Source organism: Kogia breviceps, chromosome 1, assembly GCF_026419965.1.
Source record: "Kogia breviceps isolate mKogBre1 chromosome 1, mKogBre1 haplotype 1, whole genome shotgun sequence".
NCBI lineage: Eukaryota > Metazoa > Chordata > Mammalia > Artiodactyla > Physeteridae > Kogia > Kogia breviceps.
The window spans coordinates 71,219,207-71,285,920 of record NC_081310.1 but is presented as its reverse complement, the minus strand read 5'-3'; the positions used below and the strand labels follow the sequence as shown (position 1 = coordinate 71,285,920).

The 66,714-nt window shown below is 43.2% G+C and overlaps 1 pseudogene; it reads right to left on the bottom strand.

Moving 5' to 3' along the window:
• Positions 1–8,306: 8,306 nt before the first annotated feature.
• On the bottom strand, positions 8,307–24,056 carry LOC131756863 (small ribosomal subunit protein uS2 pseudogene; annotated as a pseudogene).
• Between the last annotated feature and the right edge of the window lie 42,658 nt (positions 24,057–66,714).

Below are 66,714 nucleotides of genomic sequence, written 5' to 3'. Positions count from 1 at the left end.
TGCACACCCAGACCCCCTATAGGCCCCCAAAGCCGACCCTACCCCTCCTCCTCCCTTTAACAGTGTGGTCACTGCCCCCCAACCCCAGTATCCTAGAAGCTACTGGAAGAGCACACCCCTGAAGGCAGGCAGCCCCAGGTTCCAATCCTGATTCAACCGGGTGTGCTTCCAAGTCTTTGTTTCCCCGTCTGAAAAGCAGAGAGGAAGATAAAGCCAGCCTTTGCAGGATAGCGGTGAGGATTATGAAAAGTGGCTGGTGCCCAGTAGACACTGAACAGTTGCCAACTATTCATATGAATATTTACACTCTTCTTACTTAGTTGTCTTGTGTTTAGGGACTCATGTGGAGAGTCTGGAGTCTGGCTGGGACCCAAAGCAGCTTACATGGCAACGCTGCCCAGTAGAGGTGGTGTATAATGAAGTAGTGTGGGCAGTGGGGTGGGAAACATACCCATGCTGAACTAGCCTTAGGTACGGAACTTTAGCCCCTAAAGCCTCACTCTTCCCTCACCACCTCTTCCTCGTCCTCCCTAGTCCTCATTCTCTCTCCCATATATATTATATTTCTTGAGGACATTATGTAGGTGATCTTCATGCAGCCCCATCCGGCCACCAGGCTTACTGCTCACTCTTGGCTGTGTAAGGCGTCTGACCCTCCCCCTCGCCAGCCTCTTACCTGTCTCCTGAGGGCAGCCAGCTTCCTAAGGGTAAAGCCCATTGTCTGGCCACCCGAATCAGTGCTCAGGTGCAGAAATGTAGAGTTTTATAAAAACATGTCTCTTTCATCTTTAAAGTGTAGACCTTTTAAAGTTATAACAGGCCAGGGTTTTCCAAATGTAGTTATGATATTACTGAATAGCCCCCATGAGATCTACAGATCCTCAATGGGTTTTCATGAAAAGTGATTTTAGTACACTTTAGTGTATTATGTCTACATTACCATGTGGTGCTTTCGTGGGAAAGAGAGGTAGTGCAAAATAAACCCTTTTGTAAGATAATAAATTCACCTTTAAATGCCATCTGCTGTTTGTTTTAATCCGACAATCTCAAGTATTCGAGTTGAAAAGATGAGTTGGAAAACTTCTCAGGAACTGAATGATTGTATAACCCGGTTCCCATGACCTGTCACAGAGTGGGTCAGCCTTAACCTAGGGTTCGATTAGCAGGCTTTTACTGAACTCTTGCCTAGACTCTAGCTTAACCTTAATCAGTAAAAAAGGTGATGTTGGGGTATCCATCTGCTACTCCTTGGTCTTTTTTTTTTTTTTTTTTTTTTTTTTTTTGCGGTACGCGGGCCTCTCGCTGTTGTGGCCTCTCCCGTTGCAGAGCACAGGCTCCGGACGCGCAGGCTCAGCGGCCATGGCTCACGGGCCCAGCCGCTCCGCAGCATGTGGGATCCTCCCGGACCGGGGCATGAACCCGTTCCCCTGCATCGGCAGGCGGACTCTCAACCACTGCGCCACCAGGGAAGCCCTTCTTGGTCTTATCGTTTGTGCTAAAGTCAGTTGGGGAAAGGGGGTACTACGTACTGGGTGCTCTCAAGACAACAGCGTGACTGTAATTCCACAAATTCATGCATATATCTCTCTCCCTTCCTGCCCATTCTTGCAGATTTCACAAACCCTAAAATGCTACCCACTAAAGTTCTTCCTGCTACCCAGGTCCAACACAAATGCTGTCTTTATAAAGCCTTCTCCAGTTCTCCCAAAGAGAAAACATTCTCTTCTCCTCATTGGAATTCTCTGGATTTTTATGTTCCCCTTCTACCGTGTATTGGTTATTTTGTCTCACTCCTCAATAATGTGTAAATGCTAAGTCTTTATCTCTTTTCTGCCACAGGTCTTTCCACATAGTAGTCATTTTGAAAACTACTTAGCAAATGAATGAATGGCTATAAAATACCACTTTCCCTGGGAAATTAATAATCTAATCAGGAAATAATCTAATTAATTGGAAAGTAATCTAATTGGAAAGTTATGACATGTGCACATAAAGATAGTTAACAACAAAAGAATATATAAAATGCTAAATGCACTATTGGCACACTTTTTACGAAGTCACTTATCCAGCCTCAAGAATTCTGAATACACCTGAAAAACAGGAGTTAAGTGAGAAAGGCCTCTGATCAACTGAATAGCTTGCATAATTTATGCTTTAAAACAGATAGACTTTGGGACTTCCCTGGTGGTGCAGTGGTTAAGAATCCACCTGCCTATGCAGGGCACAGGGGTTTGAACCCGTGAAGATCCCACATGCCACGGAGCAACTAAGCCCGTGCGCCACGTCTACTGAGCCTGCGTTCTAGAGCCCGCGAGCCACAACTACTGAAGCCCGAGTGCCTAGAGCCTGTGATCCGCAACAAGAGAAGCCACTGCAATGAAGAGTAGCCCCTGCTCGCTGCAACTAGAGAAAGCCCGCGCCCAGCAACGAAGGCCCAACGCAGCCAAAAATAAATAAATAAATAAAAATTTTTAAAAACCAAAATAAATAGACTTTACACATAGGAGAATCGCTCATGCCCTCACTTAAGACACTGTTTACATATAGTTTACAAATATTTCTATAAACTTTGTCATCTGATTCCTAAGCCCACTGTAGTTTAGAAACACATTAAAAGAGAGCAGGAGGTGACCTCAGGAGACCCCGGGGACCACAAAGCGGGGGTCATTGCAAAGACTATTTAACTCCAAAACTCATTCCCTTTCCTTTTACCAGTTACTCCTCTTGGTACAGTATCACATCACAGAATACTGATGACCCTGAGTTATAAAAGTTAGATGGGGGCTTCCCTCGTGGCGCAGTGGTTGCGAGTCCGCCTGCCGATTCAGGGGACACGGGTTCGTGACCCCGTCCGGGAAGATCCCACATGCCGCGGAGCAGCTGGGCCCGTGAGCCGTGGCCGCTGAGCCTGCACTTCCGGAGACTGTGCTCTGCAACGGGAGAGGCCACAACAGTGAGAGGCCCGAAAAAAGTTAGAATGATATTCTGTAGATAGTACCCTATTTAAGAAGACAGGGAAGATGTTGAAAAAAAATTAGATTTCCATCCAAAATGTTTGAAATGTTAAGTGCTGGTTCTTTAAAAGTCCATTTTCTGTAAAATCTACATATGTGTAATATCTGCTTATAGGTTAATAATGCCAGTAATGAGGTGCTAAAATATGGGTTATTAGTTCCCACAGGGAGAGTCACACAGGTCTGAATGGTCAAGGTCAAGGTCAACTTGTCTGTGAGGATAAGAAAAGAAGGAAAAGAAGAAAGAAAGAAGTGTAAGGAGCACAGGTGGAGGACAGTGGCTGGAACAGTGACTGGCTTATCTCAACTACTTGCTTAATCAATATGAGTTGAATAAATGGGTAAATAGTATTTCTGTTTGGAGTCTGGGCAGGGGTGTGTCTGAGATAGAGTCAAGGGCGGTGAGCAGAGTGGTTAAGCTCAAGAAAAGGGCTCATGCTGAGACATAGAGGATTCAAAGTTGAGTGGCTAGGATTAGAAGATGGAGAACTTGGAATCCAATATTAGTATTTGAACTTTTTAAAATGGGCTAGCCATGTGATAAAGTATTCATCCATCCATCCATTCATTCAAAAACACATACTTAGGGCTTCCCTGGTGGCGCAGTGGTTGGGAGTCCGCCTGCCGATGCAGGGGATGCGGGTTCGTGACCCGGTCCGGGAAGATCCCACGTGCCGTGGAGCGGCTGGGCCCGTGGGCCGTGGCCGCTGGGCCTGCGTGTCCAGAGCCTGTGCTCCGCAATGGGAGAGGCCACAGCACTGAGAGGCCCACATACCCCCCCAAAAAACAAAAACAAAAACAAAAAACCCCCACATACTTAGTACCTACTAGAGGCAGGCAATGTATGAGCTACGGAGAAACAAAAGTAGATAATGTAACATTGATCCATGATCGACAAGTTAGTCAACAAATATTTATTGAGCACTTATTTTAATTAATTAATTAATTAATTTATATTTGGCTGCGTTGGTTCTTCGTTGCTGCATGTGGGCTTTTCTCTAGTTGCAGCGAGAGGGAGCTACTCTGTTGCAGTGCGCTGGCTTCTCCTTGTGGTGGCTTCTCCTGTTGCAAAGCACGGGCTCTAGGTGCTCGGGCTTCCGTAGTCGTGGCACGTGGACTCAGTAATTGTGGCTCATGGGCTTAGTTGCTCCACGGCATGTGGGATCTTCCCGGACCAGGGATCGAACCCATGTCTCCTGCATTGGCAGGCGGATTCTTAACCGCTGCACCACCAGGGGAGTCCCTATTGAGTACTTATTACATGCCAGTCACTATTCTAGACTCTGGGGATACATCAAAATAGACAAAAGCTTCTGCCTTCATGGAGTTTATATTCTAGTGAGGGGGAGATGGGCAAATGAGCAGCATGTCAGATGGTTTAACAAGTGCTCAGGAGAGAACAAAGCGGGATGGGAGACGGGTGGGGGTGGGGTGTGCACCTTGCTGTCCTGGAGGATGTCTTACTGCAGCTTCAACAGAGCCTCACAGTGAAAGAGGAGAGCGCTGGGACTGGGACCAGAGCAGCACAGAGAAAGGGGCCAGCTTAGCCTGAAGAAGCGGCGTGGCTTCAGCCGGCCATGACCCTGGGAGCCAAACTTGAAGGATGAGTATTTGACAGAGGAAACGGGAGGAAGCATTCTGGGTACAGGCACAGAAGCGTGGCAGGGTACGTCCGGGAAGCCATGTCTGACGGTGTGCCGCACTGATGCGCCGGAGGAGAGTGGGGGCGGGGTGGCACAGGAGGCAGTGCAGAGCCGCAGGTCTGGAAAGATGAGACACCGAAATGCCGCTGGTGTCGGGAAGGACAGGAAGGAAGCTCTGAAGCAGCACGGCTCCTCGGGGGCCTGCCAGTAGTTTGGCCTGGGGAGAGCGTATGGGAGGAAGCAGGTCTGGGATGGGTGGAAGCTGGCAGCACGACCTGGAAAAAGGGGGCAGAGTCCGGAGCTCTCAGGGCTCTGTGTGGTGAGCTTAAAAGTGTGGGTTTTATCTGGATGGCAATAGGGAGCCATTGAAGATTTTTACGGAGAGGAATAAGATGAGCTGACTTTGCGGTTTGGAGAGTGGCTTCTTGAGGAAGGAGTGAAGGTAGAGGGACCGAATAGGAGAGACATAGGGAGCCTGAAGTGATGAATTGGCCTGAGTTACTGCAGCCTTTGGAGGCAAGTATCAATCACAATCGAGGAACAGAGAGGGAGAAGAAGTTCAAGGAGAAAAGGTAAGTTCAGTTTTAGGTATGTTGAATGTAAGTATCATTGGGAGGTACAGGTGCAAACAATAAGGGGTCACATTTATTGAGCATTTATTATATGCCAGCACTTTTCTGAGTATTTTATAGGTCTTATTCATCCTTCAAAACAACCCATGTTTTAGGTATTATATCATCTATATCCACTTTACAGAGAAGGAAACTCAGGCATAGAAAGGTTAAATAAATGGCAGGAGATGATGCAGCTGCTGACAGGTGGCGCCAGGCTTTGACCCAAGTTTTGCTGACCACAGACTCCCCACCTTTAATCTATCAGGTATACTGCTTCTTGGCAGTGTACATTTAGAACCCAGGAGGAGACGGGCTATTGACAATGAATACAGTTTTCGGAGATTACAAGTGATTGACAATGAAGTAGAGAAAAGAGCAAGAGGTGGGTAGAAAACTGCAGAACATGTGAGGCAGAGAGATATGACAGGGACATGCAGAGGTGACAGGTGTCATAGTTGTTTTGTTTTGAAATAGGAAATCCTGAAGCCTGTTTATAGACCAGGGAGAAGAAATCTTAAATTTCAAAATTTAAGATGGGAGGGGTAACTTGGGGGATGGGTGGAAGGACTAGCCTTGTAAATGTACAGACAGAGGTGAGCCTAATGTCAGCATGGAGAGTCAAGGGCATCTCAGTATTCTCCATGAAGTAGGAAGCAAGAGGCTCTAATGGAGGCTGGGAGGCCAGGAGATGGAGTCCAGAGAGAGGAAGTATATCTGATGGCTTCTCAGGGGCCTTTTTTTTTTTTTTTTTTTTTTTTTTTTTTTTTTTTTTTTGCGGCACGCGGGCCTCTCACTGTTGCGGCCTCTCCCGTCACGGAGCACAGGCTCCAGACGCACAGGCTCAGCGGCCATGGCTCACGGGCCCAGCCGCTCCGCGGCATGCGGGATCCTCCCGGACCGGGGCACAAACCCGCGTCCCCTGCATCGGCAGGCAGACTCTCAACCACTGCGCCACCAGGGAAGCCCCTCAGGGGCCCTTTGAACATCTGATTGCCACTGGGGTGGAAATCACAGAAAATGCACATTCCCCCCTTTTTTTTTTGCAAACCATTTGAATGGACTCACAGACTCAAGGCCTCTAAGGGACCCCAGACATTGTCCTCTCTACAATCTCTTCCATGTCTAAGAATTGTTATCTTTAATGAGTTAAGTTTGAGGTGAGAGTGGGATGTCCAAATAGAAACTTGAAAACGCAGAGGAAATGATGAGACTTTCTATTCAACAGCTTTCTTGGGCTCGGGAGTGTAGTCTGTGGACAAGAAAGCAAATGTGCTCTGTGTAAAGGGGGACCTAAACACGCAGCCGTGACCCATGGACCAAGTGCACTAACTCCCCAGTGGGGCCAGGCCCTGGCATCTGCGCTGGTCCACAGGCCTGGGTGGGCAGCTGACTCCCAGGCCCGGCGGCTCTCATTACCAGGGGAGCTGGGAGGCAGCACAGTGTCAGGTAGAGCTCAGATGTCAGAAGCAGGATGCTGCCAAGGCTTCAGTCAACCCTTCCTTTTCACTTGTTATCAGTGAAAAGGAGAGAAGCCGGGGCAGAGAACCTAATGGAGACACCAGTCAGAACACATGGCTCTAGGACTTCTAGGTGTTCCCAAGGTGATTCTATTTGCCTGGGCTGTGCAAAGGATCACACTCAGGGCCAGTCTTGGGCAGGGATGGACTGGCTAATAATACCTTCTGGGGACTGGAAGTTTCTTCTTTAATGTTGTTTTTAATCTGGGGAGTCATCATCAGTAATTCATTACCTATTTATAAGAAACACTTGAATAACACCCTGCATACTGCGTTAAGCTAATTACTTGGACTAACACCAGGTGGCATTATTTCCTAAGGGTGAACCAGCCTCTGGCACTCTTGGCCTGGGCTCAGACTCTGGGCTGTGGCGCAGACAGAGGTGTGGAAGGAAGGCCTCGGCTTCTGGCCCACAGCCACAAGTCACCAATAGTCTCCACGGTTGCTGCAGAAGGGGAAGGCCAAGTCTGGGCAGAGAAGGACAGCACCATTAATCCATCTTAGTGATCAGGGTTTGAGTTAATTATACCTTTTTATTTTCTGCATTTCTATTGCTTTGACATCTGGGGACCTTGCTGCCCCAGGAGAGACTGTCCCCCTCAGAGCTAGCTAATTCCTAGACATAGTAAAGACTCACAGGAGATGCTCTTCATATGCAAACCAACCAATCCAGAACCCATGCCCCATCCTTCTCCTCTATCCAACTCTCACACTCTGGACCACTATCCATCTGCCCTAATCATCCCAGGTCAGGTATGGGACAATTAGAGACAGCCCCTACATCCCAGAACCTGCTGAAATTACTTAAACCAGAAATCCTAATCTTGCTTACCCTGCCTTACTTGTTCCCTCTCACAGGAAAATAAAGGCTCTTGCCCATGTTTTCCTCCCACTCTCCCTGCCTCCTGGCTGACCCTGGTGCTTCCCTGTGTGGCCCTGCCCGGTGCAGTGTACCCCATCCTCTTGGAATTGTCTTCTCAAAGGCAATTGTCTCCTGATCTGTTAGCCTTATCGTACCCGAATAATAATAGAACCTACATTTTAAAACAGGGTTTCTATTGAAACTGCTCATCTGTGAACCATATAAATGATTAGGCAGAGAGAAGGAATTAATATTTATTCTGTTTTTTATTATGCGGCAGGCATTGTAATAGTCCTTTAAAATCTATTATTTAATAGAATTTTCCTGGTAACACTGTACTGTAGATTTTTTTTTTTTTTTAACAAAAACTCAGATAGTTTAAGTGCCATTTCCAAGGTCACAGAAGTTAAACCCAGGCTTTCTGGTTTCCAGCCATTCCCATTGCACTGGTTGTAGATAAACTAAGACAGATTTCTTCTTGCTGTTACTTTATTTCCTCTTCCCTTCTCTGATGAATGATCACTGCTTACCCCATCCTTTACCACTTTTCCTTCCTTCTACTTTTCCATTTATTTATTTATATATGTATTTATTTATTAGCAACTGTTTATTTTCTATCAACCTATTTCCATTGTAAGAGTTTGTGGAAAAACAGCTTAAGACCACTCAGTGGTTGTTCCTACCCATTCAGTGGCCTGAGCTGCAGACCAGTCCTCAGTGGTGGGCTAAGCACTCTGGTCTTCAGTAGGGAACTGCTGAATAGGCGCAGATGGCACCTGTGCCTTCAGACCAGTCTGTAACCTCAGGTCGAATACCAGTGAATATGGGAGCTGGAGCAGTCCATTCACTCTGAAATCCCTTCTTGGTCACAGCCTTTTCAGCTGAGGCCTGCTCTTCCTTTTCAATCTCTTCAGAATCCCTGTAGAAGCAGAGATCAGGCATGATCTCCCACGGGTGTTCACGGGAGGTGGTGCCACGCATGTGCAGAACTTCCCAGGCCCAGCACCCAGCACATCAGACCCACTGAGTGGGCTCTCTTATTGCTACACAGGATGGCAATGTCCACATAGCACAGAGGAGAGCCTGTGTTACCGGGAGCGATGGTAGACAGGTTAACATAAGACTCCTTTGTGAGAGGCTGGTGTCAGCCCTGGGATCAGTAACCACCAGAAGTCTTGGCTCCCTGAAGGCTGCCTAGATCTGGTTAGTGAAGGTTCCAGGAGTAGAGCACCCACTATAGGAGTGGCTCTGATGGCAGCAGCAAGCTTCAGCACAACTCGCTGGCCAGAGGATAGGACACTGACATCAGCCAGGTTTTCAATGGCAACAATGGTGCAAGCTGCCAACAGAACCTTCTCTCAAGTTCTCTCCAGATTTATGATATAGATGCCATGTAGATTCCTTTTATAGATGTGCTGTTCCATTTGGAAGTCGAGGTTGGTGACACCTAAGTGGGTTCCTGCTGCAAGGAATTTGAGGACATCCTCCTCCTTTATTTGCAGGACATCAAGGCTCCAGATATTGTGAAAGTTTCCGTTTAAGTTGTGATGCGAATGCAGAACACCACCACATGGACCCCTGTCTGGCTAGTTCAGAAAGGCCCTACATTTCCCCTTAAACAAAAAAATTTCTTGGCAATGTTAGTTGTGTGTGTGTGTTTTTTAACTAGGTGAAAATCTGAAAGACAAATCATAAATTCCAGGATATAATAAAATTTCTTCTTTTAACTACAAAAACTTTCAGCTCTGAACTTATAATTATTTTTACATTTTAAGTGCAATAATCCAATTTCAAATACATACTTTGTTTTAAATGCCAGGGCCAAGATAGAGGAAAAGGTCTGGATTTATCCTCCCATGTGAAATAACTATAAATTCAGACAAAATATATGAAACAACAGGATTCAAGAAATTGGATCAGGTAACAGAAGACAGTGATCCCTGAGATGCAGGACACCAACTAGGTAATCCCCACGATGGCCCTAACTTTCTGCCTAAAGAGAGTTTTTAGGCTGTGGTATAAGGAGGGGGAACCAAGCAGAGCCTAGTGGGCTCCCTGCACTGAACAGGCAGAGCTAATAGGGTTTAAGGAGGCAAAGTAACAGAGATGAGAAAGCTGCAGCTAAGGAGAAGTCTAGAAAAACACAGAGGCTCCCCTCAAGTACTCAGTTGAGTGCTGTTCAATGTATGTGTGTGAGGAAAGAACACCCTGAAAGGATAAAAGGGGGCAATACCTAGAGTCACACAGTAAATAGTATCTGTTATGACTAGCCAGGCTGGCAAACCTCACAATCCATGAAGCACTGGGTAGTGTAATCAGACTGGTCTTGCCTCAGTAGTGGGGAAAAAAAACCCCTAGATTAAATCCTGCTCTGGTTGGGCCAAACGAAGCTTAAAAGCAAAACCTGAAAACATCAAACTGTTTCCAAGTACTTTATGTTCCAAACAAAGGTCAAGAATATTTATGAAATACACAAATATGCGGCATCCAGCAACGTACAGTAACTGGGATCCTATAAAAATTACCAAACATATAAAGAAGTAGAAGAATGTGGCTTAAAAGGAGGAAGAAAATCTATCAATTGAAACACCAGAATTGACACAGATGATAGAATTAGTAAAACAAACAAACAAAAACCCCTTTAAAATGGTAATTCAGAAAGCTAGGGGTGGTACAGCCACTGTGGAGAACAGTATGGAGGTTCCTTTAAAAAAAAAAAAAATAGAGCTACCACATGATCCAGCAATCCCACTCCTGTGCATATATCCAGAGAAAACCGTATTTCGAAAAGATACATGTACCCCAGTGTTCATTGCAGCACTATTTACAATAGCCAGGACATGGAAGCAACCTAAATGTCCATCGACAGAAGAATGGATAAAGAAGATGTGGTATACGTATACGTGGAATATTACTCAGCCATAGAAAAGAATGAAATAATGCCATTTGCAGCAACATGGATGGACCTAGAGATTATCATACTGAGTGAAGTAAGTCAGACAAATACCATATGACATTGCTTATATGTGGAATCTAAAAAAATAGTACAAATGAACCTATTTATAAAACAGAAATGGAGTCACAGATATAGAAAAATACTTACTGTTACCAAGGGGGGAAGGGGGGGATGGATAAAGTGGGAGATTAGGATTGACATATACATATTACTATATATAAAATAGATAACTAATAAGGACCCACTGTATAGCTCAGGGACGTCTTCTCAATATTCTGTAATGGCCTATATGGGAAAAGAATCTAAAAAAGAGTGAATGTATGTATAACTGATTCACTTTGCTCTACAGCGGAAACTAACACAGTTTTGTAAATCAACTAATGCTCCAATAAAAATTACTTTTAGGGATTCCTTGGTGGCGCAGTGGTTGAGAATCTGCCTGCCAATGCAGGGGACACAGGTTCGAGCCCTGGTCTGGGAAGATCCCACGTGCCGTGGAGCAACTAGGCCCGTGAGCCACAACTACTGAGCCTGCGCTTCTGGAGCTTGTGCTCCGCAACAAGAGAGGCCGCGATAGTGAGAGGCCTGCGCACTGCGGTGAAGAGTGGCCCCTGCTTGCCACAACTAGAGAAAGCCCTCGCACAGAAAAGAAGACCCAACACTGCCAAAAAAAAATTTAATTTAAAAAAATCTAGGGGGAAAATTAAACATGATAACCAGAGAAATGGAAGATGAAGTCCAAGTTGAGCTCCTAGAGATGAAAACTATCATATCTGAAATAAAAAATATACCAGATAAGATTAACAAAAGATTAGACATAGTAGGAACAAAGATCAGCAAACTTGAAAACAGCAATAGAAACTATCCAAGTTTGTTAACCTCTTCTTATGCAATGTGTAATCCATTGTTAATCCCATCCAGTGTACTTCTTCATTTTGTAGTTTTCATCCTAAAAGTTTGATTTGTGTCTCTTATATTGTCCATGTTTCTACTTAAATTTTTGAAGCTATGGAATGCAGTTATAACTATTTTAATGTCCTTGTCAGCTAAATTTAACATCTGTATCATTTTCAAATGGCTGATTGATTTCTTCCCCCTCATTATGATCATATTTTTCTGCTTCTTTGGATGTCTAATAATTTTTTATTGGATACTAGACATTGTGAATTTTTTTGTTGACTGATAATTTTGTATCCTATAAATATTCCTGAACTTTGCTCTGGGATGCAGCTAAGTTACTTGGAACTCATTTGATCCTTTTAGGTCCTCCTTTTAAGACCTGTTATGTGGGACCAGAGTCATGTTTACTCTAGGGCTAATTGCTTCCCAATACTGAGGAAGACATTTCTGAGTACTCTACCCAACACCCTATGAATTATGAGGTGGGAACAGGCACTATTCCTAGTTAGTATGAGCACCAGGTAGTGTCTAGCTACAAATGAGACAGAGTTAGCACAGCAGGGTAATGATGAGAGCTCTTGCTGGGGATGCTCTTCCAAGCCAGCTGCATGAAAAGGGACCCAGTGAGGCTGCCCCTGCTGCAGACAGAGGCGTAGACAGGGTAGGTGCACCTAGGTGAATGGCTTGAGGGGTTGTGGAAGGTCTAATGCTAGAGTGGATGAAATCCCACGATTAGGGATTCAATACTTTACCATGTCCTCCATACCATGTCTTTTCAACTGCAAATCTAAGAAGGGTGATATGTTTGATTCCTTTGGTTTGGTTTATGTGAACAGCATGGGCTTTGAATCCATTAGAACTGAGTTCAAATCCTGACCCTACCAATTACCAGCGATGAGTGCTGGTTTGTTTTTAGTTTGTTTTTAGTCTTTAACCCTTCTGAGCATTCATTCCCTCGTCTGTAAAATGAGGACAATGATACCCATCTTACAGGTATGTGAGGATGAAGTGCGATGGTGAACATAAAATGTCTCACACAGCATATCCTGCAAGAATCATCCATTCACCCATTCGTTCACCAAATATTTATTGAGCACCTACTAAGTGCCAGGCACCCCTCTACATGCCAGGCATTCAACAGTGAACACGGCAAATTCCACCACCATCATGGAGCTTGTATTGTAAAACAAGGTGATAAAAAAATAAATAAACAGGCAAATATAAAGTATGTCAGATAGTAAGTGCTCCAGGGAACAACAGAGCAAGGGGGTAGGGAGTATAGGGAAGGTGCATCATTCCAGTTTTATATGGGGTGGTCAGATGCCTCTTCCTTAAAGCGATATCTGAGCAGGGCCTGAAGGAACTGAGGGTGTGAGTGCCAAAGATATGGGGAGACAGCTGGTAGAGGAGCAAAGAGTGAACAAAGGTCTGGAGCCTGTGGCAGGCTGGGCAAATGTGAGGGATGAGGGAGGGCAAGGAGGCCAGGGTGGCCTGAGCAGAGTGTGGACTGGAGCCATGGGAGAGGAGGAGGGGCTGAGGGTATTATATGTCCTGTAGGACTTGTGGGCCCGTGGGAACCACAGCTTTTACCCTGAGATGGAGCCGTGGGAGGGTCATAAGAGAGGGGTGGCCCATGTTCACCTGGGGTGCTGTGTGGGGTGTAGATTGCAGGAAGGGGAAAGGTGTAGACACTGGGAGACCATTCAGGGAGCCATGGGGATGTAAGGAAATGTTGTCTAGGACCTTGGTCCTACTGTGTGGCTGGGGAGAAGAGATCAGATCCTGGATAGAAAGTGGAGGCCACAGGATGTGCTGGTGAATGGAACGTGGTATAAAAGGGACAGCAAGGGGGACTACAAGGTGTTTGACTTGAGCGACCGGAAGGACAGACGTGCCAGTTACTGAAATGAGGAAATTGAAGGCTATGGGCTACAAGTTGGTTTTGGACGTGTTTGTTGGACACCCAAGAGGAGCTGTCAGCAGACAGATGGATGCATGAGTCTGGCATGCAGAGAAGAGGTTAAGGCTGGAGGAGGCAGTGGACAGAGGGAGGTAGGGCAGTGTTTGGGGACCATCCTTTCTTTTTCTCCGTGTAGGTATGTCTGTAGGGGGGCATAAAGAAGGCACTGGAAGGAGGGCAGGGCTCTGACAGTTCACACCCAGGCTTCACCCCTTCCTAGTATGTGTTTTTTCAGATGATTGTCTGCTTTGAGCTCATTTGTTTGTCCGTGGAGGAGGAGTTGGACCAGATCATCTTAAGGTCTGACACACCATAGCTCTGTGAGTGTCTCATGGAGATTCAGACTCACTTAGAAAAAAAGGTAACACAGCAAACCATCCATAACCTGTGTGGGCCCATCTATCAGTTATCTACCTGGGAAGCAGGGGAAAGATCCTGAGGGTTAGAACCCAGAGAGGCAGGTGCTAAGGGCAGGGATGAGAGCTCATCTGGAAGGATGTGGGTGCTACTCTTCAGAGTAGAAGGGTCAAAAGATGGGTTTTGCATTGCTGCCCAGAGCAAGAAAGACTGGACTTCCCACCCCTGCTCTCCAGGAACCTGGCCATCCCAGCTGCTGAGTGGCCTGTTCATTTTGCAGCTCAAACCTGAAAGCTTCATTTTCCTAAGAGAATTGACTGCCTTTCCTAAAGGAGGCTGTTTCCCTGCCTGAAAGCACTGATCACACTGCAGCTGCACAATTCGGTACAGGCTTCCAGTTCCACAACTAACTGAAGGAAATAGTTCTTTGGCCTGAAACCCGCCAGTCTGTGATTGGTGGCCCCTCAGAGAGTGTCCTAATGAGGGAGAAACTTCACTTGCTAAGAGAGAAATTAAACCGTGTCGTTAGTATTTCAAGTTATCAAAAGGGGGCACTTATGGAATAAATTACCGTGCAATAAAAAACAAAAGCAGTCAAGTCAAATTAAGCAAGAATATAAGTTAAGCCATGAATACAGAGCATGCTGGGGTTTAAGTAAAAATGGTTGAGAATTACACCCCAGAAGTGGCTCCTTGCCAGGGACATGCTGGTCAGAGGTGATGCCCATGGTCAGAGGGTTGACAGAGCCCTAGGTCCACGCCATTCACAGCAGGGAATCGGATGCCACCTCCATTGGTCCAAGGAAGGCAGAGACGAGGATGACTGAGGGTGCTCAAACTCTGGTGTGTGGAAGAATCACCTTTCAAACTGAAGGAGTGCTATGTCCATCCCCAGAGATTCAGTATGTCTGGGATGTGGCCTGGGATTCTGTATCTTAACAAACACCTCAAATGAGTCTGCTTCAAGTGATCCTGCGCCACCCTTGAAGAAACGCTGGTATAGGAGGGGAAGGTCCCACCCAAGGAGGCTGGGGCCTAGGGGAGGGTTTCAGTGTTTTAGTAGCAGGTTTTGCTGGCAGTGGAGAAGGAAGCCTGGCCCTGGACATACCAGCAAGGCAGCAGTAAGATCAATTGCTAATTGAACCTGTGCAGGCTCATTCCGGGTGGCCAAGTATTGGGTCCGTGTAGACAAGACCGACTCTTAGCCCCCAGATGACAGGCAGGGGAGTGGAGAAACTAGGAAGGCCGGTGGAGGATGTCTGTGACTCCACCTGGGATGAACAGGGAAGGGAGAAGAGGACGATTGGCAAACTCTATGATATGCCAACAAAATTTATGAGGGGCGTGTATATCTATTTGTGTTTCAACCATGGCTGACTTTGATAGGAAAGGACTTTGTTCCCCAAAGATTCATAAACAGGAGTGTTACCACTGGTACTCCCTGGCTGAGCATAGGAGGACTTGTTTTTAAACAAAGAGTTAAATTTTACAGAGAAGAAAGCCCGTCACAGAAGCTTCCTTGTTGATCTAAAATGGGAGGATGCATTCTCAAGGGGTGGGCTTGCGTGACATTTCCCTTCCTCCTGGTGTGGAGGAGAGGGTAGGCTCTTCCATGAGGATGTATAAACTCGCCGGCCTGTGGTTATGGATGAGGCCCCATTAGCTGGAGTGACCACCCCATGTAGGCTCATCACCTCCACCTGTGCCAACACAGTACTCTAGAAAAAGTGGGCGATGAGACAGGTAAGCAAGTAATAGAGAAAGAGGGTGCAGACGCATCTCAAACCAGGCAGTAAAATTAGTCAACTTTTCAACCTGCAGCTGGAATAGAATCATTCAGCTGAGATCATAATTTTGTTTCCTGAGGTAGCAATTTATAACCCTAGACAGCTATAAAATAACTATAGAGATAATGAAACACTGGATGCGGAATTCTTTCCAGTGGGTTATACTGTATGGGATTTGTAACAAGTCTTGAAATAATTCTACTGCTTTATATATGCTTTGTCTGCTTTTCCGTTTTTATGATGTTGGAAATGGGTAAGAGAATCTGACACACCACATTTGCAAGACTGATTTATTAATTTGCAGTTCTCATAATTGCTGAGAATAATTTTGCTCTTGTTAAGTCTGCCACGACAGGAGTTTCAATTACCTGGAAGAATCCAATATATTGAATTTGTGATTGTACTTTCAAATGTCTGAGGAAGTGTGATTAATTAAAAAATAAATGAAGTAAATGTTTAAGAAGGATTTAATCTGTTAAACTTAAGTTAGTTGACATTAATCAAAGAGCCAGTAGAAACAATTTTTATACTTCTTTTCCATTGCTGGATTTGTACAGAAGAAACTGATTTGTAGGTTGAGCTTGAAGGTTTAAGATAAACTAGGCTTTAAGAATTAAAACTTTGGGCTTCCCTGGTGGCGCAGTGGTTGAGAACCCCCTGCCGATGCAGGGGACACGGGTTCGTGTCCCGGTCCTGGAAGATCCCACATGCCGCGGAGTGGCTGGGGCCGTGAGCCATGGCCGCTGAGCCTGCGCGTCCGGAGCCTGTGCTCTGCAATGGGAGAGGCCACAGCAGTGAGAGGCCCGCGTACAACAACAACAACAACAAAAGAATTAAAACTTTGATACATTGCATATTAGATTTTGAAAGAAAAAACCCACAATGAACTGTAATTAGTGTTTTCAAGGTACTTTCTCCATATGAAAGTCTCCTTTCTCCATATGAAGAAAAGAATTATAGCCACATTCTCATCAGCTCCCTGCAGGATTGTGCCAGGTCTTGCCCCAAATTGGTTGTTATTGCTCTTATTAATTTCTGCCAACTTTACGAGTCAAAAATGATATTTCATTATTGCTTTAATTTACATTTCTATGACTACAGAGAGGCTGAACATCTTTTCATCTTGAATTGGACATTTATGGTGGTGTCAGATTTTCTGCTGAAGCCTGAAAGCTAAAAACAGTACATGATACTGTGTGTGGGAATGTAAACTGGTACAGTCACTGTGGAAAACAGTATGGAGGGTCTTCAAAAAATTAAAAATAGAAATACCACATGATCCGGCAATTCTACTTTGGGAAGTATATTCAAAGAAAATGAAAACACTAACTGGAAATGATATATGTGCCCCCAAGTTCATTGCATCATTATTTACAATATCCAAGTTATGGAAACAACCTAAATGTCCATCAGTGGATGAATGGATGTATAAAATATATATTATATAAATTAATATATATTTATGTATATTAATATGTATTATGTTATTTAGTCATAAAAAAGAATGAAATATTGCCATTTGCGACACCATGGATGGAACTTGAAGGCATTATGCTAAGTGAAATAAGTCAGACAAAGACAAATACTATATGATCTCACTTGTATGTGGAATCCCCGCCCCCCACCCCCCCAAAAAAAAACCCCAAAGCTCATAAATACAGAGAACAGATCGGTGGGCTGGGCAAAAAGAGTGAAGAAAGTAAAAAGATACAAACTTCCAGTTATAAAGTAGATAAGTGATGGGGAGGTAATGTACAGCATGGCTACTATAGTTAATAATACTGTATTGCATATTTGACAGTTGCTAAGAGTAAATCTTAAAAGTTCTCACCACAAGAAAACCATTCTCTAACTACGTATGGCAAAGTCCTAGGACCCGCCGCTGTGTTCACTCACTAACTGGATGCTGCCCCAGAAGGACACAGCTCATTCCAAAGCAAAGGCCAATCCTGTGGGCACTGCAGCAGGAGGCTGCCCTCCTTTCAACTAAATGGCAAATTCTTTCTTGAGGGGAGATCCAAACAGCACACCTCCATGGCTGCCACATCAACCAGTGGGGTTAAGTTACATTTAAACTAGTGATGAAATACCCCCTCCTTCTATCCCTAGGGCAGACAATGCTGTATTCTACAGGGCTCCACAGAGGGCCTCCAGCAAGATTGAGCCCTAGTTGCCTACAGCAGTAACCAGCTTGATGGCACACCCTTGGCTTGATTTACCCTCCTTCCTTTGACTCTTTCCCTAGTCCCTTGCATCTGTTCCCTGCGATCACTTCTCAAGTGATCTGCATACAAGCCCTGGTCTCAAACTCTCCTGTGGTGGGAGCCCAGGCTGAGAAGCTGGCTTACTGTGTCTCTTACTTCAACAGTGCCCTCTTCTGTTGGTACAATGGAGTTCAGGTTCTTTGATGAATGGTAGGGGTGTGTGTGCCATCATTAGTGGCATGCTTCTGATTCTGTGCTACTCTGTTTCTAAGGACACTTAAATTCAGATGTTTCTTCCTCCCTTCCTTTCACTATCAAGCCTCTAAGGGATACCTCCTCCTTCCAAATTACCACCCCTCCCCTAAAGTGCTTAAGGCTCACATACTTTCTCTGCTATTGTCATGCCATTACTGTTCTCCTTTTTTTTCTATTTCATAAGGCATTATCATTATTACTGTACTATATAGTCAATGTTACTTAGATTTACTCACATCTTTACTATTTTATTTTCTCATTTTTCTTTCCCACATATCAGATATTTCTTCTGGAATAATTTTTCTTCTTTCTAAAGAATCTTCTGGATTTCTTTTTAGTGATGGTCTTTGGTGGTCAACTCCTTCAGTTTTTGTTTGCCTAAAAATTAATTTAGTTAATCTTTGTATTTGAAAAATATTTTTTATTGTTGTATAATTCTAGTTATTTTTTTCTCTCAGCAAATTAAAGACATAATTCCACTATATTCTGTTGTTCATTATTGTTTTGAGCAGACAGTTATCTGTTTAATTGTCAATTTTATAGTCAATTTCTCTTTTCTCTGCTTCAAAGAGTTTTAAATTTGCTGTCCTGTAGTCTTTACGTGGATTTACTTATTTATTTATTGGCCACGCCGCACAGCATGTGGGATCTTAGTCCCCCAACCAGGGGTCGAACCCGCACTCCCTGCAATGGAGGGAGGCACTGAGTCTTAACCACTGGACCACCAGGGAAGTCCCTGGATTTATTTATTTATTTATAAAATTCATTTTATTTAATAAACATTTAGCCCTTTACTAGGCGTTAGACATTTCTCAGCTCCTTGAATATCAACTCCTTTAAGTCTCAAAACAACCTTAAGAGGTAGGTATTATTAAATGTCTTTTCATATGAGTAGACTGAGGCCTGGAGAGGTTAGGTAACTTCCCTAAGTTTACACAGCTAGTAAATGGTAGAGCCATGATTTCAACCAATGCAGTCTGAGGGGTGAGGAAGAAGATCGTCTAAAGGATAATTTCAAGTTTTCTGGTATGGTTTGGGAATATGGTGGCACCTAAAAGATCTAAAAGAAGGAAAAAGTGTTGTGATGATTAATTTTATATATCAACTCTACTGGGTCATAGGGTGCTCAGCTATTTGGTCAAACATTCCTCCGAGTACCAAAATCTGTGTTAGTTCTCCAGAGAAACAGAAGCAATAGGAGATATTTATATCTATTTACTATTTATCTATCTATCTATCCTCCCCCCCACACACACTCATTTTTTTTCTTTAATTGTAAAGGATTAGCTCACGTGATTATGGAGGCTGAGAAGGGCTGGATATGCAGTTGTCAAGCTGGAGCCCCAGGAGAGCTAATGGTGTAGCTCCTGTGTGAAGGCTGGCAGTCTTTATTTTAATTTTATTATTATTATTATTATTTTTTCGTGGTACACGGGCCTCTCACCGTCGTGGCCTCTCCCGTTGCGGAGCACAGGCTCCGGACGCGCAGGCTCAGCGGCCATGACTCACGGGCCCAGCCGCTCCGCAGCATGTGAGATCTTTCCGGATCGGGGCACGAACCCGTGTCCCCTGCATCGGCAGGCGGATTCTCAATCACTGCGCCACCAGGGAAGCCCAGGCCGGCAGTCTTAAAACCCAGGAAGAGCTGCTGTTTCAGTTTGAGTCCGAAGGCAGGAAAACACTGACGTCCCAGTTTGAAGGCAGTCAGGCAGGAGGAAGTGCGGCGATGGGCACATGCTTATGGAATTCACTGGTCTTGCTGTGTTCACCAGCACCCTGAAGCAGATGGCTCGATTCAACAGTGGAATGGCCTCTTGAAGACTCAATTATAGTGCCAGCTAGGTGGCAATATGTTGCAGGACTGGGGCATGGTTCTCCAGAAAGCTACATAGGCTCCGAATCAGCACCCAATATATGATGCCTTTCCTTGCATTGCTCAGATTCACAGGTACAGGCATCAAGGGGTGGGAATGGGAGTGTCACCCCTCACGATGACCCCTAGTGACCCACTAGCAAAATTTTTGCTTCCTGTTCCCGTGACCTTATGCTCTGCTGGCATAGAGGTCTTCGTTCCAGAGGGAAGAATGCTTGCCCCAGAAGACACAACAATGATTCCATTAAACTGAGAGTTAAGACTTCCGCTCAGTCACTTTGAGCTCCTCATGCCTCTGAATCAACAGGCAGAGAAGGGAGTTACTGTGCTGACTTATGTGACTGAGCCCGACTATCAAAGAGAAATTGGACTGCGACTCCACAATAGCGGTAAGGAGGAATATGTTGGGACTATGGGAGATTCCTTAGGGTGTTTTAAAATATTGCCATGCCCTGTGATTAAAATCAGTGGAAAATGACAGCTACCCAATCCAGGCAGGACTATGAATGGCTCAGACCCTTCAGGAATGAAGGTTTGGGTCACCCTACCGTGAAGCAAAAGGAAGATGGGATGAGTGAATGAGTAGTGGAAGAAGTTATATATTATAATTTGTATTATTATATATAATATCTATATATAAGATACATATATTAAATATATATTTTTGTTTTCTTCCCCATCTTATTCCTTTATCATGAAGCATAACATGTATTGACTTTATATGATAATATTTAAGTATTGTTAATTTAACATCATAGTATTTAAGCTACAAGATATCAAGAAGAAGAGTAAATGTCACTCAAGGACTTTACTTCCTCTTTTGGGGGAGGAGCTAGTGCATTTTTCAGTTGTACATAGGACAGTTGTCTCACGTGAGGTGGAATTATGACCTTTATATTGTCTTTATTTGGAAATTAAATATGGTTTAAGATGATGTGATAGGTGCCAGGTTGACAAGGGTGGCCTTGTGATGCTTACTTAATTTTACGTGTCAACTTGACAGGGCCATGGGGTGCCCAGATATTTGGTCAAACGTTATCCTGGTGTTTCTGTGGAGGTGTTGGTTTTTTTTTTTTTTTTTTGGTACGTGGGACTCTCACTGTTGTGGCCTCTCCCATTGTGGAGCGCAGGCTCCGGACGCACAGGCTCAGCGGCCATGGCTCACGGACCCAGCTGCTCCATGGCATGTGGGATCTTCCCAGACCGGGGCACGAACCCGCGTCCCCTGCATCGGCAGGCGGACTCTCAACCACTGTGCCACCAGGGAAGCACTGTAAAGGTGTTTTTGAAGGAGCTTAACATTTAAACTGATAGATGGAGTAAAGCAGATTGCCCTCCATACCGTGGGTGGGCCTCTTCCAATCAGTCGAAGGCCTGAATAGCACACACAAAAAGACCGACCCTCCCCTGAATACGAGGGGGTTGAGGATGAGGTACAGAGATTCAGAGATGACCACGGTGAATCTGTTTCTATTTCTAGTCATAGTTATGAAGCCACCTGTCAAAAACACAAGCCTGAAACTCAGGAGCTTTTGCTGAAGATACAGATTTAGGAGTGGTCAGCACAGTTCTTCGAACAATGTCAGTGTACATAATTATCCATGCAAAGCAGGACACTTAGAAAATACAGTTCTTCACGAGAGTTGCTCTCAATGTGTGGGCCAGAGCCTTGCCTCACAAACATCTGAGATGCTAGTTAGAGAAACACATTCCTAGATTCCCTCCTGACTGAGTTAAAACCTCAGGTAGAGCCCAGAAATCCTCATTTTTAACAAGCATCCGGATGACTTTCCTGCACACCTAAGTCAAAGAACGTCTGCCCAGCGAGAAGGCAAACTGACTTCCAGGAGAGCTGCGTTACCGACAGGTAGACAGGTGGCTCCTGACTCACTAGATGGCGCCAAACCACACGAAATCTCCAGTTTTGCACTCAATCGCTCAGCCAGAATATAAGAGACTTGTAAAAGTCTCCTCTGGATTCTTTAAAAGAAATTCTGTAAGAGGATTTCTGCCAACCCTTTCCCACAGTGAAGGAATGACAGAGACTGAAATACCTACACTGACACTGGCAGTCACCCCGAGGAAGGTCTGCCCCAAAGAGCCGAGAGTGATTGGTAGGGAGCAGGTAGAATCCTCTACTGAGTGACTTTCTTGGACCACATTTGTTCCATCACACAGGTCTAGGAGGTATTGGTGGGAGTCTCCTCAGACCCAGTGAGAGGCAGAGCTGTGGAGAGCCAAGGGTCTGCCCCCTCCCACCTGGGTGTCCATGTGTCCCCAGCACAGGCCAAGCTTTAAGTGTCAGGGTCAAGGGCCTGGGTTGCCTCCCAGAACCAGGGGCATCCTGCATCCTTTTCCTTAGAAGCAATAGCTCCATCCTGTGTCAGAGGAGGATTAGTGGAGGGGGGCTGGGAAGGGAAGAGTAGACCCAGGGGACCACGGGGTATGCGAAGAGGGAAGACGAGAGTACTGCAAGCTGAGAAGAGGCAGCAAACAGGAGAGCTCAGTCAGGAACCCCTGGGAGAGAGAAGATACACCTGAACAGGGTGACTGAGGAGGGTTTCATGAGGGAGCAGGGTACGAGGGAAGGGGCAGGATTACGGAAAACCAACGAGAGCTGACGTTTCCAGCAATGCTAGCAACAGCGGGGAGAGAGCCATTACCATCCCTGGCCAAGGGTCCAGTGCAAGGGCAGTGACTGGAATCTAGCAGGAGAGCTGGAGCTGTAGGAGAGAACCAGGACTTGGAGTGCCAGGGCTGCGGAAATGCCCCTGCCTTGCCTTCCTCGCGTCTCCTCTGCCTGCTTCCTCCCATCTCTCTTCCTTGGATCTCCATGGGGGCCTCCCTTTGCCAAGCCCAGTGGGAAGCTAGAGGGCAGGGGAGCCTTTGATGCTGGTGTGAAGTTCAGCCAAGGCAGAGGGCAGCAAGGAGAAGGTAGAACAGGGATCGTCGAAGAACAAGAAGAGGCTATCAGCATAAGAGACCAGGACCAGGAAAGACACCCTTTGGTGTTCAGCCCTTCGCAATTTCAATATGATGTTGGGAGGAGGGGCTGAATTTTGGGAGCCACAGGCGCCTGTGCTTGGCCCTAAAACTTACTCCACGGTAGACACTTGGGGCAGGTTTCTTAATGCCTAACGTGGAACAGCGGGAACGACCATGTGCATCTTCCATATTTTGTGCAGATTCAAAGAGATAACCTGTGCCTATCACACGAGCCTGGCTGGGGACAGCATGGGGGAGATGGGGGGACCCAGGGCAAGGGTCTCTCCTCTTGCCACGTCCTCGCTGTATGCCTAGGAATCCAGAGGGTTGGCCAGAGACTTCTATTCCCATGGCTGTGCCTAGTGGCTTAGAACTGAATCAGACTAGCCCTCAGCCTGGCCATTAGGTCCCAGGGCAAGTGCAAGGGCTCTGCTGCTGCATTCTCTGGACCAAGGACAGTGCAGGGACAGACAGGCAGCAGGCCAGCTGCAGGCCTGGTCAGACTGGTTTGGGCCCATCCAGTGGCCCCCAACCCATCCTTTCAACACACAGTCCAAGGTCCTGAATTCTACTTTTCTGAGACGGGGCGCATTGACGTCTCCACGATCATCTGCGTGGTTGTTCGTCAATCCTCCCCTCGCCCCAGTGCCCTCCCACTCCTCAGTCCTACCCTTCTCGTTCTCAGGGCCCCCGGGAACATCCACAAGTCCAGGAGGACCGGACGGTGCTCCTGGAGCCCAGGGCTGAGCGCAGGGATCTGCTCCGGCAATAAGGCGACGTGGCTGTGATCCCAGGGTCAAAGAAATGACCATTTACCATGACCGGAGTTTGGCCTACATTGGCTCCGAGGCAGGGTAGGGCTGTGAAGGGAGGACTGGGGTCCTCCGGTTCCCCGCACACCCAGACTGGGAGGAAGCTGTGTCCCCCGCAAGGCCCAGCACCAGCCTTGTTTCTACAGCCCGCCCACTTCCCGTCACGTGCACAGTCCGCTTCCTCTGACACACACCACACGTCCCGCCACGTCCACCGCTGGCGGGGAGAGGGCCACACCGGACAGTAAGGACTGTGGAGGCAGGGCCGGGCGGGCCTGGGTCTCCTCTGCACAGTAAGCCTGAAATGTGACCCCCATATTGTCTCCAAATGTGGTCATTCAGTTGGTGCTTTTTTGTTAAAAAGCATCAAAGAGTAATGTATAAATTGCCCTTTTTATGACCCCATTTTGGCATTTATCCATTTCTTAAAAATAGAAACTTCAAGAAATGGAAGTAGATAGGGTCTTTCTCAGGTTGTGATGGCCTTGCTCCGGAGGGTCACAGAGGATCTGAAACGGAGAAGGTACTTCATGGTATAGATGAGTTCTAGGGTGCGTCTCCTCCCTCCCCTCTGAGGGAGCCCTGGTCCACCTGTGAAGCACAGGTGGGGAGGGCCCGTGCCTTGTGGCGGGAGCGGGGCAGGTGCGGGGGGTGGGGGGCAGGTGGGGGGGGAGGGGTGCTGCCCTGCCTTCCCTGCTTCCTCCCCAACACAGGGCCTCAGTGGAGGTCCACCCAAGAGGCCGTGCCTCGCAGCCCAGCTTCCGGACCCTGACCTCCAGAGGGAGAAGACTTGGCAGGCAGAAGGGCCACTGAGGATTACAAATGTGTCAAGGGAGCACAGTGAGGTCAGGCTGCTAATAGGGCGGGCACTGCAATTCCTGGAGGGGGGAGTGGCGATGATAACAGTACAATAGTCAGCCTCTACTTCTGGCCAGGAACCGGGCTGAAAGGTTTTACAGACATTATCAGCCACCCCAGACTGTGGATATCGCTTTTCCCACTCCAGAGATAAGGAAAGGGAGGGCTGACAGAGGTTAGGTAACTTGCTGGCGCACGCAGGAGTAAGGGATGGAGGATTACAGACTAGATGTCTCCCCAGCTTTTGACACCAGGGTTTCATGTCCCCATTCCTGGAAGGGAAGGAGAGAGGGAGGGAAGGAAAGGAGAGTCTAGCAGCAGACCCCAAAGTAGGCCAAAGTGGCTAAGAGGTAGCATTATTGAGAGCCTAAGTCTGAGCTCCCTCCCCGATTTTAAAATCCAATCTCTCTTGAAATCTAAACCACACACTATTTCTTCTTAGCTACAAGTCTTCTCTCCCTCCCTCCCTTCCTTCCTTCCTTCCTTCCTTGCCTCCTTTTTTGTTCATCTGCCATGTGATGCCATGTACTGTGCTCTGCTCTAGGCCTCTTGGATAATGAAAGTGTGCATGCAAGTGCTTTGAGAATCCTGGAGGGGGAGTTCTATCTAGAGGAGGAGCTGGGAAGCCTTCCTCAGAGGAGGAGGAATTTTAGTTCAGTTTAGAAGGATTGTTTGGCTTTGGTGTGGGAATCCTTCTGATAGAGAAGTAGAGGTAGGGACTTTAGGCGGAGGGAAGAGCATGTTGGAAAGCCAAACCCAAGAAACTCTCTCCATCGACTCTACCTGCAGTATCCATAAACTAAAGGAAATTCCTCTCTTCTCCAGGTCCCCCAAATTGACAGAGGTTTCTGGCTTTCCAGGAAATGACCTTCTTTACCATCTGTGAGAATGGGACCCTAGAAATCAGGAACCCAACTTATACTTCCAGTAGGGCTTTGTGGGCATCAGTTTGATGAGTAAAGTCAGCCCTTGCTCCTTAAAAGAGGCTGGTCATACCTAATTCAATGAGGATCATTCTCAAATGTGACCCTCCAGCTAAGGTCTTGGTTGCACAATCCATTTGTCCAGTTATATCCTGGTAAGAACTTGTGCAAGTAACTGCATCGCCATGGAAAGTAAGGAAAGTCAGAATTCAGAACATCTGATTTGGAGTCCAGGGATAATCAGATATCATTTTTTTAAATTAATTAGTTCATTTATTTATTTTTTGGTTGCATTGGATCTTTGTTGCGTGCTGGCTTTCTCTAGTTGCGGCGAGCGGGGGCTACTCTTCGTTGTGGTGCGTGGCCTTCTCATTGTGGTGGCTTCTCTTGTTGCAGAGCACGGGCTCTAGGTGCGGAGGCTTCAGTAGTTGTGGCACGCGGACTCAGTTGTTGTGGCTCATAGGCTCTAGAGCACAGGATCAGTAGTTGTGGTGCACGGGCTTAGTTGATTGGCAGCATGTGGGATCTTCCCGGACCAGGGTTTGAACCGTGTACCCTGCATTGGCAGGCGGATTCTTAACCACTGCGTCACCAGGGACATCCCCAGATATCATTTTTAAATGTTTTACTTCGGTTTACAAAAGTAGAGTTTACTAAATTGATTTGGATTATGGAAAGTTTAGGAAGAAAGTAAAATGACTTTCTTAAATACATGAAAATGATATCAACAGTATTCACAATGAATAGTCACAAAAATATTTTTCATTAGTTCATTCAGTCTTATGTCATTAATTCTTGTTCTGCTGGATCTTGGTTTAGTAGTCTGTTTTCATGAAGCTGAAGCTGTCTGTTTCTGAACTAAAAGCAGTCCTGGAAATCTTGCTGTTGTCTGAAAGTTGTCTAAACAGAGCCAGCACAGAATCCTCGACCTGAGAGATTAGTCTTTGAAGCATCAATAGTACATAGGATGTGGTACAGTCCATCTCCACAAGGTGGCCTCTAAGACTGTCCTTTGCTGAAGACACAAACGCTGGCCTGTAGCTTATAGAAGAGACTTCAAGCAAGCAACTTGCTTGAAGATAGTGAGAAAAAAGCTATCTGTAAATGATGATGGGAGACTGAATATACCAATGGACTAGGGCCAGACTATATATAAAAGTAGAACTCTGACCCACAACCTGCAGCAACCAGCCCAAGAAGCCAACCCATCCAAGAAGCCAAATGCTAATTCCTGTAGCAATCAGCCCCAAATGGCCAGTACTTGATTAAAAACTGACAGCTTCCTGAATTTTTGCCCCAGCTTCCAACTTAGAGCCAACCAGCAAAGCCAAATATACCCCACCTAACCAATCACACAGGATGTGCCATTTCTGGTTTGCCACCTCCAGTTTCTCCAGGTCAACAGCCTCCAATCAGGGCACACCTGAAGCCTTCCCTTTTTTCCCACAATAGAGCTTTCCCACTCCTCTGCCCACCTTTGAGTTTCTGCCAAGATGCAAGCAATGGTGGCTGACTCCCTTGTTATAGTAAGCTCAGAAAAAATAGGCTTTGATTATTTTCATTTGAGTGGTTTTAAAAAACGATGTCCACAACACAGAAATAATAATGGCTATGGTTATTTTATAATTGGCCATTTTCAAATGTGAAATGTCTGATGAAGTTTCGTAACATGAAAAATACACTGGTTGAAGAAATTTGGTTGTTTCAATGGCACATAAAATAAAGATAGAAAAATCTTAAGGTTAACATATAATAGTCTAAAGGCATATTTTTTTCTTAGAATATTAAGTAAAAAGATTCAATAGATAACTAATAAGAACCTGCTGTATATAAAAAAAATAGATTCAGTAAGTGTAGAGTAGGGCCTAGATATTTGAATTTTTATAAAACTCCAAGAATAAGTCTGATGTGCATCGTGGCTTGAAATCCACTGGTCTAGAAGATGCTTTATGCAAATAAAAGAAGATTGTGGCCAATTAAACATTTTAATAATATGCAAAATTATTATGGCTAACAAGATACTGTTGTTTTCTAATATCAGGCAAAGCACCTCCAGGACTCTGACAAGTAAAGGAAAATGCTGCAAAACTACTTCATCAGAGTTTTGATCGGTTATCCTAGAGGGAAAAAAAACATTATAACAGCAAGGGTATTGATCATTACCCAGGGACTTCCCACAAAGCATACAATTCCTGGAATATTTATATTAATAACATTTTATCTATCCAAATTTAACCTAGGGTAGAATGAGTATCTTTTCTGATGTGACAGCTCTTCCCATGTAACTCTTATAGTAAAAGCACATCAAATAAATCAAATTCTTTCTAATACCTCTCTTTTTATTTTATTTTATTTTTGTTAGCGGTACGCGGGCCTCTCACTGTTGTGGCCTCTCCCGTTGCGGAGCACAGGCTCCGGACGCGCAGGCTCAGCGGCCATGGCTCATGGGCCCAGCCGCTCCGCGGCATGTGGGATCTTCCTGGACCGGGGCACAAACCCGTGTCCCCTGCATCGGCAGGCGGACTCTCAACCACTGCGCCACCAGGGAAGCCCAACCTCTCTTTTTATAAGGTAAAAGAACAAATTTTGTGATTTTCCAGGGAACTGGAAAGATAGTTTTAGATGTAAGAGAGATCCTAAAGTTTTATTCTTTCCTATATCTAGGATCTAATTTTGAGTAGGCAAATTTTTTTTTTTTAAATGTTGTAAGAGGAGATTTGGATACTTGACTAAGATAGGGTCATGGGTGAAGAGAAACAGTACTTGATTACCTACTCAATCAAAATGACAAACATTAAAGGATAAACATAGAAGATAACATGGGATGGAAAAGAACCTTAGTTCTTTTGTAAGTGAGGACTCTTTGTTTTGTTTTTTCTTAAATAATAAAGGCCTTAATACAGTCAATATAAAGTTCTGAAAATTATGCTGTTAAGACCCAGAGTTTCTACTATGCAGGAAGGTTATGAAGAAGGCAGAGAATAACCTTTAATGTTATAGACAAATGCATTAGCTGGTAAACCAAGTAAGCCCATTGGCATTGAATGGACTTTGCTATAATTTTAACATATTTCATTACTTTTTATTCAGATGCAGGTATGTTAAACCAAGGAAAAGAAACTTAACTTTCCAAGCTTTTTTCTTCATTATGCTCTTTCACATTCTGGAGCAAACTGACACTTTAAGACAGCAGTTCTCTCTCTGGGGTCCATGAGGTTGAAATTATTTTAATAATAATGCTAAGATGTTATTTCTGTTAACATGAAATGCATTTATCATTGCTATCTTTAAATGAGCCAATTAATAAATATTTTTAAAATTTGAATATCAATTTCTAATATGGGAAATATTGACAGTTCTATAACCCACATATATAAAAGGTCTTTGAGATCTGTGGTAGGTAGCCTCTAGACGATCACTGAGTCTGCCTCCTGGTACTCATACCTTGTGTAATTGCTTCTCCTTAAGTGTAGGCTGGACTTACTGACTTGCTTCCAATGAATAAAATATGACAGAGTGATGAGATGTTATTTTTGATACCAGGTTGCAAGAAGACCATGACTTCCTTCTTGGGTGCTTTCTCCTGCTCTGTGGCTCACCCTGAGGAAAGTCAGCTGCCACATTGTGATCTGCTCTCTAGAGAAGCCCATGTAGCAAGACACTGAGGAAGGCTTTTGCCCACAGCCAGTGCGAAATTGAAGACCTCTGCCCACCAGCCCATGAGGAACCAGTCGAGATTTCACACGAAACTGCAGCCCTGGCCAACAGCTGGACTGCAAACTCATGACAAACCTTGAGCCTGCAAAAAATAGGAAATCTTTCCATAGTCTTACAATGAGCGATAAAGGCCTTTCTGAATTAGAGACAGACAGACAGACAGACAGACACGCAGAGCACTTATAGCCTTAAATCTGCAACTTCAGCCACAGATAAATACAGAAACAAACAAAAAATTTCACTGTTATAAATATACCAAAGAGCTGCTCTTCTCCCACTGTGCACTAAATGATTAATTGATTTTAGATAAAAGGACAAACAGATAAACAAACAAAAAAACCCTACTGAGCTGAATTATCTGTCATCTCTCCCAACAGAGAATAGATGTCTATCATCCTTCTAGAGAAATCACCCAAATTGTGAGATTATAAAACCAAATTCCTAATCATTCCTACCAACAATGGGAACTAACTGATTGGCCATAACAAAACAAAACCAAAAATCTAGTAGGGAAGAATAAAAATAAACCAGAGAAGGGGAGAGTTAGCAAAGTTAAATTCTATTGTCACTTGGAACTCACCTGTGGGTGTCAAGAAGAGATATATCTGGGTTAACCTCCCCATGGAGTGCATTCCTGAGGCAATGCATTTTACCTGGTTCTGTCAGGTAAATCCATTGGGTAGCTAGGCTAACCTCTGAAACTGTAAAAAAAAAATAAAAATTTTTAACAAAAGTAAAATCATGATAGTAAACTCATGCCAAAGGCTTTATTTAACCCATTTATTAATATGGGAAACAGCAGGGCATTATAACTATTTCAAAGGAGAAACCAAAGAGGAGATACTTATATAGGCCATCAGTAATATAGAAATAAATTTGCTTGATTGTGTGAAACCACTTAGCATCCACAGGGCAGTAAACAAGTGCATCTTCACCAAACACAATTTGCTTTTCCATGGACGAGAATAAAATGTATTATTAATTTCTACAACATATGGAGTTGTGTCACAGCACAAAGACAATGAATAGCAGAGAGATAACCTAGAGGGTGGTCTAAATAGGACACTAGGTCCTCTTCTTTGCCCCTTTCCAAAGCTTTTACAATCGCCCTGATAGAGAGCTTTGTGAGCACTGGCTCCACATATGTTGCTTTTTTCATATCTAATTAAATGGGAATCTTTCTCAAATATGGTGCTCCGTCTTTCTCTAAATAGAGTGGATGGCTTTGGTTGTTAAGTCAGTGTTTTAAATTATATTCTGGCAAAAAGAAGACATTTTAATTAAACCCATGCAATAACTATATTGTTCAAGGAAAGTTAGGAGACTATAAGAGTTTCTGAATTGAAGGATGAGGGGAGAGGAGTGTCAGGGAGAATTGGGTACCATTTGTTTAACTTCAGGTAGCAAAGCAGAGTCTACTACAGTGAAGGTTAGAGATAGCTTAAGAAGAAAGAGAAAGGGTTTCCTGATGTATCCAATGAAGAAAAAAAACCCTACAAACACACACAAAAGCAACATGAACAATACTCCAAACAAGTAGCTCCAATTAAACTTAGCTCATCAAGTTCACTCAATCTAATGTAAGTAATTAATTCTTAATATACTATAATTCACAATTAATAATATAATTAATTCTTCTGCTGCTGAGTTTTCTGTCAGCAGTTTGTTTTCAGAAAGCCATTTGCTTCCAGACTAAAATGAGTCCTGGAAATCCCACCTAGTCCACTGGTGTGATCTGAAGTTGTCCAAGCAGTGTCAGCTCAGAAGCTTGTCCCTGAGAATCTGTTCTTTGAAGTATCACTAGTTCTAAGTCCCTGATGCAATCCTTCCCATGAAGCTCTGAGACTCTTTCTTAGTTGACAAGAGAAACTCTAGTTTACAGCTTATGAGAGAGCCATCAGGCAAGCATAAAAGTAAAGCAAAAATTATTTGTAAATGACAAAGACAGAAAGGCTGAGGTTAATTTATTACATTAACTGATCATATCAGTATATAGAAAAATAAAATCCTCTATTGGGGGACATTCCATATGAGTTTGAACAGTGATTTCCCCTGAAAGTAAAAACATATTATGGAGAGTGAGTACACTGAAAAGTTTCCAGGGATTTCACATAAAGCATACAATTAAAAAATTTATATTAATAATAGTTTACCTATTCTAACTTAATTCATGGAAGATTTTTTCATGATTTGGTAATTCTTCTTATGCAGCTCTTACAATAGTGTTGAGCTTGTTAAGAAATATGGGCATGCCAAACAAACCTAATTATTTCTAACATTGCTCCTTTTATAAGGCAAAATAACAAATTGTTGCCATTTTTCATGGGCCTTTTAGGTTATCTCAAAGATAGGTTTAGGTGTAAATAATATTCTGGAAACTTTATTTTATTCTTTCTAAACTTAGGGCTCAATCTTGGGAGGACAAAATTAAAAAGCTTGTCAGAGGAGTTTTAATCCTATCTTAATCACTTGATTAAAATGGGATCATGGGTGATTGAGAAACAATACCAACTTACCAACTTAATCTAATTACAATAAAATATTTTAAAATAAACAGAAGAAAATAATACAATTCTATAGAAACTCAGCCCTTTTACAAGTAAAGAAACTTTAAAAAATAATCTAAAACATCATAAAGTCAACATCATCACAGAAAATTATTCTGCAAAGACATGGAATCTTTGATTTCTAGGTAGATGACAAAGATGGTAAATAACCTTTCATGTTGTAAACGAGGTCATTAATAAAACAGGGAAGCAAGCCCATAACAATTTTAAGAGTTCATAAATTTATTTTCAGACTGAGATGCTTTTAACCAACGCAAGGGGCTTCCCTGGTGGCGCAGTGGTTAAGAATCTGCCTGCCAATTCAGGGGGCACGGGTTCGAGCCTTGATCCGGGAAGATCCCACATGCAGTGGAGCAGCGAAGGCTGTGCACCACAACTACTGAGCCTGCACTCTAGAGCCCACGAACCACAACTACTGAGCCCACGTGCCACAACTACTGACATCCACGCACCTAGAGGCCATGCTCCACAACAAGAGAAGCCACTGCAATGAGAAGCCTGCGCACTGCAGTGAAGAGTAACCTCTGCTCACCGCAACTAGAGAAAGCCCGTGCACAGCAACAAAAACCCAATGCAGCCAAAAATTAATAAATTAAATAAATAACTTTTTAAAAAACCCATGGCAAATAAAATGTACTTTTCTTGAGTTTTGTCCTTCATTCTTATTCTTACTGTAACAAACTCTTATTTTAGGATGAAACTATTCTTTCTCCCCTGAAAGTAAAAAATGAACAGAGTTGTTTTTCTTCATCACTATTGTTCTTATATAGTTTTTTAAATTTTTAAAAATTTTTAAATTTTTTTAATTATTATTTTTAATTATTATTTTATTATTTTATTTATTTTATTATTATTGGAGTATAACTGTTTTACAATGGTGTGTTAGTTTCTGCTTTACAACAAAGTGAATCAGTTATACATATACATATGTTCCCATATCTCTTCCCTCTTGCGTCTCCCTCCCTCCCACTCTCCCTATCCCACCCCTCTAGGTGGTCACAAACCACCTAGCTGCTCTCCCTGTGCCATGCGGCTGCTTCCCACTAGCTATCCACCCTACGTTTGGTAGTGTATATATGTCCATGCCACTCTCTCACTCCGTCACAGCTTACCCTTCCCCCTCCCCATATCCTCAAGTCCATGCTCTAGTAGGTCTGTGTTTTATTCCTGTCCTACCCATAGGCTCTTCATGACATTTTTTTTTCTTAGATTCCATATATATGTGTTAGCATACAGTATTTGTTTTTCTCCTTCTGACTTACTTCACTCTGTATGACATACTCCAGGTCTATCCACCTCATTACAAATAACTCAGTTTCATTTCTTTTTATGGCTGAGTAATATTCCATTGTATACATGTGCCACATCTTCTTTACTCATTCATCTTTTGATGGACACGTAGGTTGCTTCCATGTCCTGGCTATTGTAAACAGAGATGCAATGAACACTTTGGTACATGGCTCTTTTTGAAATATGGTTTTCTCAGGGTATATGCCCAGTAGTGGGATTGAGGGGTCGTATGGTAGTTCCATTTGTTGTTTTTTAAGGAACCTCCATACTGTTCTCCATAGTGGCTGTATCAATTTACATTCCCACCAGCAGTGCAAAAGTGTTCCCTTTTCTCCACACCCTCTCCAGTATTTATTGTTTCTAGATTTTTTGATGATGGCCATTCTGACGAGTGTGAGATGATATCTCATTGTAGTTTTGATTTGCATTTCTCTAATGATTAATGATGTTGAGCATTCTTTCATGTGTTTGTTCTTATATAGTTTTAACCACTTATATTACCATTACTTTTAATCAAAGTAATTAATTTCTGATTCATAAAGAAAACTGCACAATAGATGATTGACCTTAGTTGTATACAAGCATTTTAGCAGGCCAGAAAAAGATCTTGAATACACAAAACACAACTTTCTACTGCGACCCAATCCTTTTATACCTTCTTAAAGTGGCAAAAATGACCATGTTTATTAAATGACCCCCAATATAACCACTCTATAGCATATGAAAATGAAAACAAAAGTAAATAAATAATCAATACTTGTGTCCAGTATCTTCCTTTTATTGGCTCAACTAATATTAGTTCAAGGGATTTCCCTGGTGGGAATGAATCCGCCTGCCAATGCAGGAGACACGGGTTGGATCCCTGGTCTGGGAAGATCCCACATGCCACGGAGCAAATAAGTCTGTCTGCCACAACTACTGAGCCTGCACTCTAGAGCCCGTGAGCCACAACTATTGAGCCTGCATGCCACAACTACTGAAGCCCACGTGCTTAGAGCCTGTGCTCCGCAACAAGAGAAGCCACTGAAATGAGAAGCCCGAGCACCAAAACAGAGAAGCCCCCGCTCGCCTCAACTAGAGAAAGGCCCATGTGCAGCAATGAAGAATCAATGCAGACCAAAATAAATATATAACAAAATAAATTTATATGAAAAAATATTATTTCAAGGTTTTAAGTTTCCTAAAATATTGAAAATTATGTGTAAGCTGATGCATACAACACATAATTTTTGTTGATATAAAAAACTGAGGAAAAAAGTTAAGGTTCTGTTGTAAATTAAGGAACACTCTGGGAGCAAAGAAAAGATGGGCTTAGGCATAAGCAGCCCAGGAGGGAGACGTCTCTTGCAAAGCAGTTTCCCTGGCTCCCCCAGGAAAGTACACTGGAGCATCTAGGTGATGACTGACGAAATCCTCAAAATATTGTCAAGTGGTAAATTCATGACTCACAGAAATTTAAAATGAACATGTACCAAGGATGTTATGTAATTCTTTAATTAATGAGGGGACCAGTAAGATGTTAAAATCAGTTTGAATCAAGATTTGACTTACAGTAGTTTGTAGTCTCTGTGAGACAAAATTTATTTGCATAGTTATGAAAAGGAGTCATTTGTCCTGTTGTGGAAGAAGACATCTGCATGACCATCCATTTTCTGCAACTTAACCTCTAAGTCTAGAGTTGTGAAACAGCCTCATCCACCAAAGGCAATCAGAGGTGCACAGCCCGTATAGAGTTAGACCGTCCCTGACAATCACACTAGGCAAGGCCAGCATTTCACAGAAGGTACTCTACTAATCGCTTCTCTTCATTTTTGAGACGTTCATGCTTTTTTTCCCGTAGGAGCTTTTTGAAGGAGTTAAAAGTATCTGTGTGTGTGTGTGTGTGTGTGTGTGTGTGTGTGTGTGTGTAGTGCGGGCAGGGTGGAGGGGTGGAGGGGTGGAGGGGAAGTATTAACATATTGGAAATGAGATCACATTTGGACAGTCTTCTATGCCATGCCAAAAAACTTACTCTGTGTACAGTGATAGAGTTCTGAAGCACAGAAGTGACATGATCACTTTATATATTAAAAAAAAAACCACCCTGGTCTCAGTGGAGGATAGTTTATCAGGCTGGCCCTTGAGCCTATGCTTTTTATTATTATTAGGTTTTTTGGCTGCATTGGGTCTTCATCGCTGTGCACGGGCTTTCTCTAGTTGCAGTGAGTGGGGGCTACTCTTCGTTTTGGTGCGAGGGCTTCTCACTGCTGTGGCTTCTCTTGTTGTGGAGCCCGAGCTATAGGCGCGTGGGCTTCAGTAGTTGTGGCACGCAGTCTCAGTAGTTGTTGCTCGAGGGCTCTAGAGCGCAGACTCAGTAGTTGGGGTGTATAGGCTTGTTGCTCTGCAGCATGTGGGATCTTCCTGGACCAGGGATTGAACCTGTGTCCCCTGCATTGGCAGGCAGATTCTTAACCACTGTGCCACCAGGGAAGTCCCTGGAGGATAGTTTAGAGAAGAAAGAGACGGAGGTGTGAGTCCAGTTAGTAGGTTGATGTGATGGTCCTGGGAATTAATAGGAAGAGGATGAGATGTGGCATTTCCCAGGTAAAACGAAGGTAAAACCCACTAGTACTTGGCAAGGTAGATTCAGAAACCCAGAGACAGGATATGTCCAAGACTACTTAAGGTTTCTTGTAGGTTACTTGTAGCCATTGTTGAGTCTGGGAATACAGGAGTGACAGTAGGTCCCAGAAGAATAAGTTCAGTCTTAGCCATGTTGCCTGACTGAAGACCCAGAGTCCCTCAATGACAACATCTAATAGTGAGAGGAAAGAGAGGTTGGGATTTAAGGAGAATGATCGGAGCTGGGACAAGGTATCAAAGCCAGAGTGGCTGGGTGGCTGGTGAGGGAGACAGAAGCGGCTGGAAAGTGAATCCTGGCAAAGAGGAAAAGGGGCCATGAAGAAAGCTGAGAAGCAGTGGTCATGGAGGTAAAAGATCAGTTACTTCCTCTGACCCTTCTTTCTACCACGTGTGACATTTACTATCACTCCCTGCTTTTGAGAGGCTATTTGGGGATATGTCTTCCTTAACCAACTGTATTTTCCCTGTGTAGCTCCAGGACCTCACTGAGAACCTTGAACACAGCTGCGATTCAAGACATGTTGAGTAAATTAATGGACAGAACAAGTAAACAAAGAGGAAACTAGAGAGGAGTGTTGAGCCACAGAGGAGAAACTGGGAAAATGGTCTGCTAGAAAGGTCTTAAGAGAAACATCAGGATCACATAGAAAACTGTGTGGGTGGTGTCCGGAATGTGCCAATAAAGATGGGGTGAACAACTTACGCCACTCTGGTGGCCACGTGCCCAAATGCAGCCCCTTGCGGTCAGCCAGAGCAGTGCTGCCTGCAGTTGGGCCACAAGCAAATGCGTTGCCTTGTGACCACACGTGTAGTGAGTATCCTTGTATGGAGGCTCCCCTGGAAAGGAACTGGTCTCCTTTTGGATCTCTCGACATGGCTAGTTGATTGATTGCCCAAAGAAAGCACAGACTCATTATCACCAAGGAAAATAGCCAACTCACCAAGACACTTAAGTTCCCACTTCTGATTTCACCTCTCTGAACAGGATGACCACTAGATTCTCTGTCAATGGGCACATTCAGTCAGCTGCCATTTCCCCTGCCTGCTCTCCTGTTACTGTTTGATGCCTTTCTCACTTTATAGTCATTGGCTGGCACTATAGAACTAGTATGTTAAAGTAGAAGTTTTATATTTGTCAGTTGCCAGCTTTTTACAATGTTGCTTTTTTTTTTTTTTCTTTTTTTCAAAAGTTGACTTTTGGTACTTTATCCTTGATTTCTGCCACATTAAAGTCATAGGAGCCAGGGGTGGGCCTGAGGCATTGAGGGTGATGTGCTCTGCCCTGGATGAGAAAGAACAAACACCCCATCTTATTCCTCTAGCAAAAGTGCAGTAACGTATTAACTTTTTTTTTTGCAGTACGCGAGCCTCTCACCGCTGTGGCCTCTCCCGTTGTGGAGCACAGGCGCCGGACACGCAGGCTCAGTGGCCATGGCCCACGGGCCCAGCCTCTCCGTGGCATGTGGGATCTTCCCGGACTGGGGCACGAACCCATATCCCCTGCATCGGCAGGCGGACTCTCAACCACTGCGCCACCAGGGAAGCCCCATGTATTAACTTTTTAAACATTCTTCAGTTAGCACTCATCATCCTACTATGGTGGAGAACATAATAAATATTAAAGCAACATTTTCCAAATACCTCAAATCTCATCCCAAATATATCCATAAGATCAAATACTTTAAATTCCTTCCATCTCTTTTGACTACAAGGATCCCTTTAAACTGCCGAACAATTTAGTGGCACCTCACAAGAATGTCAGAACTTTAATGAACATTCTGATGCTTGAGAGAACATTATGACCAAAAGCTCTTATGAATTCAGTAACTCTGAATTTGCAATTAATTAATCACACTGTTGTAGATCGTCACACTATTGGTCCAAAAAAAAATCAACCTCCTGGTTTAGCTTCCTGTCACATTGACTCCGGATGGAGTGACCTGCTTGGCCAAGGGGACATCAATAAACTTGACACAGCAATAGCTTGGTAAGTGCTTGCCCTCTGGGGTTTGCCTTCTTGGAGCCTAGCTGCCGTCACTGAGGAAGCTGGTCTAGCCTCACAAGGGGAGAGAGAGGCCCACATGTCCCAGCTGAGCTATCAGTCCAGTCACCAGCTGACTGCCAGCTGAATGCAGCCACATGAATGATCCCAGGTAGAACCAGCAGGACAACCCAGGCAACCAACAGAATCATGAGAAATGACAAGATCTTTGTTGTTTTAAGCCCTTAAGTTTTGGAGTAGTTTGTTATGCAGTCATAGATAATTTAAATACAATGGTATTTACATAATTTGAAATACACTAGTATGTAAATGAATGAGGTGGTTCATTCATTCATTTAATAAATATTTACCAGAGCCTAGTAAGTACACGTTGTCCAGACTACTCTCAGGGCTGGCTCAGCATCAGGATCCATGGATACTTGATAATAATCCTGTGGCCCCAGAAAGTCTGAAATCACAGGTAGGGAAGGAAGTCCCAAATTAGGATAATATTCTATATAGAGTATTTTCAAAGTTAGGAAGAAAAACAAGAACAGCCTCCCCATCCCCACCCCAGGTCTGTAATGCAAGCCGAGCCTTTAATTGTGGTGGTTTGATCACTGGTCTGAAAATAAAGACTGAGTTGTGGTTTTGTATCTGCCTGAGCTAATCATTTTTCTTTGCTCTACCCACGATTATTTGCTGTACTATGAGTTCTGTCAAACAGTTTGTCTTTAACAGTGACTAATCTTGTGTTAATGTAAGCCCTTTACAGTTTACAAAGTGTTCTTCATTCTACAAAGCACTTTCACATTCATTATCTCATTAAACCTGGGAACAACCCAGGGACGCTTTTTGCTCCAGGCCCCTTGGAGCAAATGTGCGTGTAGAGGGTCAGTGCAAATCTGTCACCACGGTTGGACAAATGGTTTGGAGTGCAGACCTTATGAGTGGTTGGGCATTTTCATAAACTTTTATTAAAGATGAGCTCTCATAAATGACATCATAATACAATTTGAAAGGTGATACTCCTTTATCGATAGTGTTAATGCTTTTTCAGTTAGAATTTTATATCAATTTCTGTTTTGTTCTCTGGAACTTTTAATTAAGACAGAAAAACTTTAACACCTCACATCCTTCACAATATACATTAAACGTTTGGATTTTTCTCTCTTTGAGGCCCCTGTTCCCCCAGGGATATTTTAGCAAGAAGAATGTGATTCAAAGGTTTCCAGATGTTACTTTTCAGATGCGTCTCAGCATGCATCTATAAACCATCTGCTGGCAGCAGCAGCTGGACTGGCTCCAACTGTAAATGTACATTCAGGTAAAAGGGTATTAATAGAAGAAATTGAGCAGATGAGTGGTTTGTCAATTAAGTTTGTGATATTGTTTAATCAGTTGTTGAAATGAGCTCTCAGTAACCAAGACAGGCTTTCAAAATTCTGTAGTCAGTTTTCCTTTTTGCTCAAGATGGGTATTCCTTACGTGGATGTTCCAAATCCGTGGCTAGGTCAGAAACTATTCGTGGTTAGTCTTAGAGTTAACTCTGCTCTATTTAAGTGTTCTGAAGCATCCATAGTATTGCTTTTACAAATATGAAAATACCTTTGCATCCTCATATGCCCTTTCCAAACAGTGAAAGAAAAGACTGTCTCTGAAATGTGCTGGGGACAAACAGTTGGTGGGTATCTGGGGTGCTGGTAAATGTATATCTTGATCATCTGGCATCTGAGTCAGGAAACTGCTTAAAACATCAGTGAGTGGCAATATTCCCTAGTTCCTGGAATGAAAGATTATATTCCCTAGCCATCTGGCTCTGGGACCTTCAACAGGGTAGGATCATCTCATGAATTCAGCTCCTTTTTGGGGGAAGTTTTGATGATATGCCAGGGGCTGGGTTGAACTTTTCCTAGCTACAAACTAAGTTTTAACTCTGCAAATTAACTACAGTAACAATAATTAGTAAAAAGTATGAAAATTAATTTTAAACATTTCAGGGAGAATATTCCATCTACATTAAAAAAATTACTTCCAAGCACCTCAAAAGTAATTGATTTCCTCATTTAAAGATGGTAATAATAGCAAACATTTATTAAGCATTACTGTGAGCTAGGTATTTTGCTACTTGATTTATATAGATAATCTCATTTAATTATCACATTGAACCGATGGAGTTCTCTCATTAATCTTAACTGTACAGAAGAGGAAATCAAGGTGCCGGGTATTAGGAAATTTGCCCAAAGTCATAGATCTTGTAAATGATAGTTGAACTGGGATTGAACTGAACTAGATTGATCTAAAACCCCACATCCTTAAATATTTAATTATAATGCTACTCAGTTATTGCTATTCATTCATTTATTTGTTCATTTGTCCAAGAGAAGCTTTTTGAATACTGGGGAGTCACAGTTTAATAATGTGTAATCTCTTCTCTTAAGAAGTTTACAGTCAATGATGAGACCACAAACAAAAGACAAAATGATATATACAACAGCAGATATATGCAAAGTATGCTATGGGAACACCAAGAAAGGGGGTTTAAATCAGAATAAGAAAGTCTTCTGAGAGCAAAAGTCACATATGGAGGAGTATGTGATGGTTATAGAGAGAAGAGGGGAAGGGCATAGCAAGAATATTCAGAGGCATGAGACATCTAGCCATCCCGGAGTCCACCTGGACCTCCTAACCTTATTTCCTGGGTCTCAGAATTTTATTCATCTTTAAATCTTGAAGCAAAATGGAAGTACTTAAACATGAAGGCAGAGGTGGAGACAGGCTCAAACTGTATGTTAGAAGAAATTACTTGGAAAGCATCATGGAGAGTGGATTTGAGAGGGGTCAGGCCAGAGGCAGGAGAGTCTCTAGATGATCCAGGTCACAAGGGATGAAGGCCTGAATTAAAGCAGTGACAGTGGGAGGTGATAAAGCGGTGGGATCAGCCAGTCTTGAAGACTAGTTGTATTTGGAGGGAAAGGGCAAGGACTGGGTGGTGAGGGAGAGGTACGCCTAGGAGGAGCCAGTAATTCCTGGCTGGAGCAGCTGTGTGAATGGTGGATGCCCTTCTATAACGCCAGCCTCACAGGGGGAGCAGGAGGAGGCTGGGTGGAAAGGTGATGAGCTCAGTTCTGGTCATGGTGGTTTTCAATTTGGGATGGGACAGTGGATAAGCTAATATTTCATAAAGTGTTTAGAGCAGTACCTGCTACAGAGTATATAAGGATTTGTTGAATAAAAATTGATTTCTCTGGCAGACAGTTAGATACCATATATGGTTCTGGAGCTCAAAGAAGAAGTCTGGGCTGGAGACACAGATCTGGCACTCATCAGAATAAAAATGGTAGTGGTCACTATGGGCCTTCCCGAGGGTGTCCAAGGGTGGGTACAGCATGAGCAGAGGAGACTGAGGGGGAACGGACAGAGAGGCATGAGAGGAAACAGAAATAAGTGGTGTTCAGAGGCAAGGCAAGAGGAGACTGCAAGAAAAAGAAAGTAATTAATATTATCAATGACTCACAAAGTCAAGATAAGATATAGACCAAACATTGTCCATTGGATTTAACTGTATGGACATCAGTGATCATAATGAGAACATTTTGATGAAGGAAGGTTGGGCAGCAGTAAGGAACGAGTAAAAGGAGACAAATGGATGCAGCTAAGATAACTTCCTCCCAGAGTTAAATGTGGAATGATAGAGAAAAAGGGCAAGATTTGGAGGTAGATATAAGATTGAGGAAGGTTGGTTGGTTTGTGTTTTTAAGATAGAAGATTTTTGAGCCTCTTTTTGGCCGAGCAGGGTGAGAGGGAGAGGAGGGACCGATGGAACATGAAGGAAGAAAGAGATGGTCCCAGAGTTCAGAGGAGAGATGAGCTATGGATGGCAGAGGAGGACCACAGGAAAGGGAGATGGATGCAGACGAGCAAGTGGTAGGGCTGGAGGAGAAACATGTCCACCCAATTCAAAGTCTCTTGCTCAGTTCTTATCTCTGTGAAAGTATTGATAGTTCGGCACTGTACTATTACCACTCCTTCCTTGCAGGCAATGTCTTCACTTGCTTGTGTTATACAGGGATGGGTTGGTTTACCTCTTCCCTCTCAGGATGAGTCTTTTCTATCTTATCCTCAGGTGCTTCTTTTTACCTCCCAGCCCTTGGGTGTCCCCTGAGGAGTCATCCTTGGTGCTGTTTTCCTATATCTCAACATTCTCTCTCTGCACAGTGATACCCATGCTTCTAGAGTCACCTGTCACCTGCCAGCTGGTGTCTCTACCCGAATCTCCCCTCCTCAGGTCACTTCTCTTCACCAAGCCATTTTATGCACTTATGCACCGCTGCAAGATTGATACATTTCAGGAGTTCTGATCTGGTCCTTTGCTTGCTCAGAAACCATTGATGACCAAATCCCAACCAACCCTTCCAATCCTATTTCCTATCACTTGGAGATTCTGCCTGACTCACTCATCAGCACAGGGTTCTTTGTTCCTGACACCCCTGTGACTCTCAACATCCTTGTTTTTAGTGTATTTTATCATAATAAAGTATTAAAATCATGAGAGGCAATCAATCTAGTAGGAGAGACTGGATTGCCTCCTTTGAGCTATCCAGAGATAGCATAGATCTAGGAGATGTGGGCCTTGGCTGCAGAGGTAAAGAATGAGGCAATAACGTGGAGCCAAGACCATGGGGATAAAGAGTAGAACAGCAAGGAGGAAGACCCAAGGGGAAAGAGCTCCCCTTCATCCTTGCAAAGTACAGTAAGCCTTACTTCTGACTCAAGGGGGACAGCAAAGCAATGCTTGTTCTGACCTCTGGACCCCTGAGGGTATCCACGGTTGACAACAGTTGGATCCTTTTGTATGTATTTTCCACCACTGTGGGTAGTATCAGTAGGGCTAGCCCACCCTTATTTAAAGTAAATGGCTCACTGTTCCTTGTACACACCATGCCAGACTTTCCCGCTTCTATGTCCTCGCTCATGCTGTTCCCTTTGCCAGACACCCTTCACACACTTCTCCACATCTGCTAATCCAGTCTTCAAGAGCTGACTCAGATGCCATCTAATGAATGAATATTCCTATCATCTCCCTAGGGTAGCAATTTCTCCCTTCCCTGAACATCTATTTTGGTCAAAGTCACTAGAGGTCCATTTTTTTTTTTTTTCCAGAACCAATGGTTGTTCCCGAAGAACCCGGAATGTTCTTTATTCCTCAGCACCAGAGGAGCAAATGGAACTGGGGAATGGAAAGAGAATAGCCAACTCTCCTCCTCCCCGCCCCTCCTCCCCTTTGCCCCCATACCTTGCTAATCACAAAGGAGAGCACTCTACCTTAAAAACCTGGAGGTCTGGCTGATCACCATCTTAGCCCTGGAATCAAATTTAGCATCATGATTGGGATTGACATATATACGCTAATATGTATAAAATAGATAACTAATGAGAACCTGCTGTATAGCACAGGGAACTGTACATAGTGCTCTGTGTGACCTAAATGGGAAGGAAATCCAAAAACGAAGGGATATATGTACATACATGGCTGATTCACTTCACTGTACGATAGAAACTAACACAACATTGTAAAACAACTATACCCTAATTTTAAAAAAATTAGCATCAAAGGAGACAGAAAGTGTGTGTGTGTGTGTGTGTGTGTGTGTGTGTGGCAGGCCAGCTGGGAGTGGAGGTGGGTGGGAAGTAGTCTGTTGTAGATTTTTTAAAATTTAAGAGACGTAACAACCAAATGCATCTTTGATTGGATACCTATTCCAAAAAAAGTTACAAGATCTATTTTGGGAATAATTTGGGAAAATCTGACATTAAGTCAGTATTAGATGATATTAGGAAATTGTTAATTTGGTTAGTGTATAATGTTAATTTAGTTATAAAAGAATGACTTCTCTTGGAAATGCCTGTTGAAATATTTTGGGATGAAGAGTCATTATCTCTGCAGTAGTTCAGCAAATACATATATATACATATACACACATATATAACATAATATATAAAATATATAATATGTATAATATATAATATGGCAAAATGCTAACTAGGTGGTAGATTGTTCATTATATTGTTCTTTTCATTCTTCTGTAGACGTAAAATTTTTCATAATAAAAAAAATTAAGTAAGAGAGTAGGGGTAAAAAGTGACACCAGACTTCTTGGCCAGGTAGAGAGAAGAAACCAGGACTAGGAGGGACCGAACCGCACCATCATGCTGAGAGAGAAGTGGCCTCAGGTCTGAGTGCAGAGCTCCTCACTGGAGGTAATGATATTTCTTTCACCTCAATGGTGAGAAGGGAAAATGAAAGGGGACACCTTTATTCTTTCATTAGAGAAATTCATTTAACATTTGGTAAAAAACCTACTCTGTTCCAAGTACATTCACAGATGCCTATTTATGTAATTCTCACAATAATTTTGTGAGGCAATTTTTGTCCTTATTACTTTCATTTTTATAGGTGAGAAAAACAAACCCCAAATTCAGTGATTTTATTAGATCCCAGAACCAATACATGGCAGAGCGAGAATGTGACCCCGGTTCTGCAGATTCCAAGTCTTATGTCATTCTAAGATCCTTTCATTGTCTTTTCCTGGGGAATAAAGGCCAAAGCCCTTGAGACAGAACCATTAAGCCCATGGGGCTTGTCTTGGGTGGATCTGGGGGAAAACAAGAGAGGCCCCTATTTGGGTTAGCCCTAGTATCCTCTGGGTATGATACTTTGCAAAAATAGACCATTGGGCCTATCTGAAGGACCACAGTATTTCCTGGTTTCATCCCAACAGCCCCTGAAATTGCGAGTTTGCTAACTGCAGTGTAGAGAAATGTTTGCTGATCCCTTGTCTAGCCATCAGGCCAGCATGTATCACATAGGGACTTCTGTGGTTGCACCAAGGGAGCAGCAAGGAAATCCAGCTGCCTTTGGGAGTCAGGTTCTAATGAAGGAGAGATTTCTGAGTCAAAGCAGACAGTAGACGCTCAACCACATCAAGGAAGAAACAGACACAGGCAGAGGTCGAATTGCAGTACTGGGGAATGCTGACTGATTAGGCAACCGCAGGGCGGGACGTTCTGAGCTCCTGGGCTGGAGCAAAGAGGAAGAGTGAGGCTGGAAGGTGAGCTGAAGCAGGCAGGGAGGCACAAATTGTCAGGATCTGTGAACATCTGGGGTTGCTCAATCGGGAGGAAATGTAGACCTCCCACACAGTAGCACATTTATGAGCTCTGATTATACACTAAGGTACAGAAAAAAATAACAGAAACTAGTGCACTGGTAAATAATACCCCTCCTTGATGCATAAAACCTGCAGCTTTCTTTTTCACCACGTTTAAAAGGCAAATGATGCCAAGTGTATCAGCGTAACAGGAAGGGGGCTGAGCTTCTGTTTAACACTGACCGCTCCTGGGAGGCCATGCCAAGTAGGAGCCTCCCGAGCCACTAAGGGAACTGCTGGCTCCAAGATTCCCCTGGGAGACCTGAAAATATGTCACTCAGGCCTGTAAGTCTCAGAACCAGTGCAGGAGTTGGGAGGCAGGGTGGGGCTGGAGGGTAAGGAATGAGGGCCTCACTCACACACTTATTCACTCACTCATTCATTCACTCACTCATTCATTCATTCATTCGGTATAATGTTAAAAATGTGTGCTCTGGCGTCAGCACATCTGGATTTAAATCCCAGCCCCACAGCTTGAGAGCTCTGTGAACTCCAGCCAGTAACTTAGTCTCTTTAAGGCTTTGGTTTCCTCATCTTACACAAAGGGGTCCTGTTATGAGGAATAAAATGCATGGTGATACGATAATGCCCCCACTGGGCAGGCACACGGTGGGTGATCCATCGATGTATACTATAATCGTTATTGAGTCTTTCAATAATTACATAATGAGCGCTGGGCTAGTTTCTGAGGGAACAAAGATGGTGACTTTGGGGGCATAATTTTACCCCCGCTTGTGGAATGAGACATTGGCCAAATTTTTCTTCCAGGCTTCGGTTCTCCTTCCCTTCTAGTTCCATTTTTCTCACTTTCCCACGTATGGAAAACTTAATGGATGTGTTAGGGGAGCCACTGACCGAAACCACGCTCCCTGGCCAGCCCCGATAGTAGCCACTTGCATGAATTCTCTTACAACAGGAGTTCCTGGTAAGGAACGTGGAACTAAAAAGCTACCACCAACCAGAAGAATTCAGGAAAGGTCAAAGGAGAGAGGAGATGCCAGTCCATGTGTCCTACCATCCTCCCGGAATCCTCCTCCCTGGAATCCATCTTGGCTGAGCAATGCGGGCCACCAGGAAGGACCCGGAGTCAGAATGATTGGCCAGAGACGACCCGGAAACTAACCCCATCACCATAAAACCCGAGACGGCGAGCCACGTGGCAGAGCAGTCCTCCTGGGTTCCCTTACACTCCTGCCCTCCACCCGGGCGCCCCTTCCCAGTAAAGTCTCCTGCTGTGTCAGCACGTGTGTCTCCTCGGACAATTCATTTCTAAGTGATAGACAAGAGCCCGCTCTCGGGCCCTGGAAGGGGTCTCCTTTCCTGCAACAGATGGAACAAGGGAGAAAGTGGGCTCTGTGGTCAGAGAGGTGATGAGAAAATGAGAACATTCTAGAATCCTCTCTGTGCCTGGCACACAGTAGGGACTTGGTAGTTGAATAATGTGCCTCCAAATTCTCAGAAGGAGAATGGAAATTTTAATCCAATTTTCCTGGTGTTTTTAATTAAAATGGAGTCACTCATTTGGAATTCAGGGGTCGCAAACTGGACCAATGGATCAGGTCTGGTGCAGTGATAAGTTTTGTTTGGCAAGTTTTTTTTTTTTTTTTTTTTTTTTTTTTTTGCGGTATGCGGGCCTCTCACTGTTGTGGCCTCTCCCGTTGCGGAGCACAGGCTCCGGACACGCAGGCCTAGCGGCCATGGCTCACGGGCTTAGTTGCTCCGCGGCATGTGGGATCTTCCCGGACCAGGGCACGAACCCGTGTCTCCTGCATCGGCAGGCGGATTCTCAACCACTGCGCCACCAGGGAAGCCCTGGCAAGTTTTAAAATTGGAAAATTTCACATGAAAACCTGGATTTCTGGCTTCTCCTGGAAAATGTGAAGATCTTCAACCCTGAGTCTGCATTCCCATGTGGAGAGGGAGTGGGTGGAGGCTGCCACCATTCCAGGGGACCCTCCTGCGCTCTCCCCTCCAGCACCACCACCCCTATCATATTACAGCCTCCCTCAGCTGGGGCATTCCCTGTTTATACACTTTCCAAGTGAGCCATGACTGCATTTGCTCGTCTTGGCCACGCTTGAGGTGATCACAGTGAGGAAAGCAGAGCTCAGAGGACTCCAGGTGCAGCCCTTTCTCAAACCCACGCTCTCCCCCAGCGTTCCTTCCGGTGATCGGGCTTCCAACTCCCACGACTGATCTTTCTCTTTCCATGCAGATATGTTGGCCCCTTCTCAACACTGCCGACACGCCCTTTCCTTAAGATTACTCCCCCTCCAGGCAACAAGGAAACGACTGAATGACAATTACCGTGACATCTGATACAAGGGCAATTTCCCTCTGGTTAGCCAACCCCGGGATGGAACGTAACTGCACATTCTTTGCATACCTTTAGCGTGACTGAGGGTGATCCTGTAGTGAAGGCTTTGCTGATTCTGAGATCAGGACATTCAAAAGTGAAGGCACAGGGGGCTCAAATATCATAGAGTACGGTGGCTTTCAAGCCCACTTCGTTCTTTTTATACCTGCGCTCCTTTCATTATACTTTTATTTATTTATTTATTTTTACCAAATGAACTCTTATATGGGGCCTGATCAAACCAGAACTTCACCTGGCAGTACCTTCTTTGATTCCTGGGGGCCCAGAGATCGCAGATTGAAAAACACTGGTCTAATCACACTGTCTCTTTTACAAATCAGGAGGCAGAGGCCTGGAGTGGGACAGCCGCCTGTCCAAGCTCACGGAGGGAGGAGCTCGCAGAGTGGATTCAGAGACGCCTCATGATGGGTCTGGCACGCTTTGACCCCCAGTGTGCTGTCCTCAGGGCAGCTCCCACAGCAGCAGCACTAACAACTGGACCCCTGGGTGTCACTCCTGCTGAACCGGAGCCTTCACCTTACAGCACTCAAGTGGGGTCTCTGTCTAGCTGAGTGATGGCACTTCGGGAAGTATCACTGAGTTTCTGAGTTTGGGGTTCATACAGTCTGAAAGCTGCTGCCTCCCCGGAGCAGCTAGCCCCCCAGATGGCCCTAGTGATCCTGCGTCCTGGTGTTCACACCCTTGTGCAGTGCCCGCCCACATTCTGTTAGCTTGGTCTTTAGCCCGGTGGAATATGGCAGAAGTGACGGGTGTCACGTCTCAGATTAGGTTAAAAAGACACAGCAGCTGGCATTTCTCTTTCTCATCACTCACTCTGGGAGGAAGCTGTATTGAGCGTAGCCCTATAAAGAGTCTCATGATGAGGCGCTGAAGTCCACTGCCCAACGGCCACTGGAGGGTACTTCAAAGCATATCCTGCAGCTGTAGTCATGGGGGCAGGGACTGCTGCCCTGGCTGACAGACAGCCTGACAGAAACCCTACAAGAAAATATGGGCCAGAACCCCCCAGCTCTGCTCCCAGATTCCTGATCCCCAGAAGCTCTGATATAGCCAAAGTTTGTTGTTTTAAGTGGCTGAGTTGTGATGTGATTTGCTACCCAGCCCTAGATAACCTTTATGCAGCAGCACTGCAGTGATGTGGGGTGATGGGCATCCTTAGGAAGACTTCCAAATCCAGGCAAAAACACAAATGTCTGGCTTCCTATTGCTAAAATTATCCTGACGACGTGCATCAAAGCCAGAATTAGAGTGTTATTTCATTAGATTTAACCAAAATATATATATTTATGGTATTTGGGAGGAGGTTTAAAAAAAAAGAACTACACGTGGAACTAAAGATGGAGGTTTTTTTAAAAACTGAGGTATATTTCTTATAACAGAAAATTCATCCTTTTTAAAATAAATTTTTATTGGAGTATAGTTGATCTACAATGTTGTGTTAGTTTCAGGTGTACAGCAAAGTGAATCAGTTATACATATAGATATATCCACTCTTTTTTAGATTCTTTTCCCATATAGGCCACTACAGAGTATTGAGTAGAGTTCCCTGTTCTATACAGTAGGTTCTTATTAGTTACCTATTTTATATATAGTAATGTGTATATGTCAGTCCCAACCTCCCAATTTAACCCTCCCCCCACCCCCACCAGTAACCATAAGTTTGTTTTCTACATCTGTGACTCTATTTTGGTTTTGTAAATAATTTCATTTGTATTATTTTTTCAGATTCCACATATAAACAATATCGTGATAAAATTAATCCCTTTAAAGTATACAAACTTTATTGTCGTTTTTATTCTACTCACTATGCTGTGCAACCATCACCTTTATCTAACTCTAGAACAATTTCATCACTCCAAAAATATGATTTATTTGTTCTTCCCATTTCCTGACAACCACTAATCTACCGTCTGTCTCTATGGCTTTGCCGATTCTGGACATTTCATAGAAACGGAATCATACAGTGTGTCCTTTTTTATTTGGCTTCTTTCACTAAGCATAATGTTTTCAAAGATCATCCATGTTCTATCACATATCAGTACTTCATTCCTTTTTATTGTTGAATAATATTTCATTGTATGGATATACCAAATTTTATTTATCCATTTATTGGCTGATGGGCATTTAGGCTGTTTCCACTTTCTGGCTACTCTGCATAATGTTGCCATGAGTGTATGTGTGTTTACACATTTTTGCATGAACATGTATTTTTAGTTTTTTTGGGTATATACCTAAGAGTGGAATTGTAAGATCATATGGTAACTCTATGTTTAAGTTTTTTTTTTTTTCGGTACGCGGGCCTCTCACTGTTGTGGCCTCTCCCGTTGCGGAGCACAGGCTCCGGACGCGCAGGCTCAGCGGCCATGGCTCACGGACCCAGCCGCTCCGCGGCATGTGGGATCTTCCCGGACCGGGGCACAAACCCGTGTCCCCTGCATCAGCAGGGGGACTCTCAACCACTGTGCTATCAGGGAAGCCCTATGTTTAAGTTTTTGAGGAACTGCCAAACTGTTTTCCACAGTGGCTGCACCATTTTACATCCAAGTGGGTATTTTTAACCTAGTAAACAGTCTAACGGCTATACAAAAAGGGAACTTCAAAATATGCATAAAATTGAGAAATTTTATGTCTCAATTTTATAGAGAAATTTATTTCATTATATTTGAGTCTCTGCTTCTGACTTTTCATCATTTAGCATGTCATTGGGCATTGCACAGACTCAGGACTAGTGGTTATAGTTGAGACTGCTAGTTGTACCCTGACATCTATTCTTCCTTCTAAGTAACTGAACCTTTGGTTTTAAGCTGGTACTTCATAAAGGGGAGAATTCTCAGCTTCCTATGCAGATAAGTATATCCATTGACTAAGTTCTGATAAATGAAATGTAATCAGAAGTTTGGTATGTGACTTCCAAGAAATACCCTCAAAGGGAGGAGACATGTCCCTTTTCCTCTTCCCCTCTTCTGCTAGCTGGAATGCAGATGCAATGGCTGAGCTCAAGCTGACAGTTTTGGACCAGAAGGTGGTGACTCTGTGCTAAGGAAGGCAAAGCAAGAAAATAGAAGATGCCTGTCTGCTTGACATGGCAGAACCCTGAACTAGTCATGGATTGACCATCTTCAGACTTTTAAAATGTGAGTTAAAAACAAATTTTTATCTTATTCAAACTATTGCTATTCGGTGTTTCTGGTTATATACAGCTGAACTTAAACCTGAAAAACCAAGTGCTTAAGAGTAGTGATTAAAAGTACAGTCTTTGGAGACTAACAGTCCTGAATTCAAATCCTTGAAAGTTTTCTCTTCCTCACTTCCCCGATTCAATCATAGTCAATACCTCTAATTTTACCTCTTTACTCTCTCTCATTTTTTTCATCTCCAACATTGCCTCCAAGCCACCATTGTCTTTCTCTTGGACTTCTAAAATAGCCAACAATGGTCATCCATCTCCACTCTTGCCACTCTTCAACGTGTTCTCCATACAGCACTCAGTGTGATCTTCTTAAACTACAATTTAGGTCCTGTCACTTTGCTTAAAACTCATCAATGGCTCTCCATTGATCTTAGGATAAAGACTAAAATCCTCAAAGGCCTTGTGGGTTCTGACCTCTTTCTTCTTCAGGCTCTTCTGGACCCATGCACCTCTCTTTCTATCCACTTTGGCCTCACTGACCTTCTTTCGATTCCTTGACTAGGTCATGATGAATCCCACCACAAGCTTTGCACATGAGCCTGCTCCTTTCTGGGGTGATGAAGCCAGGGTGATGTGCTGGGGTACTGCCAACAGCACACAGGACAGTAGACAGAGGCTCTGCACTTAGCAGCACCCCAATCCTAAGACAAGCCAGGTGAGGATGGGCCCTATGAGGTCTCCATGCCCTAGTCTCTTGGGATCCAGGCCAGGCCTGTGCTGGGCCAAGGGAGAGAGTCTACTGATAAAGGTGGTCATGTGGGAGTTCATCCCACCAGGGCCTGGCCTCTGCCCCTGTGAGCAGCACTTGCCCCCCTGTGCTGGGGGCCTATTTGAGGGCCATTCTTGTCGCCTCCTCTAATCAAAGTTCATTCAGTCCCAATGTTCGCAGTCTTCCCCTGTGCCCTCCCCTGGATCCTACCAGAAGCAGTAATAAATTACACCAGAGCTCTCTCTTCCCTGTGCCTTTTTAGGTCATTCCCTGGAGGGATGAGGGGAAGGCAGGTAATGAGTAGCAGACCTAGAAGACACAGGGGTGCTCTGCTGCTGGGACATAACCAGGAGCCACCTTGCCTTGGCCACCACTGAGCCAGAAGCATCCTCCTGGCCCTGTCAGCATGACTGGAGACATAATTTGCAGACTCCTAGTTAAAAAATTATTAAACATTTCAAGATGGTGACAGCAGAGCTTTGAACCAAGCACAGGGCCCTTTTGAGCACAAGGTTCTGCGAGACTATACAGATCACACACCCAGGAAGTCAGTTCTTCCTTGCAAGTCCATGATGTTATGACAGCTGCCAAGTGAGACTGCCAGAGAGACTCTGAGTGAGCAGGAGAGTCTCCTGGGCCCATGTTTATGCTTGGGATGACGACAGAAGGAGGAGTGAAAGTGGAGGGTTGGATAGTCATGGGCAAAACTTTGTGGAAAGCAGAGCCTGAGTGTCTGCATGCCCATTTGCCTGCTTGCCCAGGATTGAGCCTGTTATACATGTCACCTCCTCATGTCGGTGGCCTGTCCTCATGGATGTCCCATTTATCATGATAGGGTGGGGAGAACACAGGTTCTGCTGCTTGCTGGCTGGGTGAGACTGTAACACCCATGAGATTTCCCTCTTCTGCTTGGGTTTTTGATATCTGTGATCTCTCTTTATCCCAGCTGAAATTACTCTTCTCCATAGGATCAGGGCTCTGAGAATTCCACACATAAGGGGCAAACCAAACAATAGGTGTATTTATTACCATGGATGGGCTATTGGGTACCTGATCGTGGGGCTGGGAATGTTGTATACCCACTCACCCATACACTGCTTTCCCCAGAAAACACATAGATCACACACACACACACACACACACACACACACACACACACACATGACTTACCTTTACCCAAGTCTCTTTTGGAGACGGGTTACAAGTCCATTTAAAAAAGTGAGGTCGTGCTATGCTCTGAATGTTTATGTCCCCTAAAATTCACATTAGAAACCCTAACCCCCCAAGTGATGGTATTTAGAAGTGGGGCCTTTGGGAGGTGCTTAGGTCATGGGGGAGGAGCCCTCATGAATGGGATTAGTGCCCTTATATAAGAGACCCCAGGGAGTTCTCTTGCCCTCTTTCTGCCACGTGAGGAGACAAGATGTCAGTCTGCAACCTGGAAGAAAGCCCAAGGCCTGGACCAGATCTTGGGCCTTGAGCCTCTGGAACCATGAGAAATAAATATCTCTTGTTTATAAGCCACCCAGTGTGTGGTGTTTTGCTATAGCAGCCTGAATGGGATAATAGAGGTCAGAGGGTGATGTGGAGTATATAGTGCTCCTCCTCCCTGGGATATCTCTCTCCTCACTCACTCCCACCGAATCTTTGTGAAATTCTACGATCCCTCCCAAAAAGAAAACTAACAAAATGAAACCAACCAAAAGCTCAACACAGCCTCCCTCACATTCCCCAATCCAAGGGGTGGCTGTGGCCTTTTCAAAGGAGTCCATATGATTTGGGGTCAGCCCTAAAATGAAACTTGTGTTTGTAATGAGGGATTGTAATTCTCCAGAAACACTTTGAGGGAACTGAGGATGTGAGAGGGCTATACCCATGTGGAATATTTATAAGACATCATTTCACATGTTCCACAATTTTCAAGATTTAACAAAAATCAAACACTCAATTATTGGTCACAGCACAATAGTAAAGAAAAGAGGCCCACTGGCTTCCCAAACAAAGATCGTATTCAGCTTCCCGATCACACATGTTGAAATCTCCATTCCCTCATAACACTCGAAGCTGCTTCAGCCCATTATGGGGCCAGGGATCACTCCCTCTGGAGGCTTAGACAAACAGCCAAGTTTAGGTGAGGGTCATCATTGGATTTGTTTCCCTACCAGATGGTTTCCAACCACCTGGATGTCATCCCTCCCACCTCCAGGCCTGCAGCTGGAGTGACCACTCTTGCAGCCAATTTCATTTTGTCTCTTGTGAGCCTCACCCTTGGCAAGTCTTCCCAAGAAAAGTGAAACTTGATGATGGAATTTAAAGTCTTCAGAAATGGGAAATCAAGTTAAGAGGCACATAACAAGTGCTGGGTAACAGGAATGGATGAATGAATGAATGAATGAATGAATCTAACCCATGAGCCAACAATGTCACTAATAAGGGGAAAATAAACTGCATTGCAGGGTTTTTCATGTTTGTTCCTCAGCACACCTATTGGAGCATCAGCTGGCGGGTTTGTTAACAGTGCAAATTTCTGGGTCCTACCGCAGACCCACTGGATCAGAATCTTTGGGAGAATTTGCTGGATCCAGCTTTGCTAGCAAACTCTTCAGGGAGTTTCGTGGGTTTACAGAGTTGGACTAGCAGTGTGCCACAGGCACTGTAGCCTCGAGAATTCTGGACCAAAGACTGTCAGGGAGTTCTGCCATCACGATTAATATCAAGCGGTTCCTTTTCTTGAACAGCGGTCTGGGGAAATATTAACAGATACTCACTTTGGTTTGTGGGCTGAGCTAAAGCAAAGAAAAGCCTAGAAGAGCCAAAGGACTCATAAAAGTGCATGAAATATGCTACTTTGCATCTCCTCAGTGAAAGAGAGCTCAGCGCCACTATGACCCAGAGGAAAACAGATGATGTTTAACAGTGCATTAAAATGGTGCCTGGTTCCTAGTAATTTCACAGGGAACCCCGGATTTCACTTCACGCAGACAGCAAGCGGAGTGGGGAAAAAAAGAGGTGCTAGTGGCTCCGGAGCACTCTGATCTCAGAAAAAGACAGGAGGGTTTTCCTTGAACAATTACTCTCTTGCAAATACCAAATGCCAGCTACAGAGCTGACGTGTAGACTCAACAGAATGTCGCTATCAGTGGGAAGGTCTGTAAGAAATAAACCCCTGTGATGTTACACAGTTCAGTTGCATTCAGTAGAGCTTGCTTCCCATAATTTACCTTATACCTTGTGGTATAAGTGTTCTCCAGTTTGTGAATCACTCACAAACTGGTCATGGGATTTTTTTTTTTTTTTTTTTTTTTTTTGTGGTATGCGGGCCTCTCACTGTTGTGGCCTCTCCCGTTGCGGAGCACAGGCTCCGGACACGCAGGCCTAGCGGCCATGGCTCACAGACTTAGTTGCTCCGCGGCACGTGGGATCTTCCCGGACCAGGGCACGAACCCGTGTCTCCTGCATCGGCAGGCGGATTCTCAACCACTGCGCCACCAGGGAAGCCCTGATTTATTTTGATTGTACCCCTCCTACCATCTCATTGAACCTTTTCCTTTGTCTTTGGATGTGGGTATCTTTCTTGGTGAGTTCCAGTGTCTTCCTGTTGATGATTGTTCAGCAGTTAGTTGTGATTCTGGTGCTCTCATAAGAGGGAGTGAGTGCACGTCCTTCTACTCTGCCATCTTGAACCAATCGCCAGTGTGAATTTAAAATAGTTCTCGTGGGCATTTGCACTTTAATACTTCTCTGTATTTGTAAATGAAAGTTAATTCCTGCTTGAAAAACGGCAGACATCAGTAGATAGGATGAATAAGTATTTTGAGATACAAAGAAACAGGTTGTTCACTGTGACCTTAGAGGCTAGTGGAAAATAGAATAGGCCAATCACAGCACTCATCATACTGTATTGTAATAATCTGTTTACTTGTTTGATATCTCCTCTTTGATGTAGCACTTGAGGGTGGGGACCATACTTATTTCTCTATATATATTTTTCTATATCTAGACAACTGTTACATTAAATATTTGTTGAGCAAATGAATAAAGCAATGATCAAAGGAATGGAAGGGGGGTGAAATGAGTCTACCAGAGTGTGACTAATGTAAATAATAGTCTCATCACCTTGAACTTAATCAAAGTCTTTATGGAGGCTTGCCAGGAAGCAGTAGCTCTTGGAGGTATGAAATGGTGAGCTGCATTCATGAATGGCAGCAAGACCTTTCTATTCCTGCAGGCCCCTACAGACAAGATGCTAACGCCTCTCAGTTTTACACACAGAATATATGGAATAATCATTTGAAATGGAATGCTTTAACTCTAATGTAAAAATAGTTTGGTATTTTTTTTCAGGTAAAAAAACAAATTCCAAATATTAATTGTCCCTGTTTATTGAATATCTGTTATTCAGAATGCCTCCCAAAGTAGCTTTCTACCCACTCCTGGACATAAACCATATGATTTGAACAGGATTTGCCATTTTCTTTTAGATTCCACCCCACTGGCCATAGTGATTGTTTCAGAAGTCAGTATCTAACCTAAGCCAGACCAATCATATCACCCCTCTTTCTTGGCCACAACTGTTTATTCAGATCTAGACATGAACCAAGTCTAAGTGAGTCAATGAGAGCCCTTTGCTGGGGTTACTTGGAGAGTCTTCAATCTGTGGGAGTGGAGATATGAGCCTGTGGACTGACCACACTGCCCATGGTGCAGAAGGAGCTGTTCTCAGCAGGAGAGATGGACACCAACTTGAAGAGAAGCAGAATCAGAGATGGCTTGATGGGTCTCCTTGGGTCCTTCCTGCAGTAAATGAAACCTCTGTCTCTCAGAAAATTTGAATAGGTTTCTGTCATCCAAAGAGACCTAATTCACTCAGCTTGATGCTCCAGACTCAATCATTTCAGATGAGGTTAATGCTATTCGTGATCTAAAAAGATGATTTTCTTGCATTTTCATGAGTTAATCATTGTCCTCATTCAATCATTAGCATCCAGATGCTAAAACAAGTAGTTCTCCATGTAATTGAACTCCTTGTGAAACCAAACACGAATGACTTATTTTCAAAATTCAGTTTTGTTTGTTTTGAAAAATATAGCTTTTTTTGTGTCATTGCAACATTTTATTCTGATGGTTGAGAAATTCACTTTAAAACTTTCAGATGACTCTTGTCTGCATTAAAATATTTCCTAGACTATGTCAGTCAAATCTTGATGTCTGTTTCTTTATATATATTTTGTTCTCTAGGAACTTCTGCAGCTGGCTGCTTCAGCTTAGCTACTTTACGAAAAAAAAATGATATTCTTTTTTCTTTTGATTAAAATACATACAGAAACTGTTTGAGCTGTTCCCCTCCTCTCATGAATTTCTTAGATCTGGGCCACACATTTCTGTTTCATTTCAGTGAAAGACAGGAGAAAACAAGAAGCAGTGAAATAAATAATGCTGAGATGCAAAGGACATAATTTTTTTGTTTGCCTACAAGATTAATGTCACTATCAGTTATTGAGACTACCAAGAAAGCTAACTCAGTCTTAGGCAGAATAATGAAAGAATACAGCAAGGAAGAAGATTGATAGTTTTCTACTTTTCATTTATCAGCTCCATGTACACTATTATGATATGCAATTCAGAATGCTATGTCTGAGGAGTGATATTCACAGATAATTGATGAAGGGCCAGTATCTAGGAAGTTACAGATCTGAAGTCTGTGACATTTTGAGGAATGGCTGAGAACACAGAGGATGAGCCAGAAAAGAAAATAAACTGAAGGAAAGTGAATACTATGTTCCTGTCCGATGGAAGAGAGTAACTACTTATCAAGGATCTTACAGAGGGGATTCGGGCAGAGTGTGATGATTTAGACTTGTAGAATCCCTTCTGCCTGCTCTTCAGTTGTGGATAGCACAGCATAGAGAAGGGCAAGTAAAGACCAGGGCTTGGACCCTAGCTCCACCTAATGTTATCTATGTAGTTCTGGGTAAGTTTTTAACCTTGGAGAGTATTTACTTCTTTATATGTTAAAATAGCAATACTAATATTAAACCACTGTGATTTTTGTGACAATTAAGTAGGATAAGGCAAGCATCACCCAAATACTCCCAAGTCATTCAGCGTTTGGGTCCTTCACCCTTTCCTTTTGTTCAGGTATAATTTTCAAAAGTTAAAAACAGGTCTCTCATACAGATATAAAATGTATACACATCAAAGACTTATGTAACTCATTGATGAGGGAAGCACCAGAATGGCAAAGCTATTTCAAAGGCGTGTAGTAGAGACAGAAATATTTATAGTCACTTAAAGAAAGACCGATGACCAAGATTGCTTGATTTGTGACAAAACTGCTTAATGATCCACAGGGCAACAAAACAGAAACCTTTGCGGAGTGTCTTTTCTCTGGTTGGAAATAATTTTCTTTTCTATGTGTAGGGGAGGAAAAAGTCTTTTCCTCCACCCATCTTAGATTATCCAGCTGAAGCGCTGTAAGTGAGACTGGCCAAAGAGAGATTAACAAGAGAAAAACAAACAGAAGTTTATTAGCCTGTAAATCGTACTTATACATGGAAGTACCCAGAGATGAGTAATTCAGAGGGGTGATTAGAACTTGGGTTTATATATCATGTTAGGGTAAAACAAAGGAAAAGGGGTTTGGGGCTTCTGGGTGGTTGAGGGGTCGGGAGGGGAGAAGGCAAGTAATGGGAAGGTGACCAAGAAAAGCATGGTAAGTAAGGGTCATTTCATAAAGTTGTTTTCTACCTCTTCCTGATCTGATAGGGAGATACTTTTTGCAAACTAAAATTTCCTTATAAGTGTTAACTCCCTTTACAAAAGGAAAACTTGTGCCCTGCTTTTAGAATTTTTCTTTCATCTGCTGGTTCTCAGTGGTCTATAGCTCAAAATAATCCATTTGTCAAAGAGACGTACTTTGGAGTAGCATCTTCTTCTAGACATACTTTGTTGTGTGTGTGTGTGTGTGTGTGTGCGTGTGTGTGTGTGTGTGTTTAGAGAGACACGTTTTCTATATAGATTTTTTTTAATGTAAATTTATTTATTTATTATTTATTTATTTGGGGCTGTGTTGGGTCTTCATTGCGGCACACAGGCTTCTCATTGCGGTGGCTTTTCTTGTTGCAGAGCATGTGCCCTAGGAGCACAGGCTCAGTAGTTGTGGCGCACAGGTTGAGTTGCTCTGCAGCATGTGGGATCTTCCTGGACTAGGGTTCAAACCTGTGTCCCCTTCATTGGCAGGTGGATTCTTAACCACTGTGCCACCAGTGAAGTCTCTCTAGACATACTTTGGAGTAGCATCTAGCTCTATGTGTGAACCTGGCCAGATTATGGTGCTCGATTATTCAACCTAACATGAATCTAGGGGTTGCTATGAAGGTATTTTGCAAATGTGGTTAACATCCACAATCAGTTGACTTTGTGACTTTGTACTCCTTATATCAGCCAAAAGATGTTTGCATTGCAGTCAGATAAGAATCATCTTCCACAAGTTAACCACCACCCTTCCAGATTTGTAAAATACCCTAATCAATAGTAAATCATGGGCCCTGGTGGTTCAGTGGTTAGGAATCCGCCTGCCAATGCAGGGAACATGGGTTTGAGCCCTGGTCCAGGAAGATCCCACATGCCGTGGAGCAACTAAGCCTGTGCACCATAACTACTGAGCCTGTGCTCTAGAACCCACGAGCCACAACTACTGAGCCCACGTGCCAGAACTACTGAAGCCCACATACCTAGAGCCCATGCTCCACAATAAGAGAAACCACCAGAGTGAGAAGCCTGTGCACCACAACAAAGAGTAGCCCCCACTCGCCCCAACTAGAGAAAGCCCGCTCACAGCAACGAAGACCCAAAGCTGCCAAAAATAAATAAATTAAAATAAATAAATTTTTAAAAAATTGTAAATCTTGAGTAAAACACTTACACGCCTCCAGAGGATGAGATAATCCTTGGGTGGAGCTGGTGGTGCTTCAGGATGACACTTATAGGACATGCAGTCATCCTATTGCCTATTTCCAAATTGTTGCTCTTTTTTTCCATACTACTTTAATAGACAAACTGTCTCAAGCTCTATCCCACAGAAGTCCAATTCCATTCTCAATTTTCCGAGGATTCCTGGGGTCTTAGATTCTTCTGGTGACTTCGATTTCCTGCCTGTGATGGGTAGGTCTATGTGTGAAGCTGGCCAGATTATGGTACTTGATTATTCAATTGAACATGAAACTAGGGGTTGCTCTACAGGTATTTTGCAGATGTAGTTAACATTCACAATCAGTTGACTTTGTGACTTTTTGTCGATAATGTGAGTGGGTCTGATCCAATCAGATGAAAAGCCTTAAGAGCACAATTGAAGTTTCCCAAAGGAAGAAGGAAATCTGCCTCGGTTTCCAGTCTGTTGGTCTGTCCATAGATTGTGGACCTGACAGCTCCCACAATCACATAAACCGATTTCTTGAAAATTTATTTATATAAATTATATATATATATGTGTATATATATATTTCAATTTTCAATATATATTGAATTCTCCATATATATAAATATATTTCTCTCTCTATATATATATTTATATTTCTCTCTCTATATATATATGTATATGTTTAGCTACTAGTTCTGTTTCTCTCATCAGCCCTCTTGCTCCCTGTGGCTGCCAACCTCACTCTGCACCAGTTTGCTCAATGCATGGACACTACCAAACTTCACTAATCTAAGGTAGGGTGTGTCAATAACTTTAACAGAAACATTGGGGATAATGGAGGAAAATACAACAGAGCAGACAACTGGACTACTGGAAATCATTTTTCTTAATGGTCAGCTGTCAGCACAAAAGGATTTCCCACTGATCAACATTTCCTCGATTCCAAACTGCTACTATGTTAGAACACATTCTTTCCTAAAATCTGTCTTCCTTAGCTGTCTTCTTGGATGCTGGGCCTCTAAACTTCAATCTCTTGCAACTGCCAAAAGAAAACTCACAAAAAAAAAAAAAGAAGAAAACTCACAATTGTCACCATTCTATTACACAAAGAATATAAATTCCATGGAGGCAGGAAACTGGGTCTGTTTTATTTCCTGATGTATCCCAAGCACCAAAAACAATAGCTTGTAGTAAGGCATTCACGACTTGTCCAATGAATTGAGTGAATTAGTGAGTACAAATCATTCTTCTCCCAATGAGTCCCATTCTAGTTTAGCACCAAATGGGCTATTTTGCATAACTAAAGAATCCATGAACAATCTTTGCAGAATAAAATGTCTGCTATGGTTAGCAGTAGGTAGGTGTGATAGTCAGTCAGTTTTATGTAACAGTTTATCTTGGCTACAATCCCCAGTGATTCAAACACCAGTGTAGGTGTTGCTGTGAAGGTATTTTGAAGATGTGATTAAGGTGCACAGTCAGTTGATTTTGTAAGGGAGACTATCGCTTAGCTATTCTGGGTGGGCATGACTCAATAATTTAAAAGGTTTAAGAGCAGAACTGAGGCTTTTTGAAGAACATAAAATTCTACCTGTGATAGCAGCTTCGAGCCCATGCCCAAGAGTTCCAGCCTGCCCCTCCCGAAGGCATGCATCCTGGATTTCAGACTTGCCTCATTAGACCCCACAATTGTGTAAGTCAGGTCCTTATAATAAATCTCTTAATATATATTTCCTGCTGGTTTTTTCTCTGGTTGAACCCTGACTGATACAATAAGTTGTAGGGTTGGTGGCCACGGTAATATTCTTTAAGACAGTTTTCCCCTTTTTCATGTGTAAAGACCCTGGAATGGTACCTAATATATAATGAGCATTAATTAAATGGTAGCTATCATTACTACTCTAGAACTTAGAGAAAACCATCTAAATCCAGGATTTATTTGGATTTCACCAGACTTTGAAGTTCTGGTTATTTCTGCCAGAAAAGCTTCCCACATGTAATTGACAAATGGTTAACTAAAGGATAGTCCTGGTCACTGCTATCATTCATTTTCAATGTGACACAGCACAATTTTGGAATACATTTTTGTCTCTGATAAAATATGTTTAGTGAGCAGGATGCCAGAGGCAGGAACCTGTAGAACCATGTAGTGGATATCTATCGCCTTTAATTGCCCTTGTCTTTTAAACTGAACCTCTCCACATTTTGGTATTTCCCACATTGTGAGTTCTGCCTTGCTAAGGAAGATATTTCTTTTTCATCCTTGTATTTCCTACCTCCTTGCCAGAGGACAAGCATGTCACTGAGATCCCATAGGTCATGGCTGTCCGTGTGAGATGGGGTTTGGAGTGAGTTCCATGAGGTTGGGTGTGGGTACCAGCCTGGGCCTGGATGGTGAGGGTGGTGGCAGCTCCCTCATCACAAGTCTGTGACTGTAGGAATCATTTTTGGAAATCTGGCCTAGAACCCAATGCTCCAGGCCTCCCAACAATTCTGAGTTATCCAGTATCTCATAATAAACCCCTTGCTATTCAAACTGACAGGAGTGGATTGACTATGAGTAACTAAACACCCTGAATGATACAAATGACTTGGGACATGGAAGATGATTTATATAACTTTGCTGAATTAATTATATATTTCCTATTTAAATTTATTTTAAATTATAAATATAAATTGTGCCCATGGGGGAAAATTTTCTAAAAGTTCAGGTGGGCACGAAGTGAAAAATGTCTCCACCACACTTCCCACCCATCTCACAACATCCAGTCTGACTCCAAGGGGCAACAACCACTGGCAATTTGGGGGTTCATTCAGAAAATATTGGTGTATACACAGACACACACACACACACACACACACACACACACACACCTTACATTTTTAAAACTCAAAAGGAATTTAATATACTCTTCTGTAACTTGATTTTTTTTTTTACTTGACAGTATATCTTAGATGTCTTTTTATTTTAAAAAATTCATTCATTCATTCATTCATTTTAGCTGCTCTGGGTCTCCACTGTTGTGCGCAGGCTCTTCATTGCAGCATGTGGGCTTCTCTAGTGGCTGCATGTGGGCTCTAGAGCATCCAGCCTCAGTAGTTGCAGTGTGCAGGCTTAGTTGCGGTATGCAGGATCTTATTTCCCTGAACAGAGATCGAACCGGGACCCCTGCATTGGGAGCACGGAGTCTTAACCACTGGAACACCAGAGAAGTCCCTAGATATCTTTTTTAAAAAAATTTTTGAATATTATTTTATTTATTTATTTTTTATACAGCAGGTTCTTATTAGTTATCTATTTTATACATATTAGTGTATATACATCAATCCCAATCTCCCAGTTCATCCCACCCCACCCCATCCTCACTTTTCCCCCCTGGTGTCCATATGTTTGTTCTCTACATCTGTGTCCCTATTTCTGCCTTGCAAACAGGTTCATCTGTACCATTTTTCTAGATTCCTAGATGTCTTTTAAAAATCAGTACATGTAGATCTATTTCATTATTTTGATGATTATGTGGTAATCTAGTATATGAATGTCTTAATTTATTTAAACAGGCCTATTGATGGACATTTATGTTGTTACCAACTTCCTGCTCTTCCAATGCTGCTATAACATCTATTATAAGTTGGTACAATGATGTGTCTATGTGCACACACACACAGACACACACACACTTGCACATTTGTGAAAGTTTATCTATAGAATAAATTCCAAAAAGTGGAATCAAAACATCAAAGAGTGTACAAATTTTAAACGTTGATAGATATTGCCAAATTCCCCTCCAAAAATGTTTCTGAAATGTATTTTACACTCAGCAGTTTTCCCTCCAAGCATAAATGAGCTTTAAACTGTAGCAGCTGGATTTTTGTTTGTTTGGTTGTTTTTAGAATTTTGCCTCAAACATTGCTTTCTGGGTTTATTTGCCTACTCAAACAAAAGAGCAGAAGCAAGGAGATGAAAATGAGACAGAATGGAAGGGGAGACAGATAGGATTAGAACCAAGAGCGGAGGAAAACACAGCCTAAGAAGAAAGGTTCAGGCAAAGAAGCTTGTGTTTGCAACATGGAGACCAGGAAATGGGTTCCTCAGACAAGAGAGAAGTCTGCAGAACTTGCTTCAAGTCTTCAAATGTAGCACTGCAGACACAATAGACTTAATTATGTGAAATAGATCAGTACATATGATCTAGAAGCTACATGAAAGCAACCTACCTTTATGTGTCATATCCCAGAATGTGATCCAGTATTCTGTAATGTGAACAAAACAAGCTATGTGTGTTCCATGCCTTTGGTGAGACACCTGAAGCCTGGATTATATAAAATGCTGTTACTGAACTCAGGTTCGGCTGCTCACCTTTGGAAAGCCAATACTCGTGACACAAGTGTTCGTTGGAAATGAAAGGTTGCTTCACTCAGGACGCTGGAAACCTGAGGAGAAGGCAGACTCAAGTCCAAGGACCAACTCTGAAGATTTTGCTTGACTATAAAAGTTTTTAAAGGGAGAAAGGGAAAGTTAATTGCAGTTAATCCTTTGGGGAGGGGGTCAGAAATTTCATTATCTTCCACTGTGTGCAGTCTTTCTTCTGACTGGCTGGTGGTGAAGTAACAGGGCAGTGTTCCAGGATTCTTGTGCTCAGCCTGAAGTTACCATCCTCCACCTGGGTGGTGGCGTTAGTTCTCAAGACCAAAGGTGTTGTTATGTATATCCCTTGAGGAGGAACCAGGATCCTGCTTTATTGCTGCACTACTCTTTCTTGATTGCTCCTCCTTTGTTTCTGTATTCCCTCACTTTTCTGATTAACAATGGTTTGAATCTGCCCTTTGGAATTCAGGGGAGGTCATGGAAGCTGAAAGAAGCCTATTTCCTACAGGCAATAAAGGAGGGAGAGGGCAGACAGCAGAAGCAAGAAGAACTACAATCCTGTAGCCTGTGGAATAAAAACTACATTCACAGAAAGATAGACAAGATAAAAAGGCAGAGGGCTAGGTACCAGATGAAGGAACAAGATAAAACTCCAGAAAAACAACTAAAAGAAGTCGAGAGAGGCAACCGTCCAGAAAAAGAATTCAGAATAATGATAGTGAAGATGATCCAGTACCTTGGAAAAAGAATGGAGACAAGGATTGAGAAAATGCAAGAAATGTTTAACAAAGACCTAAAAGAAGTAAAGAACAAACAAACAGAGATGAACAATACAATAACTGAAATGAAAAACACACTAGAAGGAATCAATAGCAGAATAACTGAGGCAGAAGAATGGATAAGTGACCTGGAAGACAGAATGGTGGAATTCACTGCTGCAGAACAGAATAAAGAAAAAAGAATGAAAAGAAATAAAGACAGCCTAAGAGACCTCTGGGAAAACATTAAATGCAACAACATTCTCATTATAGGGGTCCCAGAAGGAGAAGAGAGAGAGAAAGGACGAGAGAAAATATTTGAAGAGATTATAATTGTAAACTTCACTAACATGGGAAAGGAAATAGCCACCCAAGTCCAGGAGTGCAGAGAGTCCCCTATAGGATAAACCCAAGGAGAAATACACCAAGACACATAGTAATTGAATTGGCAAAAATTAAAGACAAAGAAAAGTTATTGAAAGCAGCAAGGGAAAAATGACAAATAACATACAAGGGAACTCCCATAAGGTTAACAGCTGATTTCTCAGCAGAAACTCTACAATCCAGAAGGGAGTGGCATGATATACTTAAAGTGATGAAAGGGAAGAGCCTACAACCAAGATTATTCTAACTGACAAGGATCTCATTCAGATTCCATGGAGAAATCAAAAGCTTTACAGACAAGCAAAAGCTAAGAGAATACAGCACCACCAAACCAGCTCTACAACAAATGCTAAAGGAACTTCTCTAAGTGGGAAACACAAGAGAAGGAAAGGACCCACAAAAAAACCCCCAGAAAAATTAAGACATAGGAACACACATATCGATAATTACCTTAAACATGAATGGATTAAATGCTCCAACAAAAAGACACAGGCTCACTGAGTGGATACAAAAACAAGACCCAAAAATATGCTATCTACAAGAGACCCACTTCAGACCTAGGGAAACATTCAGACTGAAAATGAGAGGATGGAAAAAAATATTCCATGCAAAGGGAAATCAAAAGAAAGCTGGAGTAGCAATACTAATATCAGATAAAATAGACTTTAAAATAAAGAATATTACAAGAGGGCTTCCCTGGTGGTGCAGTGGTTGAGAGTCTGCCTGCCGATGCAGGGGACATGGGTTCGTGCCCTGGTCCAGGAAGATTCCACATGCCGCGGAGCAGCTGGGCCCGTGAGTCATGGCCACTGAGCCTGCGCATCCTCCACAACGGGAGAGGCCACAACAGTGAGAGGCCTGCGTACCACAAAAAAAAAAAAAAAAAAAAAAAGAATGTTACAAGAGATAAGGAAGGACACTACATAATGATCAAGGGATCAATCTAAGAAGAAGATATAACAATTATAAATATATATGCACCCAACATAGGAGCACCTCAACACATAAGGCAACAGCTAACAGCTATAAAAGAGGAAATTGACAGTAACACAATAATAGTGGGGGACTTTAACATCTCACTTACACCAATGGACAGATAATCCAAAATGAAAATAGATAAGGAAACAGAAGCTTTAAATGACACAATAGACCAGATAGATTTAATTGATATTTATAGGACATTCCATCCCAAAACAGGAGATTACACTTTCTTCTCAAGTGCGCACGGAACATTCTCCAGGATAGATCACAAAGACCACGATAAATCTTGGGTCACAAATCAAGCCTCAGTAAATTTAAGAAAATTGAAATTATATCAAGCATCTTTTCTGACCACAGTGCTATGAGATTAGAAATCAATTACTGGGAAAAAAACCCTAAAAAACACAAACACATGGAGGCTATACGATATGTTACTAAATAACCAAGAGATCCTTGAAGAAATCAAAGAGGAAATCAAAAAATGCCTAGAGACAAATGCCAATGAAAATATGATGATCCAAAACCTATGGGATGCAGCAAAAGCAGTTCTAAGAGGGAGGTTTATAGCTATAGCTCAAGAAACAAGCCTAGCTTGTTTATAGCCTAGCTCAAGAAACAAGAAAAACCTCAAATAAACGAACTAACTTTACACCTGAAGGAACTAGAGAAAGAAGAACAAACAAAACCCAAAGTTAGCAGAAGGAAAGAAATCGTAAAGTTCAGAGCAGAAATAAATGAAATAGAAACAAAGAAAACAATAGTAATGATCAATAAAACTAAAGCTGATTCTTTGAGAAGATAAACAAAATTGATAAACCATTAGCAAGACACATCAAGAAAAAGAGGGAGAGGACTCAAATCAATAAAATTAGAAATGAAAAAGAGGAAGTTACAACGGACACCACAGAAATACAAAGCATCCTAAGAGACTATTACAAGTAACTCTGCCAATAAAATGGACAACCTGGAATAAATGGACAAATTCTTACAAAGGTATAACCTTCCAAGACTGAAACAGGAAGAAATAGAAAATATGAACAGACCAATCACAAGTAATGAAATTGAAACTGTGATTAAAAAACTTCCAACAAACAAAAGTCCAGGAACAGATGGCTTCACAGGT